The sequence below is a fragment of the Toxotes jaculatrix genome, chromosome 1 (assembly GCF_017976425.1).
Source record: "Toxotes jaculatrix isolate fToxJac2 chromosome 1, fToxJac2.pri, whole genome shotgun sequence".
In the NCBI taxonomy this organism is placed as follows: Eukaryota; Metazoa; Chordata; class Actinopteri; family Toxotidae; genus Toxotes; species Toxotes jaculatrix.
In genome coordinates this window covers 16,055,005-16,125,830 of record NC_054394.1, presented here as the reverse complement: position 1 = coordinate 16,125,830, position 70,826 = coordinate 16,055,005, and the positions used below count along the sequence as shown (strand labels likewise).

The following is a 70,826-nucleotide window of genomic DNA, read 5'->3' as shown; positions in this document are numbered from 1 at the left end:
ACTGACTGATGCCTGGGGGGGGTGACTGGAGTGTGCGTTTGGGGGGTGGGGGTGGAGGGGGAGTACTGGAAAGAGGCAATGTGCTGCACAGAGAAATGGGGGTGAACAGGAGACATGATATCCCTGTAAGATACATTTAGCTTGCACTTGATAGCTTCGTAAGGGAAAGAAAAGTCTTTATTGAATTAACCACTCTGTTCACACCTCATACATTCTTTAACACACACATAAGCTCAGAGTGATTGGATTTGAGGCTGAGAGGTGTTTGTTCTGGAACAAAATCAGCTCTGAGCGGCGAGTCCTTCTTCAGCTTCCCCCTAACTGAAAAACCCTGAAATTTCCAAGTGTTTTTATACATACACAAGTCCACACACAGTTACACACACATGCATGCATGCATACTTAAACGCAAGCGCACACGGGGTGCCTGTGGCTTGTGCTTCCAGGAAAGTGGAAATTGTAAAAGGATCTTTGTGTACCGCTGCACATGCCTGCCCCGCCAGGGATCCTGGATAGGTGGGCACGTACCTGTTTATTCCGACACACACTCAGTAACCTAATCAGTGTGTCGGACAGGTACTCAAGGGCCAAATGCCTGCCTGCCTGCCTGTCCTTCACTGGGCAACAAGCCAGCTTGAGAGAGTTCACTCCGAGGTCACAGAGCAGATAAACAAAACGCTCCAGGTGAGAGGGTCAGCATGCAAACAGGATGAAAGAAAGCACATACAGAAAATGAGGCACATACAGTGCATAGAATGAGTTTCGCTGAGGAACAAATGATGGACATGTAACTAAAACGAGTAAGTAAAAAGAACTGACACTCAAAGTTTGAGATTTTCAGTAAGGTAGTTTACTCACAGAGCAGCTCAGTGCAGGAATAAAGGTCTGTTCACTCACTCGTTCCACATGGGTGCCTGTGGTTTGGGCCTGTCGTGACCACAGAGTGTGTGTGTGTGTGTGTGTGTGTGTGCCGTGTGTGTGTGTGTGTGTGTGTGTTTCCTCAAACCCTTCCTGCACCATCACTCAACAACGCTCAACAACACGGACAGGACTGTGGAGCGCCAAGGATCATGGAAACCAAAAGCTGACATCATTTTACAAGACCTGACAACACTTTGATGAGTAAACACAGGCGGCTGAGAATTAGTAAAAGACAGCGTTGACTAATTTCTTTTTTATTCCTTGTGTGGGAGTACTGTGACCACCCGAACATATCAGCAGCCGTAAACACTTTAATTGCTTTAGTGGTGCTTAGTTTTTATGCAGTAATTGTGATATTTTTTTATTGTTTTTATTTAGAGGTTATTTAGTTGATTTTGGAACAATAGTTTGAAGTAATAGGCAAATGTGTAAATTGGAAAAAACAGCTTTTCCATTGTACCTGTATGGTGTGGAAGGTCACCAGAAGGGGAAAAGCTAAATAATGTGACACACAAAAATCCATGTTGCACATGACAGAGCAGATTAGAGCTCTTAATTTAAGAAAGAGACTAAAATAGAATGTTTTCAAAAGACTCACATGATCTCGAAGGGTCTTTTTTTTAACCTACAGTTTTTAAGAGCTTTTAGATCTTTGCCTCATGTATAAGAGCAAGAACTTCTGGCAAACATTGTGTAAGGAAGAATTTACACCAGAATTAGGATCAGAAGATTCTCACGTTTCTGGAAGTTTTGCCCATTGGATTTGCTATCTGACAGCATATTTCAGTGGCCAGTATTGGTTTAATTTATAAATTAAAACCTTCAATATACCTTGGTCAAAGCCTGTAAAATTATAGATTTAAAGGACTTGAAATAGCATTCATATTTAAAGCTTCCATCAAATAAAGTATACATGAGACTATAGTATACATGAGACATACTTTTTTTTTTTTTTTTGGAGATCACTATATTTCTCTTTTTGTCAAAGGGGTCAGAGGTCAAAGTGAGCAGAGAAAAAATGCATTTTAGACTGAAAAACTACACACAAATAGACCAGCTGATGGAAATTTAATCATTTCCAGTGAGTCTTATGACCTTTGTTGCCATTCTGAGTGAAAAGCTGGCTCACATTAAAGGCGGCTCATGTGAAAGATAACCGTTGGTTTTCCATCAACATCACATCCAGCATGTTAGACACCCCATAAGGCCTCATCTCTGTGTTCTCTGGGTTGGCTGGACAGATAATATAGATGGTCATGCGTAATCGATCACCCCCATTCACCCCCCTTGTGGAAACACCTTTCTTAAAAAAAAAAAAAGAAAGAAAGAAAAGAGAAAAGAAACACTGTCTGGACTGTGTTTGGTACATCACAGTCTTTCTCTCAGAGTCTCTGTCTCCCTGACTTACTGTCAGGTTGGCAGAGCTGCTGCTGGCCTGCAGACTGGCAGGGCTATTGTTTTCATTTCCCTTCCATTAAACACAGCCTTGGGAGAAAAGAGAGGGAAAGTAGGAGAGGAGAGTGGAGAGGAGGGGTGGGGAACCATCTTGGGAGGATCTGTTGCTACTAGACAGCGTGTTTATCATAACAGCTGCTGTCCACAGGGGAAACTTGGCAGGCTACATCAAAGGCTCATTCACAGCCCACCTCTACCATCTGACACACACACACACACAACGCAGGAATACGCACACTCGCGAAAGGACATGTTATCCTCCCATTCAATGTGCAAAGAAAAAGAAAAAAAAAACATAAAAGGTTAAATCTCAGGTTAAAGGAAGTTATGTTCCAGCCTTTATTACCTAAGCTGTTAGCTCTCGGCAGTGAGGTCTGTTTTTACGATTGTTCTGGTTTTTGTGTAAATGAATTAAAGTTCCATTTGAGTGGCGCCCCTTGTATATGCCAACACATTCTTCAGATTGAGAGCTGAGCTGGCCTCGCTTCAACACATCTCTCTCACAGACTCTCGTTAATAGGCAGCAGTCCTTACAGTCCCTCCCCTCAAGACAGAGAGACCAGAGACAGAGACAGCGAGAGAGAGAGAGCGAGGGAGGGTAGGGGAAGCCAATGAGAGCACTTTTATACACCAATTTTAGCAGACTCCTCAAAGGCTCTGAGGATGAAGTTACAATTTATTTCCTTGTTAAGTTTCCCCATGCTCTGTGGAAAGGACCCAATCGTGTCACTCTGCTGCCACCATGAGGCGGAGAACATCAACTACCATCCACCTTTTCACAAATAGGTTGTGACAGAGCTGTTCCAAGTCTGAAGGGAAAGGAAGGTTTGACTTTTGAGGAAACTTTTACTGCTTTTCATCTTTACCCAGAGTAAAGCAAACTCGTGATCAACCTACTTTGTCTCTGCATTCAGTCTGAATATCAGTTAAATAGTGACATTAGCTAATTTAAGGGTTGTTGTCGCACCAAGTTGCAGCTTATCAAAAGTGGAGAAATGCACTGCAGGCAGATATGGCACCTAATGTCAATTTCACAAAGAAAAAGAAACTCTGATCTTCTGTCTGTACAAATTCACAGCATGCAGGGTGCACCGGTCCACTGTATTTTGAACACATGTATTTTAAAATAGTTTTTACAATAATATAACTGCATCAGTTTTGTACTTGTGCTATCAGGATTTCCCACAGGAAGCAATGGATTGAACGCAAAAATGTGAGAGGCATATACAAGTTTCCCAACGTGACCATGTAATTTCAGAACACACAATCAATGTTTGCAAACTATGAAAAACAAACCTCAGAGCAGAGCAGAGCAGAGCAGAACAGTGAACCAGGTTGAGAATCACTGTATACCTCCTGCTGATCTTCTCCAGCCTGGAAGATGCAGCACTCAGAGGTGTTTCTGTTGTATTTGATTGTGTTTCTACCCACGCAGAGACTGCAGATAATCTTGTTGCTATTCATGGTTATTGTACACAGCCCCTGACAGATAAATTTAATAACATAAAAGAGGAGGCAGAGGTGAGGTAGTAGGAAGCTGGAGATGGTTTTGACTGTTTAATGTGCCTCTCAGTTGTCGGAGTCAGATGTCTTTACCTGACATTGACTCTGTGAATGAATGAAACGATTTCCTGTAGCTAAGCTGTTAAGTATAATTGCTTTCATGCTGTACGTCTTTGTTTTTACTGGAAAGCATGAAAATCAAAGTCCTTGGTTCTCATGAACTTTCTGAAGAGACGTAGAGAAATTTGAAGAGGTGAGTGAATGTGGAAATGAGAGCTTATTGGAATTCCATTTAGGTAAAATATCTCTTCCTATAAATGAACACACATGGTATGAAAAGGTTCACATTCATACAAACACTTAGCTTCACTACCTTGCATCGCATACATAATGAAAATGGACTGCTTTCCCCTGTGCAGGTCATCATCACTGACCTGTGAAACCATGTACCACCAAAATGCTAGAAAAAGCAGCTCAGTGACGCCTGTGTGCATTTCTCCAGGTAACCAAATGGCGTTTTGAATGGTTTCTTTGGCTTTACAAGCACACTTTCATTGACCCAGACATGAGCACTTGGTCATTCAGTTTTTTTTCAAAAATTCAAACTCAGCAAATTGGATGAAAGATGGCTTTCACTAATAACGTCCGACATAGCGTCACTGTGTCGGAAGTTGTTAGAAACTAAAGTTTTCATACTGGTATAGACTGGTGAGAAAAGTTATCTAGATAACTCACACGTGCACAGGCTTAACTAATACATGTGCTGTACTCCTTACTAAGCATTTAAGGGGCAACACCATTCTTATAAAAGTGTGAGATTGCACAAGGACTATAGCAGACATTTTGACTCGTCATAGTAGGAAACATGCAGGTTTCACTGATAAGTAAACCTCATACTGTCTCATAGTCATACTGACTCATACTGTCTCTGTGACTTCATAGATTCTCAGGTGAGGGATCAAGATGTCTGACCCTTTATCTGCAAACGATCCACTCACACGCAAATACACACAAACACACACTACAGCTGTTCTAATCTACAGGGTAATGGTATGCAGTCACCTACTGTAGATAAACATGTATGGCATAGTTTCCACTGTGTTGTAATCAGTCTTTTGTGACTGTGGAGCTCTTCATGCCCTCGGCAAATAAAAATGATGCAACATCAGTTTACTCAATTGTGTCCTTACAAGAAAGTGCGACCTTTTAAAAGCTGGTGTGTGACACAGTTGTCCAATGTGTCTGTGCTTTGAAAGAGACATTTTTTTTCAGTTTACATGTCTAACAAACTTCACTATAATAGAATCTTTCAGGTAAATAGCCTGCAAATGCAGAATTCCATGAAATGAATGAAACAAACGCATAATCATTTTGTTTCCATTGAAAGAATTAATCAGTAATAACAGCCATCAGTAATAACTGCCAGTTATTGGCAGGCTGCCATGATCTGAGGCTCTACATTGATACTAGGTCAAAACCACTTCTTCTTTCTTGTTATGTGTTACAGTAAGACATAAATGCAACTTTACCTGTTATCACACACTGACACCCTAAATACAATACAGGTCACAAGCAGGCTTCTGGGATTTATTATCCACAGGAGCACACATGAACACAGTCGTATGCCCTGAGCTACATCTGAAGGACATCAATACGAAGACAAAGCACACTGATGTCAGCGCAGCAGAGCTTTTCAGCTCACTGCCATTTTTCACCCCCGTTTCAGTCTGTCAAGTTTGAATGAGGTCATTAGCTTCAACACTTTGTAAGTGTCAGATGATGATTGTGATGAATGAGGAATATTTAAAACCTACAGTAATTAATGATTCAAATTTTCTTGCAAAGGGTCTATGTCGGTAGGAACAGAGTATTGTTCTATATTTGTTTGTCTGTCTCTATTTGTGTTGTGTGTTACTGAAATCTTCCCCTCTGGATCTCTCCCTGCTGTCCCCGAGGCTACCCAGCTGAAACAACACCGGGTGGAGGACACTTAAGAGCCTCGCTCTATCCACTCTCACACACTCGCACAGCTCTGCCAAAATCATAAGCCCTCCACTCATCTCCTGCCAAAACCTCTTCCTCATGGCACGGAAGTGTCAGCTATGTTTGACAGCCGCTGTGATGAATTAGCTGAGATTTTTTTTTTAACTTCGTTGTTTGAATAAACATATGTGCTGCTTTCTGGAAGTAGAAAAAGGAACAGGAACACCAGTGGGGTTAATGTACCCGTAGGACCGTCTATTCACTTGATACAAGATTGGGAAGATTGGGGTCTCACCTACGACGAAGTAGTAGGTCACCATGGCAACAGTCTTTGGAGAGATGAAAGCAAATGAGAAAGAGGGTGAGGAGGAAAGAGATTAGCACACCTGGTGAGGAAAGAGAGCAGCGCACTCAATGTTGCTGATGGGCACATAAACAAGTCTCCATTAACTGTGTGTCTGTGTGTGTGTGTCTGTGATCATATTACTCTGATATGCAGGAGCAAGAAGAGACATATGACTTTAACTACACACACAAGAGCAATAAAGCTGACAGTCTGAACGTGATTGGCCTTCTCACTTCATGGTGATAATGGTCATGGTGACACACACTCAGACACACACACACACACACACACATGAAAACGGGAAAGAAGGGACCAGATGGAGTGTGAGAGGGTGAGAGGGGAGAGAGAGCGCAGTCCTTCAGACAGATGGAGGCAGTGATGCTGTTTCTGATGACTGGGCCCCCAGAGACAGGGGCAATCGCCTGTGTCTCTCTGCTGCCAGCAGGCTCATATTCCGGGCTTTGTTCTCTTCAATCTGCTAACCTGTGGAGCGTCCGGACAGATGAGACACATTTAGAGGTTTGTGAGGAAGAACACAGAGGAAGCCTTCAGATGAAGTACTACCAAAGCCTCATTCATTAACCTGACTTGCATTGAGGATTTACACCGTTTTAAAAGGCACCAGATCTGTGTGTGTGTGTGTTGAACAGGAAATGTAGCTTTTGTAATATCAACAGCGATGTAGGATTAAAGACGGTTATTAATAATAAGACCGTCAGCCGCCTAGGAACAGATTATGAATTGTCTCCGAAAAGACAGCGTCACACAAAATTCTCAGCTTGGACGTTGCCCTGCAGCACTCGAAGTAACGCAGATCATAAACAGACAACACTGTTTTAACATCTTTGCACAAAGGAGGGCAGCAGAGAGTAAGCTTCATACCTTGGGAGTAAAAGTCACCATATGCAGAGTCTCAGTGCACACATGCATGAAGTACATCAGTTTAGTTCATCACACAGAAATATTTTCTCCTACACGTGTGCACGTGCTTCAAAATACCCCATCTTTAGCACAGGTTAAGACAGTGGGGCACATGCAGAACGGCAGCGTCATTTATAGTACAACTGTCAGAGAAACCCTGCCACTCTGCAGAGTATGTGTACATGGCCAAATCAAGTCAGGCTTATTTCTATATTATTATATGGGCCAGAATCACACTTTACACATAAGCCTTTTTCTGCATATGACACCTTCTATCAATAACCCCCCCCTGTTGTATATGTGCCTTTCTCTGCTAAGAGCAAGGAAGTCAGAAAGTAAATAATTACTGCCATCATTATTATCATAATTTTATTTTTTGCAGTTACTCATTCCAATATATAAGTATATGATGAGGAGAGATGGCAAAAACAGCAATGGTGAGAGGACAATTTGCAAAAAAAAATCACGGTATGACAAAATAAAATGATTGAATTTGTTTTAAGGTTTTGATGTAAGAATGGGGCTAATGGACCACATGAAAATGTATTGATACTACAAACAGCTCGCTCCTGTACATCTCTGTGGGGATGGGCGGGTGTTCATGAGCGTTGAGTGTGTATCAGCAGCTGAGCCGAGGGTCACTGGCAGAGGAAGACTACAGCACGTCCTGTCACACATTCACTCCATGTGACTAGCCACTGTCTGTAGAAGCGAGGCAGAGAGACATAAGAGAGTGCTTTGGGATAGAAGCCAGACTCACAGAGAGGTGTGTGTGTGAGAGTGCAGCAACATAATTATTTCATGAGACCTGTTGTGAGCTCTCTGCACCCAAAGGCAACAGGGCTTATATAGATGTAACCACCATGGTGAAAATGATACGATTCAGGTTACCACAGAGGAGACGCACAGAGATAGAACAACCTAAATATATACACAGCGTTCACACACACACGCACGCACACACAGTATACGTCCACTAAGCTCATAGTATTTTCATATTCATGCATGACTGCTGCTTCATGCCTGATACATCTCAAAGCTCCAGGACCCATCTGCACGGAGAGCCGCCCGCTAACAAGCTAACAAATATTTGTGCTGACAGCAGTCACGTTTTGCTGAATCACTCACGCTCCCGGTCCTGCTCCTTAACAGCAGACAGGGTTTTTATTTGGAAATAAGGGTGGGACCGGGAGTCAGTGACATCACTCCCTTTGACAAAGTGCCCATGGCACCCCTGTAGGGCTGACAATGGTGCGGAGAAAGTGATGGGGTGCTTGAGTCACTCCGCTGAGCTGGGACGAAAAGCTAGAAACAGGCTGGCATCTTTGGATCTTATTACAGACCCGCTAGAGAAGCACACTGGGCTGATACATCCTTTCTTAGCACTGTTGAGCATTGTTAAGGGTGACCTTCTCCATGTGCTGCTGAGTGTATTCTCTCGGTCTCTCTCTGTTGCACCCTTATTCACTTACAGACACACACACCTATGCAGAGTGCCTTTAAGGCATGTGAATCAGATAGCTAATCTAATTGAATGATTTTGCCCATGAAGTTCCAGGCGACCAAAGCCTGTCCCAGCATACACTGGATGCAAAAACCACTCCCTGAAATTGTCATGTCCGAAAAACCAGTGCATACCTCAACCAACTTGGACACTTTAATATACTATAAAGCCTGGCAAAAGTTCAGTCAAGGATATTTCATCCACTCATTCACTATTTCTTCATTCATGACATAATCCCAGCCACACCTCTTGGCTCCTGTCCATTCACTGACTTTCCTGATTTCTTCTATTCTCCTACAATCTCCTTCCTAGATCACATTATACAGTCAAGTGAGCCCAATGCACCCCTCCTTTCACTTATATCAGACATCCAACCTTCCCACCCCTCTCCACATACAGTTGTGTGCTATTGTTCAGGGTATGGTCCCTTAGTTCTGAGGGAAATCTTGATGTTACAGTGTGGAATTGAGGTCCAGAAAGACATAGTTTTCTGAGTTTGGTGTGGCTGGATTTACTGGCCTACACAGAGCACTGACCTCAACCCCAACTAACACCTTTGGGACAATTTGGAACAACAACTGTAAGCTAGGTCTTGTCGCTCCACATTAGTGCCCAGTATCACTAATGCTCTTGCAACTGAAAGGGAACAAGTTCCTGAAGCCAGGTTCCAAAATCTTGTGGATGGCCTTCACAGGACATTTTTACAGCACCACAAAGTGAATACTTTGTTGTGCTACTTCATAAATGCTTCACATCCCTAAACTGATACCTGATTGTTTTTCAATTAGACATTTTCCATACCTCTGATGGTACATGTGGCTGTTTACTCTTCAGCTACCTGTCAGCTGGGAACTGCTGATGCTGAATGTTCCTCTGATTATCTCCTCTCACCACATGGCCCCTCAGTGCCTGTGTGAAATCACTTCAGTGTGTGCCTTTTATATAAGTGCCTGCCAAGTTGGTCTTTCCACCTGTTTGTCAACGTGATGCTTTCCGTTTCTCTGTTTATCCATCTTAGGTAAGACTGACGTGATGATGCAGAGCTGATGAGTGAGTATGGAAACAGTCTGTATCAGTAGATTATTTATGAGTTTGCCTCTGGCCCAGAGTCTTTCCCTGGTGCCAGTGCAAGAAATTTATTGCGCGTCTGCAGTGGTCTGAATGCTCATTGCGTTATTGGAATACAGTATACAGTCCACAAGGACAGTGAAAAAAAGTGAAGAGGGAGGGAGAAGGAGAAGAAAATAAAGAAAACAACTTTTAATATTTGGAAAGCATCAGCATGCAGAAAAGCAGATAAGACTGAACTGTATATGAAATCACTTAAGTGTGGCGATAATAGAAAATGAAAACAGTGGAGAGACAGAAAAAGAAAGGGGTGAATATTTTAAAATGAGAAAGAAAATGCAATGCTGCAACCTCCTGTTTTATTCAGAGTAATATTACCCGGTGCAATAATTCCTGCTGTGATCATATGAAACAGAGCTTTGCTGTTTTATTACATAAGGTCCGGTAGACCTGGGAGGTCTAGAAGAAGATCAGCAGCATACTAAACAGTCTTTAATGGTTGAGAGGACCGCCTGCACAGCTCCTTGGATTCACATCTTGCCCACAACGGACGAGAATACTACTTTTCAGGCTATTTTCGAAGGAGTTTCAGTTTTTCACTGTCAGACATTTTCCATTTACTTGCATGTGAAATGGCATCTGTTACAGAATAGCCTGCCTGTTGTATAGAATGACTGCTCTTAAACATCTGCACCAGACTTGTCCAAGGATTTTGTGTGGAATAGCTAAAAATTCACAGTAAATTGGAATATTTCATTCTGACATTTGAATCCACTGCAGCTGCATTTAACAGCAGGTGAAGCCAAACCATACAACAACATTGTAATTTACCTAGTTCTACTCCAGCTTGTTGAGTTGCTTTGCCAGGTGGTTGGAGAACTGGGAACAACAGAGACATAAATGCAGAAGATTAGGATCAGCCTTAGTTATTTTGTTCCAGTGACAATGGCCGATGACAGGAATTTTAAATTCTCATTCTGCGATACAGCATGCATTGCAATCACACATTGTTTCAGCTGTAATCGCTCCACACAGTCTCTCAGTAAGGTCAAAGAATTCTGAAGCCAAGGATAAGAAGGCACAGTCTGTCAACCAGCAAGGCAAGCCCTCAGTGTGGAGAGGTAGGAAGAAATTTTTACCTTTATATCCTCAAGCGATAAACTGAGCTCCTCTCTTACCTGACATCAGCTCACATTGTAAACTGTGAGCAAATACGGCATGGACGATGTTATACATCTTAAATGACCCATTTTACCTAAAATAAGTCATTCTAAATTCTGATTTCATTGCTCTGCATGTCACTTATACAAAAGTGGATTTTTCATCTTTCTGAGTAAAAAGTTAGAAACATAAGTAACAGTTTATGTAGTTGAGAGGAAGTAGCTTTGCAATGCTCTGTGCCGTTTCTGAGCACTGCTGCCACATTAGCAGGAAGTGCTCACATAATTTAAGCCTCTCAATTTTAAAGTTCACCGCTACCAAAGTACAGTGGTCCACATGGGTCTATTTTTTGTTTCTCTGGAGGCTCTCGTGTTATAAATCAAATTTGAGTTTATCTTCCTAAAGTGTGGTATGCGGTTATGGCACAGGTCCATTGTTGTGTTGGGAAAAGTATTTCCCATGAAACCCCTCTAACCTAGTTCCTGTACCATGTCTAAATATGGTGTGTGGGGAAAACGAGTTATCCTTCCTTCTCATAAACAAACCTTTTCAAGATAGTGGAAACTTCCACTAAGGGTGATCCACACAGAGAACACAGAAAACTTCCCAGAGATACAGATGAACCCATGGACGATGTCAGGCCCATTTTAGCAGGGGGAAAATGTTATGGATGTCAAATCTATTATCAGTTCTGCTTATTGATCTGATTCTTTAATGATTCCCTTATCGATTCCTGATTTAAGTGAGAATCAGACAAGAGGACGCCTGCTGACCTGATAGAAGGTCAACAGGTTGCAATATCTCAATTCATATAACTAATTACATGGACATCTTTGTTTTTCAACACAATTGTAATCATTCTAATTTAAAAAAAATGTCCAAGAAAACAGGGTTATTGATAGAAAATGTAGTAGCTAGCTCGCTAGAGCGGTTTACTACCGATTCTCAACCTGAACTGATTCCCATCTCTAGTTATCACGCCAGCTAAAACAATAGTACAAGCACAAATTCTTCAATGTTTCATGTTACGATAGCTTATCCCCTTGCATCAATCTGCATTCACCATGTGGGATTAGCAAAACTATCCAAACCACACTGACGTGTTGCTAAAGTTGGCAAGACTAGCCGATATAGTTTATAGAGCTAACTAGCTAAAAAGCGATTAGTGTTTGTGCTTGCTTGGTAGTTTAGTAGATTCATCCAGGTAAAATAAGTCAGCAAATGAGTTAGCCAGCAAACGTGAATTTAGAACTGTGAACTTGTAACGTTACAGTAACAGCTTAACGTTACCTGCGCTGCTGCTGCCAGCTTCTTCCCCGTCTTCAATAGTCGAAGATCGCTTGGAACGCTTAGCTCTTGTTGTGACGTACATGTTCCAGCCTCAGAGTGTCTAACGGACCGCGCTGCCAGATGGGAAATGTTAAACTATTGAGGGAAAAGTGTACATGAGTCATAACCAACAGCAGAAATGTGCAGTCTCTGCTGTCGCTGCCTGTGCTCGCTGAAAGTGGTGCTGCGTTCAGGGACACGATGAACATTTCGAAAGCGCTAATGTAAAATTTACTATCAAAGAAGGCACATCAAAGACGGAAAATATGCCTGTTAGAAACTATTTAGACAGTGTGATGTTTAGATGTTGTAGATTTGTTGCATCTTTCCTCTGCGCTGTAGATGTGACTTTTTAAATTTCCCACAACACGGGGAGGCAGCAATTGACGCACATACAAGCTGTAGCTACTAATACAAAGTGTCACACAATGATCAAATTAACGTACATTATGGGACTTTTGATATCACTGATCGTATATAGTACAAAAGGCACAATTATTGTACAAAATATGGTAATTGTCATACACCTGGCAACGCTGCCAACAGCTCTCTAAACACACAGACATATAAACATGTCGAACTGCCTTGTGGGAGAGTGAAGTTTTCTGGCGGGCCCATCCATTCATTCATAAATGCGGGATATGCATTCAAATGTAGGCGGTGAACTTGGAGATTTCATTTTTGTGAGCTGTTAAAATGCCTGGTTTGGCCAGTATATTGAGAGAGCTGACAGAAGGGAAAAAGCTTCCAAAAAACACCACAAACTGATTAAATGGCTGCAAAAGAAAATATACTACAAAGGAAGGTTAAATGCAAGTCATGACGGCATAAAATGAAGCTGAAGCTGTGGAGAGATTGTGTTGACCGATTGGATTAAAAAAAAATTTTTATGAATACCTAACACTTCATCTGTTAAACAAATGGTGGTACAGTGGGGTTTTTTTAAACACATCTACACTATTTCACCAATAATTTACTAATAAGATTGATCATATTGAAAATTAGTTGATGAAGAATAAATCATGTACAAACAATGTTGACACAGCATTTTTTATAATGTCTAGTCTATGCCAAACATCTGAAATATGATCATGTTATGAAACCGGTGATAAAGGCCATTAATTATATTCGGTCCAGAGCGCTGTGCCACTGCCAGTTTCAACAGTTTGTCCTCGACCTCCAGGCTGAATACGGAGATGTTCTGTATCACAACGACACTGATGTTGGGGGTCTTCACTGCAGCGCTTCTACTCTCTTAGGAAAGAAATCGGACAAGGGACAACCGATGCCAGAACTATCTGATCCTATCTGGCTGGCTGATTTTGGATTTTTGATTGACATAACACGATATCTGAACGCGCTGAACACGAGCCTTCAGGGGCAAAATGCAGTGGTAAGCCAACTGTATTCACACATCAAAGCCTTTGGAACCAAGCTGCAATTTTTCCAAAGGCACCTGTCACAAACGCAGCCCAATACCACACATTTCCCATCGCTGCAGGAATTACTGACCACTTTTCCAGAGAACAATATCAAATGCGCAAATGGTGAGGTATGCAGCAGACATCTCATCTTTGGCTGAGGAGTTTCAACAGCGCTTTCAGGATTTTGCAGCTATTGAAGAGGAGATCACACTTTTTTCCTCTCCTTTTTCCGTGGTACCTGACAACGCTCCAGAGAACCTGTAGCTGGAGGTCATTGAGCTGCTTTGTGATGCCGAGTGTCGCAGTCGGCACCAGCAGCTCCCTCTTGTGAACTTTTACCGCCAGCTGGATAAAGGCAGGTTCCAAGAGATTTGAACATTAGTTGGTCAGAGAGGAAAGCCATGTCTCTTGATTCAATAGGTTGGACAGCACAAGACCCAAAGGTACCATGGGCAAGCAGCTGTCCCCCTCTGTCCCCACAAGTATGACTGGTTGCAGCGTTATGGGCAACTTCAAGACAGAATTGAAGGAGGCTCACAGGCAGAGACCTTTTTCCACAATTCCAACGGAGGTGTCCTTCTTAAGTTGCCTGAATTTTTCAAGGATGCCTGGGAAGGAATGAATTTGGGGACTGCTCCCACGTTCAACATACTTTGAGACCAAAGCTAAAGCTGTGTTATCAAAATTGAGTCTTGACAACAAAAAAAGCTTTAGATCAAAAGAGTAATGAAGATGGAGCTGGAGCAAGAAGAAGAAATGTGAGGACAAGAGGGAAAGGGGATGAGAGAAGGCTGTTTGACAAACATTAAGTCTGACTCCTGCCACATCTGATTTGTACCTCTTTGTGAGTGAGTGACAGTAAGTGTATACTGTATGTGCAAGATTTTTTTTATTGGGCAAGCAAGAGTGCTGGGTTTTAGCAAGAGGTTTTTGGGGAAAGCAACATGATTGGTGGAGAGGAGTGAAGACAAAAGAAAGAAAGAACGAAAGAAGAAAGAAGTGAAAGAAAAAGAGTGCAACAGAAACAGCTGTGGTCAAAAGAATAAGGGTGCGATCTTGGTTAGCTGCGTGTGCAGACAAGTCAAAACAACAGAATGAATTTTCCAAAGTTGTAAAAGATCATTTAGCCAATTAATTATTCAGGTCCAGTGCTCACTGACACAAGGTTATGGCTGTTTCCCTACACTGCAGCTCTGAATGCTGCTGAGTCAGGATTAATCTCATGGTACAGCATTTCTCTGAATGCTTCAAATGAATTATTTAAACTGGAAATCATGAAACCTATTTGTGTGCATCGACTCGGCCCCGTTATTACAGCTGAAGGCCACACTTCGGATGAGGCGGGAAAAGCTGTGCAGGTGGGACGAAAATGGGCCATGGGTCTGTGGTTGCAGTCTAATAATGTCAGGCGCCCGAGGGAGAGAGCAATCAGGATGTCATCATCACATGAACACAGCAGTTATGTAAGCAGCTGTTGTTACACAGCATGACAATGTTGCCTGATTACCACCACTTGGTAATTACACAGACAAGCACACAACACATGCGCTTTACTGATACATATGGTATCGCACTCTAAAAAGCAATTTTGCTGTAAAATGATTGGTTGATGTTGATGTATCCATCTTACAAATAGTCAAATAAAATCCAGACAAGACAAATGTGCCACTCTGCAATTAAATCAAACTGTGCATGTCTTAATTTCCTGCTTCACCACTTACTGACATTGAATATTTGAATCTTCATTTATCTGTATTCTGGGGAATTATGTGATTTTCTACTTGAAGCAAGCTGCTGAGTGGCTCTAATCGCAGAATTAAATTGGGATCTCACAGCAGGTTTTTATTGACCGGCCATATGGATTCACACTGACTGGTTGCTGAAAGCATTAAGCCTCCATGTAGAGAGGCTACAAACTGTCAGGACGCCTACAGCACAGACGTAAGTGAGAAAAGTTTAACTGAACTTCCTCTGACTGTGGGCCAACACAGCTCAGTCATCACTGCCTCAGGGTTTACATGAAGATTAAGCAGGATCATGTTCCAAATCTGACACCAAAGCCCCCTCCAATACACCACCCACACAATATACACAACATGTATAACACACACCATTCTCACACACACACACTTTAATTTAAGCACATTTAATTTATTGTATTCGCTTTCAAATAAAAAAAAACTCTGTAACAGATTTTACTTTCCATCATCATTACATTACAGGGCATTTGGTGAGGGACTCTAGAGACTGTGGCTTCATTTGACTACATGGCAGTTGGCTTTGTATTCATTATATAAGAATAACCAATGCTATTTAGAAAGAAAGCTGCTATGACCGTTGTAAGTAAAGACCCTGTACAGACAAAATATATGTTAACCAAACTATAATACAGTCAGGAAATGTCAGACTGTGAACTAGAAATATGTCATCTAGAAATTAAGAATCTTAGAGTACAGTTAGTACGTATACTGTGTGCATAACATATAAACATATAAAATAATGTGTGTTGTGTGAGGCATGTGCGAAGGCATGAGGATGTTTTTATAATGTACAGGGCTTATCCCTTGTTTCAGTGGTGCAACCAAAAGGTCCCATGTACTGTAACATTATTTTTTGACATGTATTGTCTATTCAATGCACCTCTGCCCAGCTCTTGCTGCACCTTTTCATGCTTCAAGCTCCAAACCCTCCCGAATGAACACGGGAGGGGGGAGTGGCGACAGACTGTAATCGATTCAAGGACATGTCCGCAGCCATGTCTCCAATGGCGGTGGCAGCAGCCCACTGCAGCGTCTCTCTTTATGAATGGGGGACTAGCAGCAGCCCTTTGCAAATGGCATCTTGGAACGCACACACACTGAATAAAGGCTCTGATTAATAGAGTGCATTGGGTGATTGTGAGCTAAAAGTACTGGTAGGGTGTTTGGTTCACAAATGCCTTTATTAACCATTGTTTTAACAAAATATAGGTTACATTAAAAACAAGACATAAAAATAAAGGTAAATTTTAGTGGTGCGTGCAAACATGGTTAACATTCACTGAAAAACAAGAAAAGAAACTGACTTTTGACTGACTATCAAAACAGATGGCTACACGTTATAACACAAAAATGGCTGCATAGGATTTACAGAAAACAATAAACTCACTGACTAGAAAGCAAACCAAGAAAGAAAATAATCAGTGCCATACAATGGTTAGAAATTAGACAGAGATGGTTTAGGCTTTCAACAGTGAAGAAAAGAACAATAAAATATGACAAAGAATGGAAAACATCTTGGTTAGTAGCTATTCACAGGAGAAGCTTTCATTTATATATATAAATATATATATATACCATGCCCCTTTCCTTGTTCTCTCTCAAAGTGCATTAGACCTGCTTTGACCAAGTCTGCTCAGTATCAGCTACAATCATAAGTCGCTCGTGCCAAACGCTGCTGAATGCCACAGTGCACTCCACATCATCCCAGATATGCCCCTCATCATTGTCCACCATTCACATGTTCTGCACACACATTATTTCTTAACAAATAAGCACTTGCCATCTTCCACCTCTTTTGCATGTCTCTAAGTAAACTCATAGTTTAGTAAGGCAGCACCTACAGCACACCTATAATTGTGCACATGTGGTTTCCAATATTTCATTTCATTCAGATGCACTGCTCACATTTTGGTACACATTTCAGGGAAAATTCTGCAATATCTTATATAAAATCATCATTTTGAGACAAAATATCACAGTTTGTGGTACTTCCAATTCTATCATCAGCCTTATTTTCAAAAAGGTCCCGAAGAAAGACTAGATTAGTCAGTGTGCTTTTAGGAATTTTTTTAAGGATCTTATTTTATCTTTCAACTTAACTGGATCATCAGATAACAAACTTTTACCACTCACAACTCCCAAGTCTGCTTTTAAAATGCTTCGAAAAACACACGACATAGAACAGTAATAGGAAGACATTCAATATGAAACATTTAACACATTTACATACATATCTATATATCAGTGAGTTCTGATGCAAACAGTTATGTGTACATTGAGGTGAAAATCTAATCAGACCAGAAGCCCTTCTTTTTCTTTGTGGTAGGGATGCACCAATAACAACAGCAGTGTGGGAGACACCAGAGTAAAACTGAGCCCTGATATCTTACAGCTGTCACAGTTTTTGAAAACCTAAACCGAAGAGTTATCGAAGGTAACCGAAGGTATCCTATTCACACAGTCATTCGTGTCAGTCAATCCTAACACTATATTCCAGTCCAACAGAGCGAATCTGATTGGATGTCAGCCAAATGTTAAAATCTAAAAATCACAGCCTCTGTTGGTAATCATTCATTGGTATTGATGCATCTCTCTGTACCCACATCAGTAGTCTCAGCCTGGATAATCAATGCTTTTTGGTATTGCACTGCATGAATGCTTGAACAAAGCATGTATAGTCCAAAGCAGACAATATGTAAATACCCACTGATTTAACAATATAACACACACAGTAAGCTCTGCTATGGCCAGACCTTTTTTTATATCCACAGTGTATTTGATGAGATGAGATAAATGCAGCTCTGTACATGATAAAGCTAAGCTTGGGTGGCAGCAGGCCATCTCTCACTTCAGCAAAACTATTCTAACAACATCAGGTACAGCACTGCAGTGACACAAAAACTATGTCAGAGTTTGAGACAAACATTACTGATGGATTGACAGTGGACCTGCTCCAAAAACTAAGTGGTTACAGGAATAGTCTTTTATCCACATGCCGACCTGATGGCCTCATTAACTGGAGAGCTTCCCTCTGAGGCCATGATGATGTAAACAAAGGCCAAAGTGATGTTCAGATTACAGTCAGAGCACGGGAATTAAAATCAGCCTGTATGTTGTTCCTCTGCTTTCTGAGTTTGAGTCTCAACTCTCCACACAGTCATAAACATTGATATTTTGATAGAGCTAAAGAAAAAATGAAGACAAATAACTGCATTTAAGTAGACAAATTTGCCTACGACAAGCAAGTCTATTTGCTATACAGACTGTGTATGTGATTGGGAGCAGGTTTGGAAGACTGCTGTGAAACATCAATGAAGTAATCAGACAAAAGTTTGCAATCTAAGGATCTATATATTGGCCAGTCAGGTGGCTCAAACCATTTTACGCATGTGTACAGCTTAAAGTGGAGCACTATCCTCACACAGTGATGACTAGCATGTGCCTTTACAGCAGCAGAAGCTGGTTGGTTTGGAGGACTCATTGTGTAATAGCTACTGTGTCTACGGACGACACGGCTCTACGAAAAAACTGAGCTACACAGTGCAATCAGGAATATTAGAAATGAATAAGCATTTTGTTTTAAATCTGCAAATGTACAATAATACTCTTCTGTTTGAATGTATCTCTTAGAAAATGAGTACTGTGAAAATAACATCTGTTTTCTGACGATCAACCTGAAGAAGAAGAGAAAAAGTCCACGAGTAATCTGAGGTAAATTTGACCTGGCAAACAGCTACTAAATTTATTTTCCTTGGGGGAACAACAGCCACGTTCAAGGGGTCCATTCAGAAAAAAGAAACCTTATCACAGTACAAGGTGGGAATGTTGAAGCCCATTTTAAAAAATAAATATAGCCTTTCTGATTTGATGGAATGTGCATGACGCAGTTATAATTTGGGGAAATGTTTTTTCAGGAGAAAATTTTTGTCTTTGGACTTTGGTTAGGTCTCCTTGATTTGTGAATTTGGCAAATTATTCAATCATTTCATATTAATGCAGCAACAAATACATAATGGTTGTTGAACAGGGGAAAATCTATGGATAAAAGGCAGGTTTGTGGCTGTCCCTGGATTGAAAGCCAACAAGTATATGGACGCTAACTATTTCCCAGTGCCTATAGGCCTCATTTTAAAATGGAACTTTAATGACAAGAACTATCTAATGCATTTTAGTCTATTCAAGCTCAATGAAGAAATTACTGCACAACATTCAATGCACAACTTCCCACATCGTGGCTTAAAATAAGGCATTTTTTTCAATGGGATGACAGTGGGAAATTATACATTAAATTTGTTTAAATAAAATAATATATTTCGTATCTTTCTTTCTGTCTGTCAACTCTCAGTAAAACACTGTGTATGTGTTTCCCCCAGCCTGCAGGAGACCACCAGAGGAGTATGCTACTGGGTACGCTTGGCACCAAGATGTGATGCTCTCTGCTTCCCATTAAGTCAATTTTTTTTTTTTTTTGCAGGCATGCAAAACATTAATGATAATTTTAATAACCCTTTGCCATCAAATAAATGTTTAGCATCTCCTGACATAAACAGTGATGCCTGAAGTCGGCATTGCCCGGCACGTTTTCCGTGGCACGTGTTCCTACGTTACATAACGTGAACATGCCCTCCCAAAGGGCACCAAGCTGTACAGAGCCCTGACATCAAGGCAAATTATCTCACAGCATCCCACACCGGGCGCCTACCAAAGGCTTACACAGTAGTCCTTAACACTGAGTCTGTCACCACAGCAGGGGAAAATACTTTTTGAAATATAGTGGGGAATTATTTTCTCTGTCACATAACGCACGTGTCTGACAGTGGCAGAAAAAAAAAATATATCTTTTTTTAACAGGCTACTGTCATAATTAAGGTATCCGGGAATCAATTACGCGCAAATTAGGCACGCAGTGTGCCACTGCAGAGGACTAAGCTCAGATAAAGTGAATCCATCCGTTCTCCCATTCCCGCGGTGGAGACATCTTGAACCGGTGACGCCGCACTTTGTAGTTGTTCCCGTTGTTATTGTCCCAGAACTCTTCGCCGCCCACACAGTATTTAATTGCGAACTGCAATGTACCTCCGTTGTCTAAGTAAGTAGGCATGACGATCTTGAAACAGAACTTGTCGGTGACGCCGTCGCTTGAGTCGGGGACATAGGATGCTAAACTGTCCATGAACGTTATCCAGTTGTTTAGAGAATAACGCAAAGACACGCTCTTTTCAAAGGCCAGATTCAACACGCGCACAAACCCGGAGAGGCTGAATTCGTCTGCCTCCACGCTCTCCAGCATCACTTTCACCTCCCTCACTTTCTGCTCAAAACCGGGTAGTGTGCCCGGGTTGGTGAACTGCAACTCCATGAACACAGACTGGGCAGGAGCCCGGGGGAATTTTGTGTCCAAGTGATTAAGGTGGAGTGGTCCTTTGGGCAGTTTTGCCAATATGCGCTCCGGCACCTCTGGCACATCTGTATCATCAAAATGCTTCACTGATGTGAGCTCTAAGCCCAGGGAGTCGGCGAACCGGACTTTCTTTTGACTGGTTGGACTTCTGCTGCGGGAGATCTCTAACTTTGCTCTCTCTGTGGGTGTGGGCAGCGACTTGCACCTCCGACGCAGGTTTGGACTCTGTTGAGGCTTCAGGAAGATCTCCCTGCCCCGCGGTCTCTCGTCCACCACGGGGCTCTCGATGGGCTCACAAGTACCGTTCATCATGTCAAAATCTTCCCCATCTTCAAGCCGCGGGTTTGCTGCCGCCAGGCTTCCGAACAGTCCAGCAATGCAGCTGTAGTTCCTCGGCAGGCAGTTCTTCGGGGGCAGCATGACCACGACAGGTTGCACAGGCTCCGCTTCCATAAAACGCAGCAGTCCCTGCACTGCAGAACCGAAGTGGTCGTGATGAAAAAGACCGGCGAGTCAAGGGATGGAGCCGTCCGGTGTCAGTGTCCCCCTCGCAGATAGGTGCGCAGGCTGCGTCAGATACTGACACTCTGCAGCTCTGGACCAATAAACCGAGCTGTTGCTGCGCGCCAGCACAAGTGAGAGTTTGGTCCTGGTGATCACTCACTTTAAAATCCGGCGTCTGGGAGGAATATATCTCACTGTCTACTCACTGCGAAAAAAAAGAGAAAGAGAACACCTCTCTCGCCATCGCTAGACTCCATTTTTTTTCATGTGGTGAACATGTATAGTCCTCTCACAGCTGACTTCAACCTGTATGGGGCGGAGTTTGACGTCAGCTGGTGCTCTACGTGCAGAGCTGAAAGTTGCAACTAACCAAAATGGTTTCCTCATCCACGGTTAACTTCCTCTTTTTAAGACAGTGGCATCATATTCAGCTCGAGTGTCCACAGAAAAGAACGAAAGAGATTTTTCAACGAATTTAACCTTAATTCGGGGCATTTTCTCTGATGTAGTAAGACTTATTGCATAACAAAGATGCAATAACTCATCTGGAGAAGTCCGGGCTGCAGCAGCAGCAGCAGCGCATTGGACACGCCCCCTTTTCCCACGTCACACCCTCCCCGGTGCTGCCCCTACGGGTTGTCATGACAACGGCGTAGCGGCTGGTATCTAAAGGCATTCACGGCCCCTGTCTACACTTCTGTCGGCCAGGAAGAGAACTAACACGACGGTGGTGAATTTCTGTCCGATATGGGAATAGTGATACAAAGCCATTCAAAACTCAACAGGGATTCAGCCGGCCTCGTTTTGGTGAGCGGAGTCTGGGTTGGACAAACTGCTATAACGTTTATTTTTAAGGTTTCTAGCGCGTCTTTGTAACTTGGCTTAACGTTAAGTCTCAATTTTACAAGTTATTTTTGGTATATTCTTTTTTTTAAATGTCTTTTTCTAGATCTCACCATGAAGTATATAAGCTAACTAAATAATGGCGACCTCAAAAGCAGAGGATCACACAGCTGCGGGTGGATCAGACAAGGAGCTTCCTGCACAGGAGGAGAAGGACAAGAGTTCAGAAAGGAGACTTGTTGATGTCCTTCTAGATATTAGTGAGGAGGACTTCTTGAAAGAACTGGAGCCATATGAGTATCACTGTTACTCTGGTTTGGAAGAAGCTGTAAGTGAATGAGTATATTCTTACTGCAGAAATTTTTACTGCCTGCCTTTATCTGCTTTTGTTAATGCCATGTTTAAATACTAATTTCACAGATTGATTTTATATAATCTAGACTTTCAAATGAGAGGAACAAATATATGACATATGTAATGCTAATTTCTTTAACTGAAGTTAGTTAACACCTGTTGATATAATTGTTATCTATAAAGGTTTTTTTTTTTTTTCTCTGATATTGCTATCAAATTTATACAATCTCACATTAGCATCATTTCAACTACCTCACTTTTAATTTTAACTTGGTACAATAAGTATTTCCTCTGTTGTGTTTTGAGTTTAAACATATCAGAACTGTTGCTCTCATATTTACCAAGATATTTAATCTTAAAACAGGTCCGGGGTTGGGCCAGAGTAGCTCCACTGAGCTGCATACTTGTGACTCAGAAGAGATACAAGAAACCAAAGCATAAGGAGGCTGACAACCTGGCCCCCTTGTCTGTTGACCCTACAGTCCCTAATGCAGACAGCTCTGCCAGCATTGCAGAGCATCGCTGCGAGTCGCATACAGGCCCTAATTACAACCTTAAGAAATCCATGCCATTAAAGCAGCAGGTGGGATCTTGGAGTAACCCTGCTGTGGCAGCTCTGCAGCCAGACGCCTCAGAATGGCCTGTCCTCAACGCCATGCAGAAAACCATGTCACACCTCTTCCTCGAAGAAAAGATAGAGGAGGGAGGGACGCCCAGAGAGACTCCTTTGCAATGTCACCATCTGTCATCAAAATACTCTGCATCAGAGAACAGGCCCGCTAAGCCTCAGAAACACAGCCACAGGCCCAATAATACAGTGGTTCCCATTAAAAACTTCACATTTTTACCACCAATCAAGTCACCGCGTCTGAATCCTAAGGTCAGTGGCCAGCTGTGCAGTGGCAAGAGGGCATCAGAGGGAGAAACCTTAGAGGAAAACTGTTTCATGTTTGATAAGAAGAGTGAAACTAAAGGAACAAGAGTGGACCCTGTTGGTAACACAGAGCTTCCCAATTACTCTGCAGCCCTGACCTCCAAGTACCAGGCGTGTCAGCATAACCCCCACTTGTTTTCTGCTGTAAGTGTTTCTATCCCCAAGAGGTATCAGGTACCTGTGTCTTCCAAACCTGTCACATTGCACCACAGGAGCTACTCAGAGGGCAAGAGCCTCACACAGGCGCTCCACGCCAGCACTGCAGCAGGTGCACAGGCCCATATGCAGCCCAGCTGCCTGTTCTCTTAAGGAACAAGACTGTGCATGCTGTCACGCTGTCTGAGGCCTGTGAAATAAAACTTTGAAATGTCTGATGATGATATTCAAGTACACATCAACTTTAAACTCTTAGGTTAAACCTGTTTTATCATATGCTTTTGCCTCACTGCATCCTACAATGTTTCCGTCACAATAGTCAGTTGGAAGAATAAATTCAGTGTATGAGATATGTTGATAAAAGTGACTCACTGCAGAGGTGAAGATTTAGTTTTAGTATTCAGTTAGTTTAGCATAGCATCTCAGATCATACTCATTATAACAATGACAGTCAAGTGAAGAGAACATTGAACTGTTAAGCTTTCTGTTTCATTTGGGCCTTTATTTTGTTCTGAGTGCTTCCCACGAGTGCTTTTTCAGCTTTTCTAGTTACCTAGCAACGGTGAAACTACCTCATAAGCCTGGCCTCGTCTCTGCCTCGCATGTTCTGCTTTTTAAACTAACAAACTACACTAAAGCTTCTGTCAGAGCTTTTGTATCATAGTGTAGTTTCTATCTGTATGTGATATAAACTGTGGCCAAACTACTGCACGTGCTCACTACACTGTCAGTTTTACATCAGTCAGTAAGTGATTCCTGGTGGTTGTGCATAGGACCTGGGTTACGCAGTGTACAAGGGTTATCAGAGTAGTATTATGCTGGGATTCCTAAGTATACTGTGTCATGTTGGTCTCCAAAGACCAGCCAATTACTTTGTCACTTTGCTTTCTTATAATACCTCTTTGGTGTAAAATAATAAAAAAAAAAATAATGTAGTGGGGCTGTTCTATAATCAAAAGAGCTGCAGCGTTAACCTAATTGAACCAAACTTTTGTCTTAGCTGAATGTGCATGTAAAATAAAATGGTTACTTAGAACTGATTTGTAAAAAGCTGCTATATCTGGCACAAGCCAGGACTCAGTGTGTCTATGTTCAGTAGGATGTAAATGCATCAAAGTGAAAAGATGAAATATACAACTTTATAAAGTTTTATATTGTTCTGTAATTAACAAGTGTGAAAGAGGGTTCACACGCCCACATCTATCAGGATTCTTCTTTAAACTCTCAGTAACAATGGTTTCGCACTGGAGAACAAGGAATCACCAAGACCTGTTCATTTTATTCCCCTCTGCTGAAACTTGAAACTCTGAGCTGAATAAAGTAGCAACCCGATTGATTATTTCACCCTGCCCCACCCTTCACCTCCTCCTACTGTTGCACCAAAGTATTGTTCAGTCAATCCTTCTGTTCTGGCTCCTCCTGTTGATTCAACATGCTCTCTGTCACAGACCAGGCCAAATTCACATTCGCATAACCAATGCTGCTGCCAAGATAATACATCTCCCCACACCCAACCTCTAAGAGCTCAATCCTAAGGCCATCACACACATTTCAAATACAAGGGCACAGGACATCACACACCCACTCAACTGCCACTTCACTGTACTGCCCTCTAGGTGCAGGTACAGGTCCCTGAGGTGCAGAAAGGTAAACGCCTGGCACCCTTTGCAACAGTGGCCCTAAACAAGGTGACTCGCTGAGGGAACTATGCATCTTGTTATCATGTTGTTTTGCCTGTCGCTGTTGTGATGTATTAAACATATTTCTGCCTGTCATTGTGTGTGATGATGTGTGTAAAGTGTAATGCTGATTTTCCCCTGTGATGAACAGTTCTGTGGAAGAGGGACAATAAAGTCTAACTAACCCTTTTTGCACTTTTTGGACACTGATTACAGCAACATGCATCCCAGTTTTCCTTCTTCTACCTTTGTTCTGTATCAACTGACAAGGAACACAATAATTACTTTCCAGCAGTTTATTAAGAACATCTGTAGTGTAGCTTCAACAAGTAATCAAGGCAACCATTAACTCTAAACATACAGGCAAGAGAACTGAAATTCTGTTAAAACAAATTTTTTGTGCTGGGAAAATATCAGCATGCAGTCCCTACAGAGAGAAAATAAAGCACTGTGACTGACACTTGAGACTGACAAGGCTTCTACACAAAGTTCTGTTTTAAGCAAGGCATTTTCCCCAGACCATTAAACCAGCAGGGAGCAGCTATGCTGTATTTGTATTCAAGAACCACAAACTAGAAGTACTAATCTCAAAACAAGAAATGTTCAAATTTCACGTGTGTCAAAATCCTTTTTAACTCTGGGAAATTACCCTTAAACTAATTGGATATGGTGCAAAAAAGAGATTTTTTTTTATACTTGGGCACAGTGACATGTTCTGTACATTCAGCAGTTTTAACAAACATCTATAAACCGTAACAGCCATTAATCACCCGTCCATAAAAACAGTGAGTTGGCGCAAAAACAAATTCTCCTCAATAAAATGCTGCATAGCATTATTTTCACGTGAAAGAACAAAAATCTTTTCATAGAAACTACGGAGGACAATGAGGGACATTCCGATATTTCATGCAACCACGATGAAAATACCAATACAGAATGTATTACACATGCAAATCAAAGAAAGGAAGGATTCAGACCATTTTTCAGTCATTTTTCCAAAACATAATCTCGCATAATTCTGATAAATATTTCACCTCAAAGCAGCAAATTCAACTGTCTGTAACAGAACTGAAGTTAATACTTGGGTTAAGGCACCAACGTAACAAAACGAACAAATAAACAAGGCCTTACAGCTCTATGTTCCCTAGTAGAACAAAGTCTGTATGTGGTGCCTGCACATAATGAGGTAACTTAGTGCAACAGTATAATTAAAAATGCAATCAAAGCATTAAGTTTAGTTGTTTGGATTAAAAAAAAATAATAAAATAAAATAAATTAAAACACCGTGTCCAAATTGTTGGAAAGGTGGAAACTCTTATGATTTTCATAGAAGTTATTCTATGAAAATCAGGACTCCTTCAGTCAAAATAAGGTGGTGAATACATGAAAGAACTCTGTGCTAATCCTAGCCCTAATCCACAATATGTGTTTTGTACAGCTAACATTACTGGAGCACTTCAGCACAGAGCACTGCTACTGTATACACTTACACCCAGCTAATGAATAAGTCAAAGACGATGACAGCCTATTTTGCTTAATGACTTAAACTGACTGCTCAGCTATAGAGACCCAGGCGCATTAAAAAAAAAAATAAAAAAAAAAAAAAGTATTTTCGAAACATCATACTTCACAATCACATTTCAATGAAAGGTGTGCAACAACTGACAAGACATAAACATCTCACTTATACTTGTGCCACATCTGTATGAGTAACGGTATATTTCAAAGATGCATCTTAACAGCTTTGATCCGTGCCTTGCTCATAGTTGAAGAAGGCTTTATGGGGTTGCTTTCTGTTGAGCGCAAAGGTGATAGGTTTATCACTGGTCAAGTTTTCCACTGGCTGCGAAGCTTGCAGGATGTAATTCAGGAGTTTACAGTCTTGCTGCCGCTGACAAGGCAACATCAAAGAGGCATCCATCAGATACGCAAGCTGAGAATTGATATTTCATGTTTGTGCTGCTGACCAAGAGAAGGCTTCATGCGCATGTTGAATATACGCAAACTAAATGTTACAATATTGTATACCGGACAGCGGAGATGAAATTGTGTTCATGCAGCATATGCGTATCTGAAAAGCTGTCGTAAAGGGTTACAGTTTTATAGGCCTATTCTTGACAGCCACGCACGGCAAAAGATGCCATCCCTTTTAAGTGCAGATCTGACAACGATGAAATGTTAGGTCATTTTTAAATTGCAAGTAAGATCAAACAGTGAAAACCAGTCACAGTGGTTATACACTGAAATACAGAAGTAAACTGGAATTTAAGACAAGACACGTATAACATGTTACTTTATGTGCAAATAAATATGTAAACTGTCAGAGGAGCTGATAAACCATGCCCACTGAGCTAATAAAGTGCAGCGGAGCAGTCAGGATATATACCCGGAAAAGCCCTGGACATGATGCCCTCAGTGGAATGTTCAAAGACTGGCCGCTGAGACTATGGTCCGCCAGAGGACAGCATAGACTGACTCCTCTTAAAGGAAGAAGCAGGTATTGGAAACTTGTACTGCAAAAGCTTAGGCAGCTTCACTAAGAGCGCTTCAGCTGTTGGGTTTCTCGGGGTGCTGAAAGAGAGCACAAAGCTCCTCACACGTTTGTGTTTCCACAGAGCTGAAATGGGAATCCATATTCCACGCAAGGTCTGCTGACAAGAAGTCATCCATGACAGTCTGTGTTTCGTTGCTGGTCAGGAAGAGGTGTCCCAGGCCTTCTGCCTGGCTGGTCACAGTCTGCGTTTCTGTGCTGTTCAGCAGCCTTGCATGCTCACCCTGACTGACAGGCGTCTGAGCAGAGAGGCCGGTGGCAAATGAAGGGAGATCTGTCTGTGTTTCTGTGTCTGAGGACTCGGTGCTCATAGAAAAGCTTGAATGTCGCAGGATGCTGCTCAGGGGCATGTGGCTTCCGGCATTAAGCAGGAAATTGAGGTCAGTCTGAGTTTGTGTATCAAATAGCTCCAGGTCGCTGGCCTGGGTTCGACTTGGTCCCTCGCTTTGGTCCAATTCATCCATCAAGAGGAAGTCTGTCTGGGTCTGGATGTCCAGAGACTCCAGAGGCGTGTCGCTACCCAGCCCTCCCAGCTCACTCTCCTCTGTCTGTGTCTGGATATGCACAGCATTGAGGAACTCTTCAAAGTCAAAGTCTATGCCACTGTGTTGCTCCTGAACCGAGCCCAGGCCTGTACCACAGCCTGCAGAGGCCTCAGTGAGCACCTGGTGTCCTGACATGCTGTCAGACAGAATGTTCTCTAGGTCATTTAACAAGGTCATTGTTTGGGTCTGGTTGTCTGCCATGTTGTTTGAATTGAGCTCATCTGTCTGCACCCCAAAACACATACCGCCTGCTGACTTTGAGTCCTCATATATACTGTTATCTGCAGCAGTGAGGGTGTCGTCTATGTCCAGAGCTGTCTGGGTGGAGACACTCAGAGAGTCATTGCCAAATAGGTCGGTGCACATGATAGTCTGGTCCTGAGCCTTCTCCTCTGACTGCGGCACCGCAAAGTGCGTCTGGGTCTGCCTGGTTTTGTACGGGGGTACAGATGTGGAGGAGCAAGCAATTTGGCTGAGGCACTGGCCGTCCGTCTGAGCTCCAATAGAGGATGTGGCTTTTGCTCGGGAAGAGAATGTCTGGGTTTCAACACTGACCGGGAGGAGGACTTGGGCACTCACACTGATGTCTGTTTGAGAGCAAGACGACACTGAGGACTCACCCACAGTACACAAGTCTATTCCTTCCCCTACACCAACCCCTGTGGGCATTTTTGATAAGTATGATTTGTCTGTTTGAATGTTGGTGGAGGTGCTTCTGCCCCGTTGTCCTGTCAGGCTGCCGGGTGAGTCCTCTGCGCCCGCAGGGTCCAGACTGACCTGGACCCCTATGCTAATGGGCCCCAGGCTAGAGCGGGAAGAAGGCATGCTATCCTTGAAACCCAAACTCTTAGCATCAAGCTGGGGTACCACTGCCCCTGTGGCTTGTGGCAGGAGATGAAGGGTGCTGACGGAGCCTTGGCTGTCTACTGCCAACACTACAGACCTCAGAGCCCCACTTTCTGTGGATGGAAGGAGGACAGGCAGGTGGGCTAGCTGCATCACAGGAACACTGACCAATGCCATGTTGGGCTTTGGTAGAAGCAACTTCTGGAGGCTCTTACGGGGACTGGAGTTCTGACTCACTGAGTCTGGGATGTGAACAGTCGTATGAGAAGGGAGAGCACTATCTGTCAGCTCTTTAGCAGTGGGCATGATCTGGCAGGTTGACTCACTGGTCTTAACCTTTTCAGAATCACTTAACAGTTTCTCCATCTTCCGCTTTTTTACTGGAGGAATCCTGTAAAGAAACAAAACAGATACAGAAAAAGCCTGTTAAAATTAATGTTTTGCCAAACCTAAAACAAAGTTTCAGTTTAAAAAAAAAAAAAAAAAAAAAAAAAACAGTCTGGGCTCTGCATGTACACACCTGTGTTCTGTAGGGATCTCATGTCCTGTCCTGTAGATATGTGAGAGGAGAGCAGCCCTGCTGGCGTACGGGCAGCCACATGTACAGTGGTAGGTCTTCCCACAGTCCTCTATGTGCCTCTTTAGATCCCACTCTGTGCTGTAGCCATTATTGCACTTGGAGCACTTGTGTTTCTTCTCAGCATGCATCTTCATAAAGTGCTACAATGAAACAAATCAAAGAGAAAAGAATATATTGAATATGGAAACTTTAAACATTTGTTGTTGTTTTTTTAAACATATGCCATTACTAACTTAAAGAATGCAAAGCTTTTAAATAATAATGCCAAAAAAAAAACATGGGATATAAACATCTTAAAGCATAGTAAAGTGATAGAATTTAATTTGTCTATTGATCCAAACACAATAATTGTATCATTTAGACACAATTGGGAAATAAGGGCAGAATTGCCCAGTGTTTTGCTGCACTTGATGTAATGACTAGTACAAAAGCAGCTGATTCACAGAACTGAGATCATATCATTTTATTCCACTGAGGAAAGGCTTACTTGTTTAACCAGGGAGAATTGGGAGAACGGTCTATTAGGCCCCCTGGGACAGCCCTCAATGGGACAACAGTAAAGCTTCTGAGAGCCCTTCATGTCCTTTCTGACCGTGGGATTGACAATCCCATCCTGAGGATGACAAAGACAGCGAAAGACAAGAGAGAGGACAAATAAGAGCGCTATTTCCATTTCAGAATGCATAGAGTAGTTCAGCACAGTTTATAGTAAGTGTTAAAAAATACTGTAAATTCTGTTATCACCACAAATACATGAAAAAATATCATCTGTGCTGTACATCAAATATACCCAATATTGTCTTTTTATACTATTGTTTTCATTCATATTTCAAGGTATCGTTAAAACCACAAACATAAAAATTATGGTTGTACATTGCCTTGCTTTCTGTAGGTAAATATGCATATCAACGATGTAACATTATGCAACAAACCACATTTCTGGATGTACAGTAGACTCTGCTTTACATAACTGAAAAAGAAATGACTGAGCTTGGCAGCACTTGGACAGTTTGCTGTACTACCCCTCCTCTCACTGTCCCAAGGTAGACTTGCTAAACCAGCTGTCAGCACATTGTATCACTAAAAATACATTTTCACTAATGAACAGTGTAATGCTTTTTGCAGAAAACGGCACCTACTCTAAATGTTGCATGGTGAAAATAGATGAAACCATCACACTCCATAACAGTCATTAATACTACAGCCCTCCAGTGGTCACAGTGGTCAAGGTCACCTCCATCTGCTGTAACACTGGAGGGGGCTGAACAGCTGAAGCTGACAAACGCTCTTCTGGTTCACCATAAGGAGGAGGCATATTCTGCAAACAATAAATGTTCTTGGGGTTTGCTACAGTAATATCACATGATCGTGGGCTGCATCCTGAGTCATGTCAAGACATTAGCTGTCATCAGTCAGCATTTGGCTGTGGCTCAAAAGACAGGGCAAGTCAAGATTGACTCTTTGTTCCACCAGGGTCAGTACACAGCCTTTTAAATAGCCATTGCTTTACAGTGATAAATCAGAGTAATAGTCACTAAGCTTTGTATTACCTTGCTGCTAAGGGAAGTGATATGGGTAGAAAGACAGCGAAAAGGCAAAACAGTCTGGGCTGAGTGCACAAGCTCAAATGAAATGCATCAGTATTCATGGGGGAAAAAACTGCCCCCTAAGAAACATGAACAGTCACCAATTAGCAAATACATTACTGCAATGCAATGATGCAGTGGAGCTACAGTGGTGTTAAAGTGGATGTGACATAAACAGATAGGGTGTTCCACATCATGCCTCATCCTTGCAGGCTGACTTCATGAATAATACACAGAAAGCAAACAGAAGAGTGAGCAATTCCAGCATTTAAGCACTTTGTCATCATGTCAGCCAGAATATCATTACCACCACAGACAGAACTTTAAAATAGCTGTGCATCAAAAACTAACATGCTCAGTCCGTGCCTTCTTTTGCTCTGAGGCCATTAATGAACCACTGCTGTTTGCTTCCTTTTCTCACTTTACACCCATGGTACAGTCGGTGATGAACGTGTGGCTGCACAATGAAAAATCAACACACAAGAAACTCAAAGTGACAGACATGTCTTTTAGTACAAAGGTTAACAATAAGCAAGGAATAAATCCTGGCTATCAGACATTTCCTGTAGCTTTTGACCAGTAATATTTAGACACCAGAATAAAACAAACCTGTATTTAATTTGTGATTGACTTGGTAACAGATCCAAACTTTCAAATATACCTGATAGTACCTGAAACAGTTTGGTGAAACCACTGATAGGGCCTTAAAACACTGTTCTAGCTGGGCTAAATGGACTACTTCTAAGAGCTCATTCAAATTCTCGCATTCACCTATTTTAAACAAAGAGCTTAGTCTACTGCAGGACAAAAGGCAGCCTTTCCCAGCAAAGAACTTCATTCATGGAGGGTAGACAGTGAACTACTGCCTCCCACGAAAGAGCCCAGTCCAGTGAGGGACATAAGAACCAGGGTCAGAGGCACACTTTGGTCCAAATGATTGGACTGCCTCCATTTTGCTGACTGCTTAGTATAGGGAGTAGACTGTGAATTAGACTCAGAAAATCAATAGTGCTCTTGTGGTAGTATTTGAAAGATTAAGAGACTCTTACCATACAACGATCAACAAATTCTTCCCTTCACACACTAACACAGCCAAATCAGATAGTCCCCAAATCCCTGCCCTCAACTGTTAGTCCGCTAGACAAAACCTCTATCAGTAAGGGAGTAGATCTGAATCGAAAATGCAGAAAGAATCGATCAGCACGTATGATCCAAATCAGTAACTGATAACACAAGTAGCTAGTTACAGTGCAGCTAGCTCGCTAGTGGTAAACTTAATTAAATGTTACGACGCTTCACCCACATAAAAATTAGCTAAATAAACTTTTACCAAACGTTAACTACAGCGTCGTGTTTGCTAAGCATCACTACTGTGTGCTAGCATACACGAAGTTGTAACGGATGACTTGCGTTTTCCAATTTTATGACAGTGTTTACTCGATAATGAGTTAGCCAAGTTAGCATTGCAGTTACGCACAACCCTAAAGCTTAAGAACACTAGCCAGGTAGTGTCAGCGTTTACCTTTATTCTGTGTGACTTCACAAGATGCATGTTCAGGGCAGGTGTGTTGGGGAGAATCTTGCCACATCCCTCCACGGTGCAGAGGATGTTCGTCCTCACTTCTTTGGTCAGCTCCTTGATGGTGGGTTTTATTATTTCCCGTGACTGCGACAGAGGCTCTTCAGGGCATTTCCGACTGTCCGTAGTAGCGTTATCTCTGTTACTCGTCTTGCCCGTTGCAGAGGCAGCCATGTTTCTGTGTTGACAGTCCATTCTGTGTTTGGCAGAGAGCCCCAGCAGCAGCATTGAATGAACAGGAGCATACCGTCCCTCAGTTTTGTCTGAAAGGCTGCTTCACAACATTCCACTCAAGAGGACGGACGAACGAGCGGATGGTACGTCACGTCCGGTACAAATACTATACTTCCGTTTTGCAAAATAAAAAGGTTTAAAGTTTATTGTCAGTTGTTTTCCAGCGTGGCTGATTTCAGAAGAAATACATATATGCCTGTGTGTGGAGTGATGCAATTTTTTTTAAAAGCATTGCTGTACCCTATACAGAGTCTGTGCCTCTTTTGTTCTTAGGATTTCACTTCTGGGTGTCATTGCAGGTCTACAGGATAATCTGTAAACAGAGATGGATCCGAAAGAAGGTCTTTTGGATTACACAGACTGTAATTTTGGAAGGCACCCACTTTCGTTGGCTAACTCAGACTTCTGAAGCCTCATATCAGTTTTGTCCTTTTCAAAGTATGTATGGGAATGAGAGTATTGTTTTAACATGGGCTCAAAAAAGCCAATCTTGAAACAATAGCTGACGAGAAGAGTGTGGGGCAAAATGACTTTAAGAGGACATAAGTTACAAACTTCAAGAATATTAAAAATCGAACTTTTATATTCAGTTTAGACATATATAATAATTTGATGGCAGTAACATTCTTCCACTTAAACAAAAACAAAAGATAATAAAATGACAATTATCCATTGCCAAATACTGGATATTTGCAACTGCAAGCACATAAAGACAGAGGAAAACATCATTACATTTGGAAATCCAGGGAGCCAACTCTTCAAGAGTTGTGTTAACAAGAAGATGAATGATAGGATAGTAAAAGTAAACCATGGGTGGACTGTATATAGGGTAAAGTAAGAGTCTGTCACTTATCAGTTTTGTGATGGGTGCATTTGTGAGGAGGGACCAGGGCCATTGTCTGTGATGACAAAATAATTCCTTCCTTTAAGAGGAATAGATGAGAGCAGAGGAGTGACGGGGGTGGAGGCAATTCCTGTAAAAACAAAGAAAAAAAAAATATTTGAAATACTTTAAATTAGTTGAACTGACTTTAAAAACTGCAATCGCAATTATTAATGACTATGATAGTATGATGGTTACTCATATCGATACAGGCATAAATCCATAGTAGAAAGGGCAGAGATTTCCAAAAACTCTTTCTTCCCCAAGATGCTTATTGCTGACAGAAGCAAAGCAAAACATCATGCACAAAATCTTTGTCTCTTGTATCTTTCTTGTATGGAAGGAACTACAACGTGAGAAAAAAAAAAAAGATGCCAATGAAGAACGTTTGGAGAAATTTATGGGAATTGGGATGAATGCACCCCTTGTCTTTGACAGCACTTTTCACACTCTACCTGTTGCTATTGGTTCCCAGCTCCACTGGTGAATATAGGGGTACAAAAACCCCACACATTACCAGAAAGCCATGCCTAGAATTCACTGATCATGACATATTCATAAGGAATAATGTAAGAACATTACAGTTTTGGTATTTCCTCTAGACTGTATGCGCCCTCTTGTGCTCAAATATGGAATTGCAAGTAGTATGAAACAAAATTGCTGGCTGTTTTACTGAGTTAAAATGTTAATATCATTCCCTCCCTAAGACACAAATGGTTTCTTTGATGGCTGTGACTAACAAATTCCTAGTACCTGAGGATGCACAGTGTCTGAGTGACTCCAGGAGGTTGGTGCTTGTGAATTTGACAACACATCTGAAAGGCTCCTCACGCTCTGTCATGATCTTGTTGGTGTGGTCTCTGAATTTCGTCTCCAGCTGAGGAAAGATAAACACAAAACATAATTCAGAAGATCACAGGGTGATGTTGAACTTTTGCACATTTGCATTCGTACTGTAAGACAGTGAGTTGTGACCTCTGTGTCTTTGATTCTGATATTTAACTGCTATTCTACATGTACTCAACACATTCAGTATTTTCAACACAAGCATGCCTGAGGGTACCTTGTAAACTGCAGACTGTAGTTGAGGCAACATCCCATCACCAAAAGCCTCACAGGCCATCTGGCATCTGTTTGCTGCAAGCCCAGCTTGTTCTCTTTCTATGCGTGGATCTATAAATACAAATAAAGCTGAATAAATGACAATAAATACAATGGCAATGCAGAATTTTAACAGAATTACAAGTTAAGGCCAAATACATTAAGCCAAACAAACAATATATGCATGGCATCACACAAAAAAATATTAAAGTAACTCTGGCCACATTGAATGATTTAAAAAACATACTTGAGACAGTTTGATTCTCTTCTGCAAGAGGGCTGGGATACCTAGTTGGAAACACCTATAAACAAACAAGAAAAAAAAATCAGAATCCACTCAAAAAACAAAATTTGCAACATACATCAGCTCAGTCTTCTAAATATAAACAACTGGCTTCCACAGGCAGGTGTTTCATTAAAAAAAACTTCATGAAGGGTTATAAATAATTAACACCTAGCACTCATATCCAAACAATGGCACAACTAGCAAGGTTACAGCAAACCTCCACTTAAGCCGTACGACTAGAACTGCTCATTTGAAAGTGTAAACACTGCATAGACTCACAAAAAAGTGTCTTAGTGTAAAGGTCAAACTTGAACCAGGATATAGTTCTCCGCCGTAATTGGCATTTACAATAGATACACTGTAATACGTTTGACAGAATTTCCCCTTATTAACAAATACCTAAATAGAGATGACAACAATTTGTGATAATCCACTGTTAGTATTGTAAAAGCTTAGTGTTATCAATGCTAAATATATGGATAAATCACGCTCCCACTCCTCTCCAAAAATCTAACATTGTAAGTGATGAACAGTTTATATTTTTCTTCAACATGCAATCATCAAGGTCAATACTGTGATACAGCATAGCTTTACTTAAATCAGAAACTCTCCAGTATATGATGAAGGAGCTCAGTGTTCAAACCCAGTTTTTATAGATGGGTGCTGAATCCTCAAAGCCAAAAATCAATAATCAGAAGTAGGACAGCAGCCCACTTCAATTGTTTATTCATGCATTGCACAGATTTCAGCTGCCCTTGCTCAGCATGGAAACTAGCAACAGAGTTACAACCAAGCACAGGTGAGGGTTCATATCCCAAATAACACTCATAACAAGGAGGAGCTTGCAAGAAAAAACAGACCTCACTAAACACAAATCACATTACATAAAGGAACAGGGGAACGGCACAGCTGCTTACCCTGGGTCTCACCTGCTCTCTGATCTGTTTTTACTTTTGTGGGTGAGACCAGTGACAATCCTCCTGCCTCAGACAATAAAATGTGTTCTAAATCTTATTACAAAGAGCAGGACAATGTGAAGTCTTCATTCAAGCAAGACAACATTAAAGTCTGGCTGTCTTTGTAGTAAATGATTTTCTCATACAGGCACAGAGTTTTGCATGGTGTGTGCATTGAGGGATTAAGGTAATTTGGAAATGTGAGGATACTGTCTCTTTCTGTTGTAATATCAACACACTTACCTGTTGATATTGCCTCATCAGCAGGTCCCTGATAGCAGTGAGTTTTCGTCCACTGAGGTTAGCATCCTTAATAGCGTGATATCTGGTGGACAGAACCAAGGCCTGCAAAGTACATCACTCTCTTAGAGGGGAATCGAAAGACAGAAAAAAAACTACCTTGGCAACTATACCAGCCATGTCAAGATTAAATATAAAATGCGTTCCCCACCTGGGATAAAAGGGGCTTTTGCTTTGAAGTCAGGCTGGTCACAAAGACAAAAGGGGTTTGAAGATGGTGAACAACATATGTTGGTTTCAGGTGGTTGGGCCGAGTGAAGCTGTCGCCCCATGCAATCCGAATCCATACAGCTTCATCTGTGTGCTTCTTAATCTTGACAGACACCTTGAAAGCAATGTTAAAATAAAGCTTTTAATGTAGGATGTTAAACACAGAGAAGCCCGTTAATGATGCAAATGTATAAATAGTAGGATTTTGTATCTTAAAAGAGGAAGACTATCTGGCTTACATGTCTTACAAGCTCACCGAGGTGAGATTTAAATTGCTCCTTGAACTGCATCAGCTCTACAGAGTGAGCATCATCTGGAAAGCAGAGAAAATGTTAAAAGGGACACAAGTTAAATCTATTCCATCCAAATTCTGCAGAAATAGGGATGTATGTGTTAGTCACTACTTCCATTAACCAACAATGTGTGAATATCTTTATCTAACCTGCTAAACCCCACCTGCTCCACATGCCAAGCACTGTTCAGACCTTCACACTGTATAGTATAATTTAGGTCAGACTAATCCAAGTTCAGATCAGAACTTGGTGCAATTCTGCAGCCATAAAAATGGCAATACTACCAATAATGTACAAAAAATATTTCCCTTGCTACATAACTGTAAAACACACGAGGACGCAGACTTCAACAGATTATTTGACTGATTAAAATGAGCAAACTCTCAACCAGAAAGAAAAATCTGATCCACTAGCAGCTTCAAATTCAGATTACAATAAAAAAGCTGCAGACTCTCAGCCCTCCATTGTACAAGATGCATGTTCTTGTTTTAACATACCTTCAGGGTCCATGAGCTGAAAGGCATACCACATCCCCTGGTTTGGATTTTCAGTGACATCTGAGAGACAACGAAAGCAAAGCGGCACATAAAACATTACTAGGTTAATGGCAAGGCATGATAGTTACTCAAGCCCAAAGGACCAAATGATTTCACTTGACTCACATGTCATCTCGAGTTCTGCGATGTGTTTAGCTGTCCATTCATTTTCCTGTGAAGACAACGACAAAAGAAGAGAAGTCAGATGAACGGAAATCTACACAACAGCTAGTTAAATCCAACGACCCACTTTAGCAAGCATTTTGATAAAGAACATGCCTTTAGCTAACTTTTTTACAAACGTGCATATGTTGCAAACAGCGCCACATACCTCGCAGATGGCGAGCAGTTTCTCCGTTAACGCCCATTTTGCCTGAGTAAAATCAATGGATTGCTGCTGCGCCGCCGTCAATCGGCCCCACTTTTCCAGCGTCGTTTTTAACATCTGAGTCGGTATCCGTCTCATAAGTCGCTGCAGTAAGCGTTTAGTAGAGTCATCCATTCTTCCTCAGACGGTAGCTGAAATCTAGCTGTTGCAGTGGATGATAGTTTTTGAGTTTAGTTTAACTTTTGGCTTTGGCCAACACGTACTGCACAATGGAGAAAATCCAAACAAACCGCCGACAACAGAGCACACGAATGGACCAATCAGATACCGCCAGAAAATCTTCTCTTTCTCCCTCCAGCGCCCCCTGTTGAGTTGGAGTGGTAGTGCTCTAGTAGTGGTTGGTCAATGGAGGACCAACCACTACGACAGATGTCCACTGGCGCCCCTGAGGGGACAGATCTTTCCACTCGCCACGAAACCCATTAGGTAAGCTGGGGACACACTGGATACTTTGTCCACTAGACTGGAGCAGTGAAGCAGCAGGGCAATCATCTCGGAAATGCTTTTGAAAATGTCCGTCAGTGATATCAACCGTTTAAAATAACACAGGATGCACACTGTACTCAGTTGTCATATTTATTTATTTGTTATTTTTATTATTATTATTATTTAAGAAAGGCACCTGTGGCCAAACGTTAGATGCATCCGCAGGCAAAAACGGATGTGCGTTAACGGGAAACATCTTGTATCACCTGTCAAGATCCGCCAACAAAAGTCCCGCCTTTTGTAAAAGCGACACACACCATTGGTGGATTGAGGCAAAAAGGCGGACGCCGATTCGTCGTTGAATGTTGTCACTCAACTCGCTGTTAAAACGTTACGAAAGTTTGAGTGCCGTAACAGGCAGCATGTCCTACCAGGTCCTTGTTGTTGTTTGTAGGTGATATTGCTGTTAGAACGAGTACGACAGATTTAGACTGAACTGTAGAGGCATTACAGTAACCCGCGTCGTTATTCAACTGGGAAAAAAGACGACGCCCTTCGTAGCCCCTCTGTGGTCGCATGGATTTCTACTTTTAACGTTAGCTGAGGCCTAGCCGTTAGCTAACGTGACATTTCACCGAGGTGTGCTGGGAAACTTCTCAGGTGACACAGCCTTTCTACTGGTAAGAGTACCACAGTGTTATCAAATAATTTAAAATAAACCACTAGACGTACAGTATGCATACATGTAGCCTTTCTGTTACAATGCTATGCAAAAAGTCAGCTGTGTGCCAAATGTCAAAACACCTTCTAACCTATTGAAGCGACCATGTACCCTCATCTAGGCTCTTTCAGACAATGCTGCATTGTTATCATGAATCTAGATGATTCAGTGTGGATACAGGTCGTTTACAAGCCATGGTATTACGTTTGTACCAGTGTTGTACACTCCCCCCACCCCCCTCTCTACCTCTCTGTGTCTGCAGGTAAGTGTCCACTGGAAGAATAAGCTCCACCATCACAATGACAGCTCAGGAAGGAGAGGGATGGGGAGGCACTAGTATCCTTTAGGAGACATGTCCCTGGCATAGGTCTAACAATGCTGAGTTGACATAATGTGTTTTAAAGTAGAAGTGAAACAATTGTGTGGTTTTTATTGAGCATTCATCAACAACAGTTTTGTTAAAATCTATGAATTGTTTAAGCTTTTTATCAAGAAAAAAATGATATCAGATTCAGATTCTCAGATGTGATGTGCAACAGGAAGCAAAACTGTGTTAAACTCAGCTGCATTTGGTGCAGTTCAAGATGTACTGTCACCAAAGCTCATCTATTATAATATTGTTTTCATAATTGTGAACTCAGCACTCCTCAATCAGTGCTCCTCTTGTTTGTGGCTTTTCAGTACCCCTGCAGTGGTTCAGTAAACCCTTAACTCAGAATGCACCCTGATCTGTCGCCTCACCTGCACACGGATGAGTGCAATGAACTAATAACTCAACTAAGGCAGTGCCACAAAGAGGTACGTCATTCTTTAAATTCTTGCACTGCCTTGTGCTTCACGTACACTGAAAACAAAACAATGTAAATCTTCTTTCATGTTACCCTCAGCACAATGTCCTGAAGTTCTTTGGCACGTGTAATGATGTGGACCGTGCTATGCGTCAGTGCCTGAAGAAAGAGGTCTGTCTGTATTTATTTTTATTTTTTTTATATTTAATGAATGAGACAAGCTCTCTGATGACTGACCTTCAGTATATGCTGCATATAGATTTTTAAATATACTTTTTCTTTGTTTCCTTACCATTCAACAGAGGCTGGAAAAGCGGGAGCGGAGCAAGCAGCATGCACAAGAGATGAAGAAGAGGCTGAAAGAAAGGCCCAAGGAGCATGTCTGAAGGACATTTTACTTCAACTTTACCACTGGCACTGGAAGTATTCAGATATTGGGACATTGGATAAAGCATGACACTGAGTAACATGCCTCTCCTGCTGTTTTTGTGTAAGGACAGAGGAAGGGTTCTAACTCTGTCTCATTGTAAATTCAGAGGAGTGTGGGTTATATCTGCAATGATAGGTCCAAGTATAATTCAGTAATATACATCCGCTGGGTTAAAAAGTTATTACTGGATATTATTGCTATTATTATTTTGATATGCGTTGGGAGAAACACGAGTAAGAAGAAAGCTTATTTAAATGTTGCATGAGAGAGCCTACACCAGCAATGATAAACCTGGTTAAGATGTACAGCTTAGTTTTATCTTTACTATGTAATGAACCCTCCTAACTAAAACTTTCTGTGTTATCAGATCATTATGGGTCAACACTAAAACAACAACAACATCTAGTACTCTGGATTAAAACTTGCTGTCAGGGATCCTCATTTATTTCCCCAGTATTAGCAGTACTCTACCACTCCATCAGAGAGATTAGTGCAGCCAGTGGCAGAATGATGTCATCCAACCATTATTTTAGTTAGTAGGACATCTCAGGAATATTCTGGTACATGAAAACAGGGAGAGTCCATTTCAGGGTATAAAAGATGCATGTACACATTTGAACCAGTGGCAGGGGCACTCTCAATGCCATTACATATACATACTGACCATATTCATTGCTGTTTGAAAGGTTACTTGAAAGGGGAATCATACTGATTCATGAGAAGTTTAATTCCTTTCAAATAAAGTTAAATGATCAGTTCAGAACCCATTTTTTGCTTTGATGTGGTGTGTGATTGTAAAACACTGTGAAACAAAGAATCCATCAGGGTCTCTACTGGTATTGAAAATCCCTAAAGTCCTAAAAAGCAGTGAAATTAGGACTTTAGGTCTGTTTTAGCAAAACAAAAAAGTATGGTGTTAAATTGGAATTAAAACAAGTATTGCATTCTATGTGGTATTAAAAAGGTATTAAAAGTATGTTAAAATTTAACTTGAACTGGTAAAGGTGTGGAAGGATGCACTCTGGTGTTGGATGTGGCAGCCTCAGGCTGTCTGTTGGCTCGTGGTCAGTGACTTTGTGTTCACGTGACAAAGCTTAAAGTCTGACTGTGGCATACAACGTGGACCTGTAAGACTGCATAATCTTTACCATATAGTGTTGTTTCCAATGGCCATCAGTTTTTTCCAAAAGTTGAAGAGCAGACTACAACACCAGGCCTTTTACATCAGTGAGAAGGAATCTTACTCCCTCACAACCAACACATGAAATGCCAAATGACAATAGGACTGAAAGGTGTGACCAGCAAAGGATTCAGAACGTAGACTGAAGCTCGGTTCCTTCACATCTACAGTTACTAATTATCACAGTTGCTAGTCCAAGATACACTGACTGTGAACATGCATTTTTGTTCTATTATGTTTGTGAGAAAAAACAAAAACCACTTTGTGAAAGTACAGTTTCTTTATTTGAAGCAGCTCAGTCTACCCATCACAAAGTATGGATCAATCTTTGACAGATATTTAAATAGTAAGGCACCCCAAGATGTGCTTTAAGACAATGTGGGAGAAAACAAAAAACACATGAATGCTGAAATACATACATGAGACAACCCAAGATATTATAGCCACAATATCTGAGAGAAACCTGTCAAAATCAATGTCATTTGTGATAATTAATGAAGCAACCAGCTGTATGTTTTATTGTTTTGTTTTTTTGTTAAGTTTTTTAAAACATTTTTTATATATGTATATATATATATTTTTAGTTATAACTGATTTACATCAGATTTTATGATCACGCACACTTCAAACACATGCTGAGGTGGGAATCTGGATCTGGTGCCTAAGAGAAAACCCAATAGTTGGAAACTTTTTTTTTTTTCAGAAAGCAAAGAAATGCATTACCTATCTCAGGTGACATACTGGAAAGAATTAATAATATTTTACAAAACTAAAATAAATAAATGAATAAATACATAAAGGATCAGTGTTATTAACGCTCAGCGGACCTGAGTGATTTGCATTCACTGATGCTGTACAGTAGCCACATTACACAGGTCCTTCTCATCTCTTCTTGGGACCCTAAAGCCAAGCAGGAACGCGGATGTCAACTGTTTTTTACCAACAGACGAGGAGTCTAGTTGAAGAAGTGAATGTAGGAACCCCTGTCAAGAAAAATTCTAAATAGCGTATCACAAAAATCCCAACATCTTTCAATTGATTATTTAAGCCTAATGGAGTGTTTTGGTCACAAACCTGCCAAGCTGCCTGTGAAAACAAACAACGACAATTGGTGAGTCTATTCTGTAGATGATTATATATCTGGCGAGCTAGGATAAACGGATTTAAGGAGTATTTAATGACTTAAAAATGTCAACAAATGCTTTATCAAACCATTAATTATTCCCTGCAATCAAACCATAACCACAAATAAAACTAAAAACCATTAAACAACCACATGGAGCATCAACAGAGTCTCAAATGCTTCAGATGGACAAATCTGAAATACAATACAGGTCATTTTATCGACCATCAGTTTATGCTCATAAAGCTCAGTACAACACACTACACAACGTATTAAGTTATCAGACATACCTTCAATCATTTACAACAAACTGCTTAATCTGATCATGTCAAATGAAAATGTAAACATTCAAGTGACAGCAGTGTTTCAACACTTTGGTTTTGAAATGATATAAGAAGAAATTATCTGCTTTCTTGATCCATTTTGTTTAAAGTTCTTATGGGATTAATTTAGAAGGGGTGATTCAGGGAGTCGGGGTGCCTCTGGAGCAAAGCAAACCACATGGCACTGCACATCCAAACAGTTATCTCAAATAAATACAAAAATAAACTGCAACATTTCTAACAATACTTACAATGCTGGTACAAAACAAACCCTGAAATACAAGGTATTCAGACAGGCAACACATTTATATATACAATATATTACATGCAATTAGTTAAACAAAACAATCTACATTATCTATATATTATTCTGTACTGCATGTGTACAACTGCAAAAATGGACAAATATCTTCAGAGTTTTACAAAACAATTTTCACAGAACCTACTTTTTTTTCTTTTTTTTGGTAAAACAAAATAGATCCCGAACTATAGTACACATCAAAATATAAAATTTTTTTGAAATCTTAAATCATCACATGCAGATAAGGACAAAGTCGACTCCAGCTACACAACTGTTGCGTTGCCACAATATTGATCACTGACAATTAGTGCAGTCACTATGTGATTACTAGAGGATCAGGGAAAAATCATCTCTTTTGTGTGCTCTAAAAATACACAACTAAGAAGTAACTGTCAGATGATATCAACAAAAAAAAAAAAAACATTTCACATAATCACTATCTGTATTCATATCTGTATGAACCACCATAGTACTGCATGTAAGGCTACTATATATAGCTCAAACAAAGTGGGATGAATCGCATTGCTAATCCTTCCATGTGATATGTGCCGCCAATTCATTTCATCATCTAAAAGTCATTTTGTACTCAAGCCAAAATGTCAATTGATTAAGAACGGACACAGTTGTATATTTAGTGCTAGCATTCACACTTCCAGTGTTCTCCATTTCTACTTATTTTCCTGATTCAAAAAAAAAAAAAATCTATGTGCACTTCAACTCAAACAAGCTTTCCTTGAAAGAAAAATCCTGAACTCATTGAGATTTGATTTGTACATGTAGAAGTTAAATTAAACTCTTGCCATATCTGCTGTGCTGTAGGTGAAAATAACTAAAGAAAGACGGATGTTGACAGTAGGAGGATGACATCGCATGTACTATCGCACTGTCGTCAGACAGTCTCACAAGTACATGAGGTTTAACCTTGCCGAAGCAAAGTTTTGGTGCTTCTTATCATGACAACCGAGTCACTGGAAAACAAGATGTCTGTTCTGAGTAATAAGGACTTTTACAGTATAAACAATGAATTGTGTGAGTGTGTTCTTTGAGCAGTGTCTGAATCTGACTTGAGCATGTATGAGCATTTGTGGCCAGTGTTTTTAGTAGTTTTCTTCTGTCCATAATACAGAGCAGATGGAATGTGCATGTTAGGGAGCAAGAAACAGTGTCCTCATGCAAACTTTGGTTTACACTTCAACTCAAAACCATAAGCGACGAAGAGAAAATTCTGAAAAACGCATCTTATATACAGAAAGCTACTCTTTTACACACTTGAAATAAATATATATTAACATATATTATCATCACTTTATCATGTGCTCTCAGACATACATTGATTTCATACAGCCTGATGATTAAGTCTCGCATAGGTGCAAAAACACTCTGTACCTCCCTGCGTTTAAGCAATGCACATTTGGCCCTTTTGCTCTTTGAACTCCTTAAAGAGAGAAGAAACACCTGGACGGTTGTGGGTCCGATTAAAAAAGAACAACAACAACCAAAAAAAAAAGCTGCTTTAAAAAGATGATCATGAAAAAAAAATCTCATTTGTTGGAAGCGATTCAAGCAAACAGAGCTCCAGAGTATCCCCTCTGCTGATGGATGGAAGTGAAAGCCCATTAGTGCAACTTTTCCTTCAGTTTGAGATCACAGCCTTATCATCCCAAATGTCCCGCTGAAGGTAGCGTCAGACCCACACACCGCCCATCTCTGGTTTCCTGGGTGTGGACCACTACTTCTCATATGCCTTGTTCTGCAGGTAACTGAAAAGTGCATCTAATCCTTTGGTTGAACACCACAGCTGCTTCAGCATCTGACACTCTTTCTCATTCACTTCCTCCAGGACTGACACAATGATACTCCTCACCAGGCATTTGGACTCTTCTAAAACCTTTTAAAACACACACACAGAAAGGGAAGACAGTTATTTGGTTGCATTCAAAGGAAAGCTTTGCCCTCTGGGCTGTCTAGATCAGGACCTACCACTGCACTGCATGACGCCATTTCCTTCACACGCAGCATCACTTCTTGGTTAAATGTGGTTGGCCAGAAGACCTGCGACACCAGACCTCGACTGCACGCTTCTTGCGCTGTGAGTTTTCTTCCACAGAACAGCATCTCGTTGGCCTGCCATAGGAGACAGAAAGTGGGGACAATTAGGGGACAAAAGTTATTTAAATATATAATATATATTTGATTTGGGTAAAGACAGGGTAATCACATGGTTACAAGAGGAATCAAATTAGATCAAGTGAAATTTGCTCAAAAGCCTTGATTATTGCTGGGACCAACCAGAGCTACACCCAGGATCTGGGGGAAGGTGTAAGAGGAGCATCCAGAGGGCGTGAGATGGAGGGCTGCACATGGAGTTTGGAACCACGCCCTCTCACTGGCCCAGACCACATCACACAGTGGCAAGATGGAGGCCCCTAAGCCCAGAGCCGGCCCATTTACTGCCACCACAATCGGTTTCTTGAAGTGAATGAACGCCAACACAAATTCCCTAAAGGGGTCACAGAACAATCACTACCAAATCTGTCAAGTCTGATGGCAAGTGATAACAGAGTCTGTGTTTTTTGAGAGGAAAGATTTCTTCTTACCGTACGGCATCTGTGATGCGGCTACTCTCTTTTCTGCGGTCTGTGGAGAGACGCCCTATCAGGTAGGACGGCTCCAGGCCACTGCAGAAAACAGTCCCCACGGAACTGAGCAATAATAATTTACTGTCATCAGCAGCAGCATTTCCCAGGGCTCGACACACTTCCTTCATGATCTGAAGAGGAAAAGGGGGACGTGTATCACATTATTATGTCACCTGACACATGAGGAAAGACAGGGAGGAAAAAGGATAAAATAAGATTTGAATCCTTTGGAATAAGGTTTGACATCAACTCAGGATGTCAGGTTTTTTTTTTGTTTGCAGTTATACAGGCCTGAGAAAAAAAAAAGTAAAAACACTGGGACTGCAAGAATTTCCATTCCTATAATACTGATGTCTGTTAATGTAGACTAAATCATGTGGCGCCACAGACTGTCACTATATAATTTATACATGCTCTTGTGTATGGCACATATAAAGTATATTAAAACATCTCTACAGCTAAAGAGAAAAATCATAGCACACACTGTTAGTCTCATGTTACAACTATAACAGTTTTTCAGCAACAGATGAACAGTTTCATTCAACAAAAGTCCCAGAGCCAAATGGGATCATAAAATTTAATATGTCTGAATTTAATAACATGCCCAGATACCGTTGGAGAACAAATGCTTGTCATAAAAGACATTTCTTAATGGTATTCATTGGCTAATTTCTTAGACCTGGAACTTTTCAGATCCTGGCTGTGTAGTTGTGTAGTTCTAAGCAGCTTGTTTTAAATGAGGTACTTTGCAGTTATTGCAAGCTTCCCCTCGACAGTTACAGGGAACGTCCTCCCTGGAGATTTATTCAAATCAGAGAGCAACGTTTGCTTTTAGAGCATGAGGTGAGATTTTGGTTCTTGCTAGTTAACACTACATTCTGTGCAGCAGTGGAGCACAGGTGAGATGTTTAACTGATAACTTGCTGCACAGCTTGTTTCCTTGACAGTCTGCCAGCCTGCAGCAACTGACTTGACTTGTATGTTGATAGCAGCTACTCCTCCTGGCTGTAGTGTGAGACAAACAGGAGATGTGAGACAAGTTGTGTGTACAAGCTTCTAGATGAAATGTAACGCCTCAAATACGATTTTATCTTGATAAATTCATAGGAAGTATTCCAGCTCAGCCTGCAGTTGAGTACACTTGCACCATGATACCTCAAGAAATAGGCTGTGGAGACACAAGTTTAACCCTACCAGTTAAAATCAACAGTGCATTATTCTGCATCAGCACATAAGTGCATGGCCTTTGTATGATTTAATGATGTAGGGGGAGTGAGCTGACAATGTGAGACAAACGGCCTGATAAGAAGTCATCTGGAAACCACCACCCCGTCACTGTCTGCACTCAATCTGCACACTCCACTGCTGCATTTTAATCAGATTATCACCCCTGACCCATATTAACCATTCAACCTCAAAGTGAATTTACTTCTCTATGTCTCACCAAGCACATAATCTGTCCCCAGTTTTAACTAGATGTGTGTGTTTGCATGTGTGTGTGTGTGTGTTTGTGATAACAGATGACTGGACTATTTTGTAGCAAGGTGAATTGTTATCCTGCTTAGATACATGAAGCAGAAATGGGCAGAGGCTGGTTCCACTCTGTGGCACAGAGAGGAAGAAGAGAGCAGTCCAAGTGACATTCATGTGCACTCAGCAGAGACTTCAGGGACGAACGAGGGTGATATCCACAACAAAGACACTTGTGACCAGTGTGCATCACTTCCCTAGTCAGTTATATGTTTTCTGACATACCTGTTTCACTTCTGGAAGTCTGGAAACTTCTTACCAGTTTCCAGATGACACTTTGTTTATAGCTTGCCTTTTTCCAGTAAATCACTCATTCACTGCTCCCAACATAACAGATTAGCAATGGGTTTCTCTATAGCGAGCAGTAAATTGAGATTTCTGACACCTATAAATCATCATAATTTGATGTCCTCACTGACAGCTGTAAAGTTACACAACTGTCATTTTCACATCTATAAAATGTGACACACCGCATTTTGGGATTGTTAACGAAAAGTACTTATTTTAGCACCATTGTAAGGATTTATGAGGGCACTATAAAGTGCATTCATCACACCCAGGATTCGGACACTCAAATAAAATGGCCAACAGTAAATTCAGAGCACTATATAGTAAATAGACAGTGATTCTGAAAACAGTCCAGGTGTCTCTGAGAGCTCTACCAAAGGCCTGAAATTTCTGTTCAGCTGCTTCCATGTCAGAGTCCTGGTGTTGTGCATGATGATTCTCGGTCACACTGTCATGACTTATTGACTTAGTGACACTTGAATGGAACAGAGTCATCATTGCTGTTATTAGTACCATCTGAATGTGTCCCAGTGTTGGCCTGTTGAGGACTCTTTTCCCCCTTTTAATTACTGCTTTATTAAAAGTAGATGTGCAGGAATTAAGCTCTAATTGTACAAATAAACGTGACTGACAAATACACAGCATGCTCACAACTAATGAGAGGGATTGAGAGGTGTTCTAATTTATGATTTCTTATTATCATTGTATTGACAGAACTCACATTAGGCCAGAAAGATGCCAATAGAGAATTGAGTTAATAGCTCTACTTTCTGTCCTTAGCAAGCACTGAGTGTTTAAAATTTTAAAAAAAATGTACAGGCATATTTTTTGAAGATTTTCTCTGCGAAAGCCGCTCGGTAAGCACATCCGCAGACTCTCTTGTTCCTGAAGCTTCAAAGACTGGGAGACAGAGAAGGCGCTATCAGAGCTGTTTGATAAGCCCACAGCTTATGGGCTTACTGTCACACATGAAAGTAAACACACATGTGCACGCACAGTTTAGGCCACTTCAGTGCCTGTGAAGTATAGACGGCTGTACACATGACGCTGTATCAAAGCCAGAACCGCCCTCTGTGGAAGATCTAAGACACACCATACAATCTGAGTGGAGAAAATCCTGTTTGCTGAGATTTATGAGCCAGGGGTGGGTGACTGCGATACATGCCGCTATCTGTTTCTAACCTCACTATTGTATTAACAGATCTCTAAGGAATCTGAAAAAAAGTTAACTCATAGTAGATTAAGACTGACAAGCTTAACTTCTGTATGAGCTACTTATTTATGATCAGCAACTTCATTTTAAAGGTTTAAATTACAAATATAGACTTTAATGTTCAACCCAGTTTTATTTGTGCAGGGTTAATGTCAATAGATCAGTTGTGTTAACTGTGCATTTTTCATCATTTGTCAAATGGGTTTTGTGGATGATTCCAAAGGAGGGTTAGGGTTAGGCTTAGGGTTGGGCATTTATCATGTTGACAGATTAAAAACTAACTGCTGGTACAACAACATGGTAATTCATAAATTACAATGTGACAATGTTAAACTGAAGGTTACAAAACAGTACAACAAACGTGAACAGAAAGAGAGGAATTCAAAAAAAATGTTCAGCTGGGGAAAGCACCTAGTGAAATGTGAGCAACTGAACACATCCAGGGGAAATTTAAATGGACCAGCTTGATGTTGATTGGAGTGTGGAAATGAGCAACCAATCACAGGCTGGTATATCCCTGCAGGCAGCCTATTCAACCAGTGAATCATCACAATGCAAGAAGCTACAGCATCAGAGCAGAGAGCTGTTAAACCACATCCAGTGCTGCAGATGCACATGTTCCAGCCTTAATAAACTCTTTCTGAGTTTCATATCTCCACTAACAACGACCTGTGTAAAACAGTATACTGTGATAGTGGCAATAGTTAAATAATCTAAACATCAATAGATGTCACTCCACAGTCAAACATGTCTACTATTGTTAAACATAAAAGTAAATATGACAAAACTGTGATAAATAATTGAAATCCCTGTCAGCACAGTGGCATGTCATGATAGGTTACAAAGCAGCTTCTGTGTTTAGGATGTACCCTTTGCTCTGCCACTAGATGTTGATGTTACGGAGGGAATTTGACTGACACGAGTTAGCAGGTGATTGACAAAGTGCTGAACAGCCTGTGAGGAAAACACGTCAGAAGCCAGTGAGCACAGCTTGGCTCAGATTATGTGCCCTAAAAGCCCGTAGAGAAGACTCAGCTGGTTTATCATCAGAACTCATCAAAGGTGCTTCTAAAAATAGTGAGATCCTGTCTATGCGTTCAATGTAATGGTAAATCAGCAATTTATTAATAATTTACTTGAACCTTTTTGTTGTTTTAGGATTTCACTGAGCTCAAACATATCTGGGTTTTCAGTCATGAAATTCTGCCATTTTAAAAGCTTCTGTTTAACATTTTAAAAGTTGTGAAATTGTTTGGGCTTCCTTTTAGATTTTGGTGATGTCCCTGTTCTAAAAGCCAACAAATTTAAAGACTACATTTTCCACGACTGAACAATATTGCGAAAATTCCAGCACCTAGGCATGTGATCACTGAGCTTACATTTCTTTACATCATTTCTTTACTCTTGCAGAGATGCCAGTGTTACTCCTACGTAGAAAGCAGTAGAAATCATAGCAAATCTGGCCATCTCTAGGGTCTCCAGTTCTCTTGAAGAATAATTACATAAGGTTCTCCTTTATGAACTTGCAGCATAATTTCCTCACTAGTTCAACTGACATTTTGCAGTAATAACAACAGATGGCATGATGCTGGAGTAGATGTACCCCTAATTGCCCTACTTGTAGAAACCTTGTTTGGCAGGAGGTGGTTTTGAGGAAACTGTGTGTCAGTACTAAGGACAGAGCCCAAAAGCTATTTTCTATCCTTTTTTTTTTTCAGCAATGCTCTGCGTAAGATTCATGCAGCTGGACATATTCACACCTGGCAGCTGTCAAATAAAACCACAGTTTTCCAAAGTTGTCTCCTGAAAAGCTCCCCTGGAGCAGTTGGGGAGTTAGTGCATACCTCCAGGGCATCGATACAGCAGTTACTGAGGGAACGTTTTTTTCTTTTACATTTCCAAAACAGAGCGCCATGGCAACTGGGATCCAATCAGAAAGTTACAGAATTAAATGTGAGTCTTGATGCACTGATACATACCAGAGCAACAAAAATGTAATGGACTAATGGACACGGACTTATAAGTCACATGTGTAAGCAGTAACACAGTGTATCAGAGTGTGTTTATTTTCCCGTTCTCACCTCTGGCGTCAGGGCGTTGTTGTCTGTTGTTTGGCTGGAGAGTAGGACGTGCGTGAAGCCCTCCTCCTTCCTGACCACGATGTCTCGGAATCGACAGTTGTTCTCGTTCTGTCGCACGTTGTACCGGAGCCGCTTGTCGAACACGTAGCCTTTCTCCTCGGCCAGCTTCCGCTTTACTGAGCTGTGCAGATGCATCTTTCCATTGGCAAGAGGGGAGCCTGACACAGATGAGGGATGACAGGACAAGTCAGTCTTCAAGTCTTTGTGGACTTTAGACTGTAGATATTACACAGCTACTGACAAACTGGATAAGGAAAAAACCTCCAAGATTTTAAAAAACAAAAAAACAAAAAAACTTTTCCATTAAAAATCAGTGTGTAAAAATTAAATTTTTACAACATGAATCTCAGTTATTGTTGTTTATGATTACATAAACAAGCAAGCAACAGAAGCACTCAGGTGATCAGAGTATTTTAAAAAGTAAATCTTCTTTAACTACTATATTTCACAAATCCTTATTACCTCCGCTGTAGAGGTTATGTTTTCACCCATGTCTGTTTGTTGGTTTGTTTGTTTGTATGCAGAATTATGTAAAAAGTACTAGTAATCGATTTGCACCTTAGTGGAGGGATGGGGCGTGGGCCAGGGAAGGACCCGTTAAATTTTGTTGCGGATCTGGTCAATTTTTGTCAATTTCTCAGGAAGTCTGGAAATACAGTAATGTATGGATCTTGATGTAAAAAAAAACAGATGTTTTGAGATTTGGTGTTAGAAAATGCTGAATCCAAATTAGAGTTGTTCTTACTATGTTTTTGCCAAATCATTTATAATGTCAACATACTTTATTTTTCCTTTTTCTCTTTTAAGAGCTAGACAGACATGTAGGATTGTTTGGCCTTGACAGAGGTATGCACTCTACTGAGTGCCATTCTAGATTTATAACTATTATGTCTATACAGTTTGTCTGTTGCCATGAAAAGAGCCAGGAAGAAGCACTGGAAAATGAAATGGATGAAATGTTGTTTGACTGAGTGGCTTGTGTTTCCTTTGAGACATGTTTGTGATAAAGCAGTGGATAGAGCTCCATTTGACTAGTGTAAACAGTATATTTGCGTATCTAACGTGGAAAGTAGGCAATCTGTCTAGAGTGTCTAGTCTCAATGACTGTCAGCTGAGCAAAATTTTTCAAAAATTAACATCAACCACATGAAAACAAACAAAGATCAGGTACCTTAGTATCAACCTTACTATGACTGTTCCTTTTTTTTTTTTTTAAAGTTTTACAGATAAGACAGAAGCTCCTTTGTGTATTATTGAAAGCTGAAAAAATTGGTATATGCTGTATTCGTAATAGATATTTTAGAGGATATTACTAAATATACTTGTGCTACAACTGCATGCATTTCTTATACAACTAAAATCCCATAAGGTTGAAAGGACCTTATGGATGCTGTGCGTAGACTGTTGTCTCTAGGAATTTTATTTTTGGTGAAATCTTCTCAACATCGCCTTTGCAGGTCTCACTAATTCTATTCTGGCAGTTATTTTAATGATTTTGTATTTGTTAGCTGCTGACCATTCTTTTGTCTGAACACTTACAGCTGAAAATCATATAATTATAGTGCCAAGATAGCTGTCACCTATGCATGTGACATCTAAGGGTATTTTCTCTGCATGATACCTAACTATCACAGCAAGATTCAGTGACTGTGATTTTTTTTTTTTTTTCATTAAAAAAGGAACCTTGGCTCATGGGAGCAGTGACATCTCCAGAGGGCCAACATTATTCCAAAACCTTTACCTGTACAGATAAAAAAGGTTTCTGTGAAAGCCCAGTGACACAGTCACAGTTGTGCACTTTCATCAGCTGAATGGATGAAAACAAGAGAGAACCCTGAGTTAAGCAATGCATGAGCCGATTATCTAAGATCTAGTGATACTGCGGTGGGAAGCAATAAGCCACAAATAAGTCATACAACACGCAGGTACGCAGGACAGATTCCTCACCACAGCCAGTGGTGTGATGCTTTTAAGAAACACTTCAGCAAACAATGGTGAAAGATGAAAAATGGAACATAAAAGCTGGGTCCTGAACACAAACGGTTGGTATCATGTTCAGAAAAATTCCTTTTAAACTTTTGCTTTCAAAGGAGACTTTGAAACTACATAAAAGATGATTTATGCAGTGAACAGGTAGACTCAGGCAGTGCTTCAAAAAAATCTGTAAAAACTCGACCTTTTGAGTCACCAGTACAAACATAAATAGAGAACTAAATGAGAGAATGGCAGGTGTAACATTTTCTATGGTTTCATAAGAACAAATTTCGGGAATTCCTGGTGGACGATACAAGAATCCCTCCAAGCTTTTTCAAACCCAGACTTGACATTCAACAATTTAAATTACATTTAAATTCAATAAAGTGGGGTTACTTCCTCTAACTAACAGAATCATCTGGAGTTTCACTCTGAAATATAACACTGAATTAACAATGATTCTCAAATCAGGAGCCTGTTTTATTTAATTCTGCAGATGAAGACTATGAACAGGTCTGGACAATTGAGAGGTGTTCTCATCTGCTGGTCCAGAGTTCTGCCAGTAGCTTGTTATCTATCATAGAGTTCAGTATCTAACAACATTTTGCAATATCCTGTCTTCCCTCTCACAATTTCAGACACTTTCTTTCATGCTGTTATAGGTTTTAATTTGTTAATACGCTTGGAAAAAAAAAAGTACTTTAGGAATTGGTAATGACAGTATGGATCAATATTTCTGATAGGGAACCTGTTTTTCTGAGGTGAAGAAGAAACAGGATGGGGATGTTTAAAAGTCCATTTAACAGGGTTCTCAAAATCAAAATTGCTTTTGCTCCAAATATCACGAATTTGCATAAAGCAGACATGAGATTTTACACCACCTCATTTCAAAAAGATATTCCCAAACACAGAGTGTAGACATTTTGCTGACAGACGACAGTCACAGTGACACCCTCAGCCACTGTAGCGGGTTAACAGGCGGAGCTGAGGGTGCTGAATGAGGTGAGCGGGGTAGTCTTTCAAGGATTAGGAGATTAGGATCCATAATAGACTGATAACCTATCGGGTCAGGTTGGTAGCCCTCATGTTCTCACACAGAGAAGCTCTCGACTCACAATCGCTAATTAAGTTGTGGTGCTTTAAAATGAGCGAACAGCTGACATATTACATCCCCTTTTACAGGATTTTTCCGTTTTCAAGTGCACGTGGCAACAGAGCGCTCAAATGTACACTTTCAATTTCAGCCATCAGTAGCATCATAAATACAGTGAATAAAATGGACACTACGGGAATGGGGCAATAATCAACAACAAACACTAACAGTCAGCCAGACCACAACAAGCACACAACAGCACACTTTCTGCATATCCTAGGGTATCCGAATGCAACAGTGAATGTATATGACACCCACAACAAAAGACTAAACATACTTAAACGGGTATAAAGAACAGCAAAAACAGACAAACTCCATGTTAGTTCTACCGCTGATATGGCATGTATGTGCTGTTAATCAAATATGTAAACAAAAAAAACAGCCATTCTGATCTGGACTATCTGCTAAATAAGTCAAGATGACTTTTTGAAAACGTATGTAATGATTAACTATAGTGGTGCAGGCTCTGGACTGTGACCCAGGAGTGAAATTCAAAGGTGTTATCAGCTGCTCCTGTAGTAAAGAACCATAGTAGGAGCTTTAAGAGCTGTGTGTCAGCAGAAGTATCTACAGCAGAGAGGCGTGTCTGCTCTTTATAAGCAATGCTGTCAAGTAACAGGAAAATACTCATCTTGGAAATATAATTTTTAAAAAAACTATCAAAAAGATAATGGTGTGCAACCTAAACTAAATCGCTTCTGCCTCAGATGTTAGGAACTTTTTAGTACTTGTATTATTCCTATCCATGTAGGAAAGTCCACACTCCAGTACATTTTCCATTAGAACCCAACCGATACATCTGTTTGGCTGATATTAGCCATTTTTTAGTTTTGAGGAAACTTAGAAGCAGTCCATTACACAGATTCTGAATCAATGAAAAATTATTCTGTTCAATTCAATGCTCGTATCTCCACAATTCAAAGTTCTTTAATAACCACATTTTATCAAAAAAACTTAAAAAAAAAAAAGTTTATGTTTCTTATTTAGGTTAAAAAAAACACATCAGCTGAGATAGAGAGGAGAAGTCCTGACGTCACATCTGGGCAAGCCTCTGTTAAACAAGCCACTGTAAGTCAATACAATCTCTCACTAAGCATTTCTTTCTTTGGTTTTCTAAAACAATGAGGCATGTTCCAGGGGGGTTATATATCCAGACCGAACAGCAACTCAATCCAGAACCAGCCCATTTGTCATGGTATGAATACAATACATTGTGAAGTGTAACGTTTTGTATTTTGAAATAAATTTTCTATTAATCAAGAAATCGTTAGTGACACTGAATATACAGTGTGGCTGGAGATTATTCACAGCTATCCTGTCCACTGATGAATGTAGTTTTAATGTGGCTTATTCCCCTATTGTTGACAACGTTGTCATGGCGACGTTAACTGCTGAGTGCTGAGTGCTGTTGCTGCTGAGTTCCCGCTTTAACGTTACATCAGCTCTTGGATTTTCTGCTGGATGACGACAACATGGAGCTTGTGTCTTTTTTTCTTTTCTTTTTTTGTATGACATAACATCTCATCTAAATGAGTTCAATCTCCTGCTGGTAATCACCATCATCACCATGTTTTCTTCCTGGAGAGGCTGGCTGAAAAATTCAGATCTCGCTTTGGAGTTTTCAAGAGACACCAAGAGCATCTTCCCATGAGGAAGTGCTGCATCTCTGCAGACAGAACTGACTGACCAGAAGGAGACTGTGACTCTGAGTGAACTGAACTCTGACGCTATAACCTTCTGGACAAAGATTGTCACAGGAGCAAATTCTCCCAGCGTATAGATGGAGGTTTCTGAGGTTAGCAAACCTTAAAAATATTCCAGTGTTACTGACATTACTGAGTCAGTTTGTTGACTTTATGATTCTTTTCTACTTGTGCAACTATTGCAAGTCATCTTATCATTTACAAATTATCGTGTAATTAATGCTTGTGGACACAGTGACCACTGTTCTGCAAAAGTAAGTCTCATTTTAACCTGTGATGGTCTCCTATGGGTGTTGGTGTTAATTAAAGGCCGTTAATACATACTATATACATACTACATAACATACTGCTGAGTAGGGTTTTGTTCCAAGGCTTGATTAGTGGTTATATGCATTATTACAAATGTCAGTGGGTTTTGAGTATTTGAGTTGAGTTTAGGTTTCACTTTGGCTCTCTATATTATTATGCTATATTATTAATAATCACATTTCAATATTAATATCTATCTAAAAAATTAGATATGTCTCATTTCATTTTAATATTTGAAGATCTTACCTAGGTCAGTGGTGTACTGCTGTCCAGTGGTATCCATATTTTCTAGTTCTCCATCCACTTTGTCCGAGGGCAGTCTATGTGACCTCGCTGCCGTCCTGTACACGAGAGGCTCCATCTCTCCATTCTGGAGTCCATTATGAGGAACCCTTACCGAAGGAACAAAGTGAGGCCCCCCAGGTGAAGGAGCCTTATATGTCATGGCTTTGCTCATTCTATCCCCTAAAGTATGTTTCCCAGGTCCTACACCCACTTTCCTCTGCTTCTGAGTGGGTCCTGACCCTCCACTTCCAATCCCTAGAACAGTTCCCACTCTGACTCCCACCGCTGGGCCACAAGTCCTTTTCTTTTTTCGGGCCTCGGACCTGGCTCTGGAGTTTTCTGCAGCAGATGGGTGACTGGTGATGAGGGGCTCTCCGCGATTTTTAGAAGCTTTGGGCCTTTTGTGTGAGTGCAGTCTCAAGCTGTTGAACTGGTCAATGAATTCCTCACAGTGCAGCAGGTGGTGCTCTGGCTCCCATGTGTCCTCCTTACTTCCATAACCTTTCCACCTTATCAGGTACTCCCACTTACCCTTCTTATTCCGCCTCTTGTCCACGATTCGCTCCACCTGAAGGCAGCATACACAGGAACAGGCAATTAGACAGTGATTTAATGACTAAATGTTCATATATAGATTTCCTTGTTTTAGCCACTACAAAAACACTGTTGCTGAAGAATTTAAGAAAAACAAAGTGTATGTAATGACAAACTGATCCACACAAAAGTATAGTGCATTAAAAAAAAGATTTACTCCTCAGATTATTTAAAAAAAATGAAAAATATTGAATGTATTCCCACCGATTATCTAAAATGTTTAAAAATAAAGGCAGTTCAACATCAGCTCCTACAGAGGCTGGATGATGAAACTAATAGACAGCTGAGAACTTTTAATCAATTTATTGTGAAACTGCATTAAAGGTAGGATTATGGGAAATATGATGCCTGCTAAAATGCATTATCTATGTGCCCTGTTTAATTCTAACATAAGGGTCAGGGTCTCAGGCCCTTTGTATGATTTTGTTGCTGGTGGACAGAGCACTCAGATATACTTCATGGCCTAGCACTACACATGGCTAATTTGCAGTGTATATTCAAAATCCTTAGAGGATAAATGCTTGTGTTTTTCAAGCATTGCCACCACCAGGCTAAATTTTACAAATTTGTACACAAGTAAATCAAAAGCTAGTACGTAGTGGGATTTGTACATATTGTATATAGATTTGTTACCTTGTTTTTTTTTACCACTAGAGAGACAACAACAGCCGGCAAAAAATTCCTTGTATGCGTATGCGTACTTGGCGAATAAAGCTGATTCTGATTCTGATATTTCCCTTAAACTGACTGAGCACACTCACGTTTCTCAGAGGATGACCCATTCCACTCCACTCTAATATATACTTATACTTATGCTGAATTATGCTTTCAGACACTGACAGGGAGCGTCAAATCTTAAAAAAAAGGGACATTTTGTGACATACCTAAAGTTTAAGATAAGGACTAGTTCCCTATAGAAGAAAGATAAGAGACCGGTTTGGAGCTAAGATTTGCTACAGGCTGCTGTGATGAAGAAACCTTAAAACATCAGCCTTTCGAGGTCAAACCAACACTAGAACAACCTATTTTATAATTATATGAGACCAGCTGAGACCACAAAGCACCAGCAAATGTAACAGTTTGACATGAGTGCTTAATTAAGTACAGTGATTGAATAACCCCAGAGTAAAAAAGTGTCAGAAACAGCCCAAAATCTTAGTTAATATAATGGAATACAGGAAAAGACCAAATGAGTTTTTGGTTTCTAAGACTTCAAGCTAGACAAAGTTTCAGTGAGACTATGTTAAACAATACTCAAACGACGTTTAGAAGCAGCATACTTCTGAGAGATGAGACTAATGGAAAATGGTTGGAAGGTTTCATCAGAGGCTTTAGTGCAGCTGTGGTAATAACTGCTCATCATGTTCTCAGATGTGCAGCGCACATTAACAGGAGTAAACAGCCTTTGATGGGTGAGCCGCAGGGGTGTCACAGAAATGAACAGACGATTAGGTTGCTTACAGTCCCAGACAATGTCACACTTAACAGCATTGCGGAGACAGACACGCAAAAAAAAAGAAAGTGTGTACAAAGAGCCCAGAGGTTTAGAAACACCTGATGCTTCAGTATGAGTTGCAGAGAATGTAAATGTGGGGCATCAGTATCCTCCAGCTCAAACCATAGGGTTCCAAAGCAGTGTATAAATTATGATAAACCATCAGTAGCAGTGTTAACATGATATCCAAATTGTAAGACTTTTAGACTACACTATTTTCTTGTGAAACAACTTGCGTCCGCACTTGTATTTACAGGTCATTTCTGAAAAGACCTTTGCCCTGACTGTAACCCAAACCCTGAACAACAGAAAAACAGCTAAATCCGCTCTTCTTCATCACTTTTTCAGTTTTCAAAAAAAACTGTGCACCACAGCCAGCATCTGATATGTGCTACTGACAACACAGTTCTGACAGGGGGAAACACTATTCAAAGGGAAAACTGATTGTTATTTTATGGTCAGGACGTCATCTGACAAAATCAGCATAAATACAGGTTGTGTGTTCACCTACACTGACATTTAAAATGCCACGATCACAGAGAGGGTTGGAGGTGACTAAAGGCTGTCTTCTTTAGCTACTGCAACACAGACCCCAGGTCAGTTTTCCCCCATACACACAGAAACACCAAGCTAAGTTTTATGATTTACATTTTTTTTGGGTGAGAAAAGCATTGTTTTAGAGTGGGCTGGGGGCTGAGATGGAGAGAAAATCCAGCTTTGTGTGGATGTACTCATCTGCCACCCACCCCATCAAGCCAGAACAGCCCACCAAGTCCAGCAAATTACATCACTCCAGGCCAGTGAAATGACAACATCCAAGCAACACTAAAAAAAAAAACCTACAAGCAACCACAAGCCTTGAAAACATTCAGGCCAACGCAGTGACCGTATTTTAAGTTGTGCCTGGCCAGAAACATTGTGACCGATCAGCTCCAACTACAATTAAATATACTGTTTTCATCATGCTCATTGTAAAATTATTTCTATCAGTGCAATTTACAGCAGACCCATTTTTGGGTAGCCTTTACATCAGAGTGAACAGGGAAAACTCATCTCACCATGTCTCTTTTAAATAACTGGGTTAAAAGGGGGACTTACCAAAAACCTGTGTGGTTAGCTGTAATGTGAAATGGAACATTTATAGTGATGAACCCACAGCTTTTTTGTCAACAACTACAAAAAAGAGATAAAGGAGAGTGAATATGGAGCTTATATTCATCAGATGACCAGAAACATGTCTCCAAACAAATACAAACGTTGCTCAGTGTCTGCTGGATGTGTAAATAGGCAACCTTAAGAGATAATATCTTAATGTTGTGTTTACAACTTGTTGAGCAGGCAAAAATATTAATGAATATAGGCTTAATAATTTTTTTACAGAATATTTTAAGTTGTGTCTGATCAATAAATCCTTATTGGAAACATCCAGTGTCCATTCCTTTCATGATCAAAGCTTCTCCTTTTTGCAGCAAGGCCCAAGATAGCCATCATCTCAGGAGATATCATTTGGAAACAGGTAAATTTACAGGTAGACATTAAGGTGAAATTGGACAAATGATAACATGTTTTCTATAACATGCATCTCCCTCCTGGAGAAATGTGACATCCAGCAGGTCCCAAACACAGACCTTCATGAATTATCTCCCTTACAGGAATTCTCTGTTGTGTAGTCACACAATTAATAACGTGTGTAGTACAACTGCAGTACTGCACTGATTGGTCTCAATAACTACCACTGATGAAACTGCGTGCAAAAATATTTACAGGATGTCACTTTAAGATTATAAGCTAGTGCTGAAAGAGCTATGTGTCTAGTCCTGTTTAGTGAACAATGGTTGCTCTAGAAACAGAAAACAAAATGGAAACAGGAGGAAGAAGTAACTTTGTTATGAATAACAACACACATCCAAGCTGAAGATGCATTTTATTTAGAAAAATCCACTCATAATTTTGCTACTGCCAACACTATGTCTTCTTATGGATGCTGAATTATCCTTGCAATGGTAACAATCCAAAGATCAATCTTGTGTTTGTTAAAAGAAAAACATGCAGTTGCTTTGTCTGTTATCTTTATCTTTATTTAGGTATATAAAATCACAGATGTCATAAGAAAGTATGTCCCTTTGCGGGCAGTGGATTGGTGAACACTCGCTTTAGTGGAAATTAGAAGTGATCTGACACGGCCTGCTGTTTGTTGAGGAGTGCAGTTGAAAAGTTTCAACAAAGAGTTGCTCATCATGCTCTCAGATGTTCTGAGCACATCATAGTAAACAGTCTTTAATGGGTGAGCAGTACGGCTGTCACAGAAATGAACAGGAGGCTTGAATGCATATCCTCCATTGTGTGTGACAGACAATGTCACACTTACTCAGAAGAGGAGAAGAGAGTGGAGGAGAAAGATAAAAGGGCTAAGTTGTATACACAGACCAGAGGGGTTTAGTAACACTTAGAGATTAAGCATGGGCTCGAAGAGTGGAAGTGGGCATATCCTCCCTCAGCTGCCAAATTCCTTTTCAGCATCCTCCGACCCAAGGCACAGTGAGAAGAGTATACAATGGTCTCTCAGGAATGTAAAGACAGGTGTGTAATGTACACTCTGACATCACTTTGGGTGTGGTTACAGGTGCAACAGAGCACACCCATCAGTCATGATGGATCTACATGGTAATTTCTTTTCTGAGTTTGGTGATCTCATAGAAATCCCACCTCTGTGTTGTACCTATAAGTTGTCCTTGTCCATCTTGGGGGGTAGAACCAGGAGCTGACTGTACATTGAACTGTTGTCTTTGTTAAACACACGCTGGCCCTGTTCAGACCTAGTATTAGCATGTGTCACAAGTGGACAGCTCTAAGTACAGGTGGAAATGCACCCAAGATGCAATGAGGATGTGTTTGAGATTCAATCGCTCAGACCACATTTGGAGGTGGTCCGAGCAGCATACGGCCACATTCTTTTAGGAGAGCGAACACATATGTGTCCTTGGTGACGAGAAAGGACTGTCCTACAAATCATGCTAGCTGGCTTTGTCCATGATGCCTGAGAGGTTTGAAATGGAGATATATTATGAGTGAGTCAGTCAAAAAACTTAGGCAATTTGGTTTTCCTGGAACACGGTCAAGGAACAGACATGGTCTGTTATAGGTGTAGTGTTGCCAGGGTGCACCTGACTGCATGAGGAAACACAATATTCGCAGTTTGTGTAACCCAGACAAAAATCACACATTTTTTTAAGCTTCAATCATGACTAAAGTGTATGTCATGCAAAAGAGCCAATATAAAAACGTCAACTCATACTTTGGTAACATGCAAGAAGCTGGCAGCTGCTGGTAGCCTTTGAGCAGCACAGTGTATTGAATAAAAGGTCATGTCATCAAATTTAATCCCAGGTGTGACCCCACGTGCTTAGAGTTGTCTACTTGTGATATGTTGATGCCAGGTTTGAATAGTGCTGACTCAATGAAAACCGCAGGGTCATATATTTGCATTACATGATCTACAATTAAAAACAAGATTTACAAGTGTGTAAAATGATTTGCACATAATTTTGAGTACTCACAAATGCTTGTTCCAAACCACACACAAGCACCAAGCAAGTTGAACACATGTAAAGCAATTTTACAAATGCACACATCATAACCTGCATATATATGAATATTTGATGCACCAGTTTTTAACTTCAGCTTCCCAGATCGGATCATTTTCACCTCTGAAAAGCTTCCCGCGTATACAAACGTCTAAATATATTTGTGACATTCTTTTGAATTTATTTACAGATTGTTAAATGTGTGTGCACAGACTGCCTGATACACACAGATCAGGTTACATATGCGAGCGGAGTTTTGAGACTCTTTTCACAGTGTGGACTGGATTAGAAAATAAACAAAGGAGAAGGAGTTCTGTGGACAAACAGCGTGGGTCAGTGACTGGTGACTGGGCACACATATTCACAGCTCATTCATGTTTACGTCTGGCTGATGATTGGGCAACTAAAAGTGCTGCTCAGTTGTCCCCCACCCACTGACCACAGTGAGTCCAGAGAGCCACATGACGGCACATTAACTGAGAAATACTGGCAACTCTCTTCCTGAGAGTCTAGAGTTGCTAAATTTGTTGCTAGGTACTTTTTCGGAGAAATAAAAAAGTTGCTAAAAGGGGTCCCAAAAGGCAACAAATCTAGCGAGAAATTTGTTAAGTTGGCAACACTGGGGTCACCAGTATATTGAGGATTCATCATCTGGGAACCATGAACGTTTTTTTTTTGTGCCATTCCATCAGGTAGATGCTGAGATACTGGATAAATGTAAACTTTGACCCACTGTTACCATGAAAAGTCAGGGCATCATCAACAGTAGTTGCAGGTCATATCTTTAATTCTTTCACACTTTTGAACAACACCAGTGAAGAACTGAATTTCAATACCCAAACCTTGGTCTCAGGCTCGGTCTTTGAAGTCACTGCTTGCTCATTTCAAAGCCCCTAAGTTAAGGCTACGCCTCTCTATGACTCCCCAGCATCTTCCTACCAAGAAATAGAATTTGTAACTCGAGAGCTCTAAAGATGGCTAATGACCAAAACCTCTTTTTAGAAACCTTTGAGTGAAGTCAAACTCTTTTTTTCCTTTGTTGTTTGGAGTCACTTTGCTTTTGTTTTTATTAAAAAAAAACAATACAAGAGGATGGATACATATATATTTTGCATTTCTTGACCTCTTCTCCCACTCTTAACTCCAAAACTCAATCACAAAACTGCTATGCATCAGTCAAATTCCAAGACATTACTGCCTCCACTTTTCAGTCTCTTACAGCACCACCAAACAAATCACTTCTACATAATATCATTAGCTAGTTTATTAATGCTGGCACTCCCAGCATGTACAAACTCCCCAAAATCATTGCTTGCCAATTACCTCAACAATAAGTGACTCTGTTTTCCACATTTCAGAATTTTTGGTCATTTTTAAATAAAGGCTGTACAGCACCAGTAAAATCTGGTCATCTTCTCAATTTTGGTGTCTCCAAACAGAACTGTTACCCATGGGACTGTTGTCAAGTTAGCAGGCAAGGAACCCAAAGACTCAGACTGACTGTTGAGGGGCCATCCCAGCCAACACCTTGTTACTAACAAAAATAAATATTATTTTCTGACTGATAAATCAGTAACCTGTTCAACAAAAATCAGCCAATCAGATCCACAGAAAATTGAACAACATCCAGTGTTTAATAGTGCAGGCTGCCACATGAGGCCAATTCCACATAAACCAAAGGCCTGCGGAGAACAAACTCAACTCATTCTCAATCCAGTAGTTAAACTTAAAACAAAAGTACACTATTGCTCACTACTACTTCACTGACATAATACCTACATTCACACAACTTGGAGTTACAAGTTTGAGGCCGATGTGAAAGGATTTTCCCACTCCCACACGCTTACTGAACAATTTGAATGCCGCATGAAACAATGGTGCTTTTGCTAGAGCATGCAAGGAAGGAACATAAATTGAGATATGCAATTAAAATCCATGTTGGCAATATAAAAAGAAAGAAAGAAATTCTATTTAAAAAAACACACTCAAACACATGAACATGTGAACATCTGGGTGAGCACAAGGGGGTTGGAAGTACAGTCAAATATGGACTTGTGTCAAATGAGCAATGCGAAAATTAGTTTCAACGATAAAAAGAGTAATAATTGTGATAAAAATTATTACAGCCAGTGGGCCTAACTATAAGAAACAATTAGTGGAAAAGCAATTACTTACTGCTTCTCACGTATTTAATGTATTGTCCTGGAACTCATGTCCTGCTTGACTCATCATATGCTGTTTGTCAGTGCTTTGAGCAGATAATGTTATCTTCCTTAACACTCACCAGAGGGTCTCCAAGTTTGGTTTCAGATGAACATTTTTTGGAGGCACATTTAAATTGTGTTCTTAACAAAAAATTTGAAAACTTGTTATGACTATATTACTACTGACTATATTTATTTGTTTGTCCTTGGAAGTCATCAGACACTCACCGCCCCCTCCTCTACAACCCCCCCGCCCTCCTGCCCCCATCTCTCCCTGTGTCACCAACATGAACTGAAACGTATGACACCATGTCAGCATAACAAAGGCTAATGACAGTAAGTGCCTGATTCAGTACAGCTGATGTAGGAACCAGGCTTCATGCAAATTCTGGCACCGGTTCCAGAGTGATGTTGCGCACGAGGGCAGCGTGACCTTCCTGCCACCCGTTTGGGCAACTTTTACGCCCAACACTGTCGGGAGTCACAATTTCCCACAAATTCACACACATGAACCACGAAAGAAGCTCGCGCAAGGACTTCTTTTATCCCGCTCGATTAAAATTAAATAAATAAACTGGTGTCTCGGCTTGTGTGTCTAAACAACGTGGGAAACATTCACACCGCTGTAAAGGGGGTAAAAAAAACGGGCTGTGATGACAAAATATCTTTTGGCATGTATGCGCACCTTCAGAATCATCACTCCGTCTGTAGCTATTCACCATGTCCGTCCGCTCAGCGCTGCTGTCACTTTACCACGACTTTCAACTCGGCGACAGACTGAGGAGTTCAGCCCGTAAATGACATCTTATCTATTTGCTACAGTGGCGAGGAATTATGTCAAAGTATATCAGAAGCGACACAAAGTAGAAGCATAAATTTACCAACCTTGTCTTCGCAAAGCTTGAAGAAGGGTTAGTTTCGCCTGTTAAAGGGCTTAGGACACCGCTTTTTACATACGCGACGCCCTCCCCTTTACTTCCTAATTCCATTATTCGTCAATATTACAGAGCATTTTTCTTGGACATGGTTTTATCCTACCTCGTAAAGGTCTCCTGAAGCCATTCTGGGGTGCGGACTCCGGCGGCGCGGCGTTCTTGCCTGCCTTGTTGGCTTTTTTTGGACCCTACTCTCTCGGTGTTTCGGCGAAAGCCCCGATAGACGGGAATTAGCGAGCTGCCTTGTTATTCTGAGCAATCCGCAGTAGCAGATCAGCAGACAGTGTCAATCGAGCCCGGCGCTCTGCGATGGATCGTTCCACACTTAAAACAAACAACCATCGGGGCGGTGCTGTTTACCCAGACCCAAGTGGTGGACTGAAAACTAGTCCCCGGCTAAGAATGCACCGCCTGATGATGGTCTGCATGCGCCTTGTTCCTCTGAGCTCTGTTGCAATCCAACTACTCTACGGGAGATGATATGCTGGGTGTCTTGTGTTCGCACACACCAGCTGAGACCGATTCCTTTTTTTTTTTTTTTTAAATGACCCACGCTACCTGTCCGCTTTCCTGTCAAGGAAAATACCTGACCTAACCTAAATTTAGAAGCATTAGGAAACATCCAGAGCAAATTACTTGGAACTACTTGTAATGAACGGTGACCTACTGGAAGCTGCGAAACTACTGATGTTTGCTGACACCACTTCATTGACCTGTGCATCACCATAAAATTGCCCTCACTTTCACCATTCTTGTGTAATTACGGTTAACATTTAATAATTATTCAGTAGTGTGTTTACGTGCAAAATTACAAGACGATGATGATGAGTTTAGTCTTACAGTCACCCTGTTGCACCTTTTGATCTCATCCAACAAAGACACACGAGGGCTGCTCATCACCTCATTATCTCTGTTGTACTCCGCAGCTTTATGCTGGGCTGTAGGGTAAAAATTCATAATTGACTTATTGATTATTTGTGACTTTGAGAGGATGTGGCTCAAACTGAAATGTTGAGAAGATAAATGGATCATGATGACTGAGCCTGCTGAGCGGATGTTTAGTTCACTGTATTTGGTTCTCACTGATGTAAGAAATTATTTTTTAATCACAGTGATATCTAAAATATTCATTATTTTAATATCAGGCACAATATAGAAATCATAATTTGAATAGATCCAACTGAAATATGCAGAAAGTGTGGAAAGCTACCAACAGTTGTCCTTTTTTTCATTAATTTTCTTTCATTCTTCTTAAATTTTAAACACGACCACATGTGACTGCACACGATTGACCACAGAAATAAGGAACACTCAGTGACTATCTGTATCACTTTCTGAAAATGTAGCTGAAACAGTCTTAAAATAGCAATTCAATGAAACTATGCATAATAGCAACCTATTCTGATTTTCAGCTCTGTGTCTTGGAGCATGTATATGAAAACTAATTCTGCCTGTTTCACATTATTGATACTGAGGTCTGCGGAAAGGCGTTCAGTGCAGATGATGTGCAACTGTTCTCCAGGCCATTCTAAATTTGGAGCATAACTGTTCCTGTGTGTGTGCGCTACAAAGTAAAATAACTCACCGTGCTGTTTTAATAGAAAGAAATGTGACCATTGTAAAAACAAACTCTGGAGAAAACCTGAGAACCTGAAACCTGAAAGCACTGAGCAGGCCATTCTAATATCACAGCAGAGGTGTAAAGTGCCCTCTTATTGTGCTCACCATTTAATATTAATGTGAATTATGCTTGGTTAGGAAGATTTGAAATACTGAGCAGAATGACTTTTAGCATAATCACAGGTCATTTCCATTTTCAAGGAGATTTTATGGACCTAAATAAGTTGTTGGAATTGTTGGCCCTAAAGATATGTTTAGAATAAATTAAAATTCCCACCGAGAATGGGGTGGTCTTAGCTGCTATGCTGGACATAACAGATGAACAATATGATGGTGCCTGAAATATGAGATATTAAAACTCACACTTGCTAAAACTCTTCTGGATGTACACATGAAATGATTTTTTTCCTTTACCAATATTCCATCATATCACTGAGTGTACCTGAGTCTGTTGGTACAAGTCTCTAAAAACACAGTGTGAGCTGGGATTCTGGGGCATTCTGTTTGTTCAATAAAGAAGTGTGTGTGTGTGTGTGTGTGGTGTGTGTGTGTGTGTGTGTGTGTGTGTGTGTGTGTGTGTGTGTGTGTGTGTGTGTGTGTGTGTGTGTGTGTGTGTGTGTGTGTGTGTGTGTGTGCGGGTGTGTTTTATTTATGTTGTCAGTTCTCTATCCTTTCAGTTTTAGACCTTGGAATTAAGGATGTTTTAGCAAAGGGAGGACATTTTAGCCAATCCAAAAATGTGCTTCTTGAAAGGTTTTGTTTTAGAGTTAAGATTAACACAGGTTAAGATTCCACTCTGGGTAAAGGTTGGGGTTAGGGAATTTAATTATGATGACTAAGGCCAGGCTCAAAGCCCAGGAAATGCATGATGTCAATCAAGGACTTCACTATTATAATCCAAACCTGTGTCCTGTGACTCCATTTATTGTGACTACTGCGGCATCTGTTACAGTGCACTTCATGTGGTGCTCTCCTTATGAATCTTTCTTTGAAAGCTATGTTGATTTGCCCTTGTGTTTTATTAAGCTGAGGAGGGAAATGTTCTTGAATGGGAGGAAAGAGGAAAAAAATGGACTATGCTTGATCTTTTTAGAGCTTTTTAAACAGCTGCAAAAGGCGAGATTGTGGCATTTTGGGTAATTTGACAATTCAAAATCATTTGTCATTTTTCTATCATAGACTACACAGCACCTTTGCCCTATTTTCTAATTGAAAAGCAGCTTGTGGGAAGGATGAGGAAATGTCAAAACAGGAAGTGTTGTATGGATAGATTTCAGTTAGCTAGTTCAGGTGACAGTCACTTACAGACTTTCTCCATTAGGAAAAATAAGGTATTTAGGACAAAAGAAAAATACAGGTGGATAGAGGTTCCCCATATGATGTCTCACAGTACTGACTAAATGCTACACTTTGCCTCACATGTTTCTGGTTGGCAGCTGTTTGTTGTAGGCAGCACTGTGTGTTTCAAATGAAGCAGGTAAAGTAAATGTGAGAAAAAGGGAAATGGATGGTTTCTTTTCCTGTAGTGACAGAGATGCCATTTCCTCTGTCAGTGGTGTTGAGCCAGTTGCTATTTTCTGCTGTGACAGGTGGGAGTGTGACTTGTCCATCATTTTTGCATAATTTCATTCACATCTGACCTCTTCAGTCAAGGTACAGTGTTATAAGGGACACAAAGAATTTAGCGTATAATATCCTTAGAATATGTTCAGTTCATCACAACAGAAACAAGTGACAAAGACGTTTTTATTAGTTTGAACTTTCTCCTTATATTAAAGGGCATGACAATTACTGACGGCGTACTACAGTTGTTTCCAGCTTTTGGTTGAACTTTTGAACTATTACCAACATTTATTAGCAAATTGACTTGATGCTTCTACCTGTTCTACCTCTGTTCTGGTGTGTAAAGAATGTGTTTCTGAATCATGAATAAATCATAATGTAAAAACAAACAAAAATGTCTAAGGAGAGCCTCACTGTTTGCATTGCTACACCAGATTTTTGGTGGTGGTAGGATTCACAGTGACACTCATTTACTAAACACTTGAGTCTAATTCCCTCCTTCAAACTGGATAAAAAAATATATTGGGCTCAAATACCACAGCTAACAAGCACTGGGAGATGGTGTGGAGTTAAATTTATGATTCAGCATAGGTGACAACTTGAAATGCAATTAATTATATGCAATACATTTAGATTCTATCATCAGTAGAGGCAAACAAATGACCGTAACAGCACTTGTTTGCTTCTCATAAATTCTGAGTGACTCAAACTTAACTGCATTTGAATTAAGGTCCCTTAAAGGTACCCTGCAAAGTTTTTGGGGACATGTGACTGTGAATGGAGTCCTGTAGCTTTTTTCTGTTAACTAAGAGGAAAACAAACAAACATACCTATATGAAAACATGAGCTTCTTGGTGGATGTCATAAAAAAAGGTGAGCAAACAAGATGAATGTTCAAAAAGGAAGCTATAATAAAAGGTGATCTCATCATTGCATATGTCACTTTGCCATAACCTATTGAGTGCATCTGAACTCTTATATTGATGTGTTGAATGACTCAGAAGGACATCTGGACTCCTGTGGTTTACCTCCTATGTTGCTAACCATTCTCTCCAGGCACTGTATGAAATTCTCAGTGTTTACTGTGCACATTGTCACAGTGACAAACTGAACAGAACTGAACTAGTTCCTTCTATACCACAGCATCTGTTCATCTCATTGCAACTATGCTTCATACAAATGCTGCTCCTGGCTTCTCTTCAACATGCTGACATTTTCTCATGTATGTCAGCTTGGATAACACTGAACACTGAAACATGCCTGAGTGATCATAAACAACTACTGCATTCTGGCCATGTAGCATGTGTCAGTGTGTGAATTACTGATGCCATCTTTACTGAGATTTTTTGAAAACTAGGTTTTTCCTCAAGAATGATATAGGAAAGAAGATATCTTTCAAAACTTACAGTGCTTTCAGATGACTTTCAATCAAAACCACATTGAAAGTTCATTCTGTAAGTGATTTTAACAAGTTAAGCCTCCTGTCCATCTATGAGCAAGATTGCAAGGTGACAACAGCTGACTAATACTGAACTTATGTCAATTACTGATCATCAGCCAGTTGAGTTAGACTCCTTTTTTCAGTCAGTGTAACAACAATTCTGTCAATTCACATTTGACTCAAGACGGAACTTGCAGGAGTTACCCTGCAAATTGAAGATAAATTAAAACTTTACATGAAAATTACATTATAAGAATAATTAAAACTCTCTGCAGTTAAAAGTTGTTCACACGACCATAATTCAAGTCAACAAATGCCTCGTAAGGTTTCTGGGTCATGGGTCTACATTCAGCCTGTGCCTACATAGATGCTGGAAACATATTACCTGTAATGACAAAAAAAGCTTTTTACTATTTTTATATGGGCCTAACATTGGAAGTCAGAAAGAGAATGCAGCCATTAACTCCATCCATGGCCAGATAAACAAGTCCCTCTGAAGCCACCATCTCATTGAGTTTCATTGAGTCTCATTGAGTTCTATTATAAGACTTGGTAACCTAGCTGTTTTTTTTTTCTTCTGTAAATGCTTTGTGTTAGATGTAATCTACCCTTGTTTCAGAACATTGTAAGTTTTGAGCTGCTCATAATATTAATAATATCTTTTACATATATGGCATTTTTCAAAAAACAAGCTTTTGAAATACATTTTACAAGTGCTTTATAGTATATAGACTTAAAAAACA

At 40.6% G+C, this 70,826-nt stretch overlaps 6 protein-coding genes across 9 annotated transcripts; 2 read left to right on the top strand and 4 right to left on the bottom strand.

Moving 5' to 3' along the window:
- Positions 1-19,782: 19,782 nt before the first annotated feature.
- Positions 19,783-21,229, bottom strand: LOC121183690 (protein phosphatase 1 regulatory subunit 3E). The gene has a single exon (XM_041040868.1). It carries the CDS (start codon positions 21,227-21,229, stop codon positions 20,306-20,308), a length of 924 nt encoding a protein of 307 aa, XP_040896802.1. The 3' UTR covers positions 19,783-20,305.
- Positions 21,230-21,512: 283 nt separating this feature from the next.
- Positions 21,513-25,411, top strand: si:ch73-103b9.2 (uncharacterized protein LOC100150067 homolog). The gene is made up of 3 exons (XM_041040856.1): positions 21,513-22,087; positions 22,230-22,451; positions 22,842-25,411. The coding sequence occupies exons 2-3, from the start codon at positions 22,263-22,265 to the stop codon at positions 23,718-23,720; spliced, it is 1,068 nt and encodes a 355-aa protein (XP_040896790.1). The 5' UTR covers positions 21,513-22,087; positions 22,230-22,262; the 3' UTR covers positions 23,721-25,411.
- Positions 25,412-25,527: 116 nt separating this feature from the next.
- On the bottom strand, positions 25,528-33,371 carry atmin (ATM interactor). The gene is made up of 4 exons (XM_041031957.1): positions 32,877-33,371; positions 30,256-30,381; positions 29,709-29,908; positions 25,528-29,579 (listed from the first exon to the last, which is right to left on the bottom strand). The coding sequence occupies exons 1-4, from the start codon at positions 33,159-33,161 to the stop codon at positions 27,794-27,796; spliced, it is 2,397 nt and encodes a 798-aa protein (XP_040887891.1). The 5' UTR covers positions 33,162-33,371; the 3' UTR covers positions 25,528-27,793.
- Positions 33,372-33,725: 354 nt separating this feature from the next.
- cenpn (centromere protein N) lies at positions 33,726-38,339 on the bottom strand. 2 transcript variants are annotated; one of them, XM_041033743.1, is made up of 10 exons: positions 38,064-38,339; positions 37,859-37,904; positions 37,694-37,753; positions 37,143-37,216; positions 36,845-37,018; positions 36,637-36,738; positions 35,399-35,453; positions 35,114-35,223; positions 34,804-34,927; positions 33,726-34,141 (listed from the first exon to the last, which is right to left on the bottom strand). In XM_041033743.1, the coding sequence occupies exons 1-10, from the start codon at positions 38,232-38,234 to the stop codon at positions 34,020-34,022; spliced, it is 1,038 nt and encodes a 345-aa protein (XP_040889677.1). In that variant the 5' UTR covers positions 38,235-38,339; the 3' UTR covers positions 33,726-34,019. The 2 variants fall into 2 exon arrangements, 1 of the variants encoding a protein (XP_040889677.1); XR_005893849.1 differs by having other exon boundaries at positions 34,011-34,141; positions 35,104-35,223.
- A 107-nt stretch (positions 38,340-38,446) lies between these two features.
- cmc2 (C-x(9)-C motif containing 2) lies at positions 38,447-41,245 on the top strand. Of its 3 annotated transcripts, none has more exons than XM_041033770.1 (5): positions 38,447-38,546; positions 39,530-39,603; positions 39,995-40,065; positions 40,155-40,226; positions 40,358-41,245. In XM_041033770.1, the coding sequence occupies exons 2-5, from the start codon at positions 39,567-39,569 to the stop codon at positions 40,439-40,441; spliced, it is 264 nt and encodes an 87-aa protein (XP_040889704.1). In that variant the 5' UTR covers positions 38,447-38,546; positions 39,530-39,566; the 3' UTR covers positions 40,442-41,245. The 3 variants fall into 3 exon arrangements, with proteins under 3 accessions (XP_040889704.1, XP_040889695.1, XP_040889712.1); XM_041033761.1 differs by lacking the exon at positions 38,447-38,546 and adding an exon at positions 38,952-39,226; XM_041033778.1 differs by lacking the exons at positions 38,447-38,546; positions 39,530-39,603 and adding an exon at positions 38,952-39,226 and having other exon boundaries at positions 39,949-40,065.
- Positions 41,246-42,327: 1,082 nt separating this feature from the next.
- Positions 42,328-65,744, bottom strand: LOC121179100 (chromodomain Y-like protein 2). The gene is made up of 7 exons (XM_041033731.1): positions 65,563-65,744; positions 56,609-57,215; positions 51,164-51,381; positions 46,010-46,182; positions 45,702-45,912; positions 45,393-45,536; positions 42,328-45,300 (listed from the first exon to the last, which is right to left on the bottom strand). Exons 1-7 carry the CDS (start codon positions 65,584-65,586, stop codon positions 45,142-45,144), a joined length of 1,536 nt encoding a protein of 511 aa, XP_040889665.1. The 5' UTR covers positions 65,587-65,744; the 3' UTR covers positions 42,328-45,141.
- Positions 65,745-70,826: the final 5,082 nt, after the last annotated feature.

Bases quoted from the DNA above. Each gene is read 5' to 3' on its own strand.
- LOC121179100 (XM_041033731.1), bottom strand. From the start codon at position 65,586: ATGGCTTCAGGAGACCTTTACGAG. The intron at 51,382-56,608 runs GTAAGATCTTCA...CATCTGTGTCAG, and splicing joins GCAGTACACCACTGACCTAG to GCTCCCCTCTTGCCAATGGA. The intron at 45,301-45,392 runs GTAGGTCCTGAT...GTGTTTTAAAAG, and splicing joins TGGCGTCATGCAGTGCAGTG to GTTTTAGAAGAGTCCAAATG.
- atmin (XM_041031957.1), bottom strand. From the start codon at position 33,161: ATGCTGCTGCTGGGGCTCTCTGCCAAACACAGAATGGACTGTCAACAC. The intron at 29,909-30,255 runs GTAAGCCTTTCC...GTTTCATTGTAG, and splicing joins AATTCTCCCTGGTTAAACAA to CACTTTATGAAGATGCATGC. The intron at 29,580-29,708 runs GTGTGTACATGC...GTTTCTTTACAG, and splicing joins GAGATCCCTACAGAACACAG to GATTCCTCCAGTAAAAAAGC.
- cmc2 (XM_041033770.1), top strand. From the start codon at position 39,567: ATGACAGCTCAGGAAGGAGAGGGATGGGGAGGCACTA. The intron at 39,604-39,994 runs GTATCCTTTAGG...GAATGCACCCTG, and splicing joins AGAGGGATGGGGAGGCACTA to ATCTGTCGCCTCACCTGCAC. The intron at 40,227-40,357 runs GTCTGTCTGTAT...ACCATTCAACAG, and splicing joins GTCAGTGCCTGAAGAAAGAG to AGGCTGGAAAAGCGGGAGCG.
- cenpn (XM_041033743.1), bottom strand. From the start codon at position 38,234: ATGGATGACTCTACTAAACGCTTACTGCAGCGACTTATGAGACGGATA. The intron at 37,905-38,063 runs GTATGTGGCGCT...TTGTCTTCACAG, and splicing joins AACTGCTCGCCATCTGCGAG to GAAAATGAATGGACAGCTAA. The intron at 37,217-37,693 runs GTATGTTAAAAC...TCTGCTTTCCAG, and splicing joins TCAGCTCATGGACCCTGAAG to ATGATGCTCACTCTGTAGAG.
- si:ch73-103b9.2 (XM_041040856.1), top strand. From the start codon at position 22,263: ATGGCGACCTCAAAAGCAGAGGATCACACAGCTGCGGGTGGATCAGAC. The intron at 22,452-22,841 runs GTAAGTGAATGA...ATCTTAAAACAG, and splicing joins ACTCTGGTTTGGAAGAAGCT to GTCCGGGGTTGGGCCAGAGT.
- LOC121183690 (XM_041040868.1), bottom strand. From the start codon at position 21,229: ATGGAAGCGGAGCCTGTGCAACCTGTCGTGGTCATGCTGCCCCCGAAG.